General features: G+C 51.6%; 2 protein-coding genes across 3 annotated transcripts in view; one reads left to right on the top strand and one right to left on the bottom strand.

Annotated features, from left to right (window-relative positions):
* CHRNA6 (cholinergic receptor nicotinic alpha 6 subunit) overlaps positions 1 to 2,059 on the top strand; it is a 16,445-nt gene extending 14,386 nt beyond the window's left edge. The window contains exon 6 of the mRNA XM_054032779.1: positions 1,141 to 2,059. Coding sequence (XP_053888754.1) covers positions 1,141 to 1,263 — 123 coding nt within the window. The 3' untranslated portion in view covers positions 1,264 to 2,059. The remainder of the gene's footprint in view (positions 1 to 1,140) is intronic.
* A 20,036-nt stretch (positions 2,060 to 22,095) lies between these two features.
* CHRNB3 (cholinergic receptor nicotinic beta 3 subunit) lies at positions 22,096 to 61,650 on the bottom strand. 2 transcript variants are annotated; one of them, XM_054032780.1, is made up of 6 exons: positions 61,479 to 61,650; positions 56,818 to 56,969; positions 54,999 to 55,043; positions 35,980 to 36,089; positions 30,013 to 30,895; positions 22,096 to 25,690 (listed from the first exon to the last, which is right to left on the bottom strand). In XM_054032780.1, the coding sequence occupies exons 1-6, from the start codon at positions 61,534 to 61,536 to the stop codon at positions 25,556 to 25,558; spliced, it is 1,383 nt and encodes a 460-aa protein (XP_053888755.1). In that variant the 5' UTR covers positions 61,537 to 61,650; the 3' UTR covers positions 22,096 to 25,555. The 2 variants fall into 2 exon arrangements, with proteins under 2 accessions (XP_053888755.1, XP_053888756.1); XM_054032781.1 differs by lacking the exon at positions 30,013 to 30,895 and having other exon boundaries at positions 25,607 to 25,690.
* Between the last annotated feature and the right edge of the window lie 8,508 nt (positions 61,651 to 70,158).

Genomic DNA, 70,158 nt, shown 5'->3' with positions numbered 1-70,158 from the left:
TTTATATTTACTTTCTGAACTTGGCAGCAAAACGGGGCTAGAAATCTTGCAGAAACAGCCTCTCTCCTGTGAGTTCCGGTAGATCCTGCTGATGTGCTGGCCTGAAACAGCATGAGAACAGGGCGGAGAGAAAAACGCACCGTGTCAGTCTTCGGCTCTATATAAGTGCTGCTGCTGCGTGTTTGAATTTGGATTTGATGGTTTTGCTACTAATAGCTGGAGCTGGTTTAATGCAGGGTTTTAAAGGGCAATAGCTTCCTGTCTGGTGTGTTTTCCATTGATTGTCCTGAGAGCACTTAGGCCCCACTTGAGCACATGCTTGGCTCAGTCGTTTAAGAACTTTGGTATACGTTACAGGTCTGATTCCCCATTTTGGACTGAAATTGGTGGAGTTTGACCAGAATAGCACAGTGGTGAATGAGGCCGCAGATGGAAACTGTCTCTTGAATCAGCTGTCGGGCCAAATTCTCTGTTACACCAGTAGAAATCTGGAGGATGAACTCCATTTGCTTCACTGGATTTCCAACAATGTAACTGAGAGCAGGGCTTGACTAATTGCTTCTATTTTCTTATTTGTTGCAACCTTTTTCCTTTTTCCTTTTGTGGGAGGTTTTAGAGCTTTTTGGTTTTTATCCTAACCCTGAACTAATGAGATTGATTCTTATAGCCCATATTTTTTCCCTGCCTTGAAGTCCTAGAGTCGAATTCTGCTCTCCAGTTCATCACTTATCCTGGATTTACATGGATGTACCTGAGACAGAATCTGACGCTACGGCTAGCATCTACCATGGTTCTGTTGTTTGCAGTGGATGTGCCTATTTAAAAGAGACGCTACAAACTTGGCCAAGGGTTTACAGTTGTGTCCAAGATTTTTCCAAAGTCATTTGTGACTTTTGAGAGCCCAACTTTGGGCACACTGAAGCGCTGAGCATTCACCCTCAGGAAATCAGGCCCTTTTGAGCACCCAAATATTGAGGCAAGCATTCGTCACTTTTGTAAATTTCATAGCTCGTGTATATTCTTCTTCCTGACGCTCACAAGCCCCTTACTCAGTACAATTATTTCTAGCAGGGGATCAAATGCACCCATCACATGCATAGTATGTTTAATGTGGTGTATCCTTTCTTTTCTGCATTGCAGGTCGAGGATGACTGGAAGTACGTGGCTATGGTGATAGACAGGGTGTTCCTTTGGGTGTTCATCGTTCTCTGTGTGTTTGGGACAGGAGGGTTATTTCTGCAGCCACTAATAGCAGACACATAATCCCAGCAATGCTGGTTAGTTTTTGTTTTGTCCAATTCCCTACTTTTTTGGAGTTCCACCCATCCCCTCCACTTTCTCTTGTTACACTGGGCCCATCCTCCAAGGGTCCATCTGCAAAGGCTGCTGTTAAGGTGATGTTCCCTCTGGCTAAGCGGTCAGGGTGTGGCTTCCCCTTCCAACAGTCACAGGGAGAGAGAAGGCATTCCATCCTGAGGTCAGTTTCAGACTGTCACATATCATCGTCGAGTGCCCACTGACTGACTTCAATGGCGGGCTGCCGTCTCTCCATCTGGCTGATGACACCATTCAATGACTGGGCACGTTGCACATACACCCATGATCCCTTTGGGGACCTCTGTGGCAATTCCTGCTCCTTATTATCTAGGGGGAGATTTTCAAAAGCCCCCAGTCTCGGCCTAATTTTGCTCCCATTGACGGCAATGGTAACCACTGACTCCAACAGAAGCAGAGCTAGGCTAGTGGGAATTTTACCATTGCCTCCATTGAAGGCAGAGTTTAGGCCAGCGCTGGGCCCTTGGAAAATCCCCCGCCTACTGTATTCTAGCTCTCTTGCTTCTGCTCCCAAGTGCACCCTAAACATTGCATGTGTTTGGTTTGCTGTCTTTCTATCCACTTAGTACTTCACTACAGCACTCGGATTACCTACGACAATCCTGCTGGATGAGTTGATGTTTTGTTGTATTCTTACAGTGAAGCCATCAACGTGAATAAAAGTACTATAAAAACCAAAATAGTCAATAGGCGGACCATGAGCCAAATCCGACTCGCTAGATGCTTTTGAACGGACCCTGAAATCTTTTTATTTACTTATCATTATTGTTAATTTTTTATTATTTTCTCTGAAGTTTGGACCTTGACTCTACTTTGACCAAGAAATTTGGACCGTGACAAAAAATAATTGACTACCCCTGAAACTGGCTAATGTGGACCCAATTCAGGAAAAAGCTCTCCATCTTCTGCATTGTGGATACCCAACTTAAGGCCCGGATTCAGCGAAGCTGTTAATCACGTGGCTTAATTTTACGTTTATGAGTAAGTTCCATGGCAGTCAACTGGACATAAGCACACTCTTCAGTCCTGCAAAGATACATGGGCTTAACTTTTTGCACTGCAGATAGGCCCATTGACTTCAATTAGACCATTCACAGTGGATAAAGTTAAACACGTGTGTAAATTGAGCCTAAGTGCTTTGCTAAACCGCAGCCTATGTGGGGTTTTTACACCTTTTGCTGGTTTACCACAAGGTCTCTGCCTGGACGTGTTCCTAAGGACTCGAGCCTGCATTCCTCACTGAGAGACAAAATGTCCATTGAAGTCAATGGATGTTTTTAGAGACACAAGCAATGGAAGAGCCTGCCTCTTTCACGTGAAAAGGTGTGGTAGATCCATGCAATATGTAGATCAAAGCTCGGATTGTCACAGTTTCCTGAACTGATGCAATTTCTTATAACAAAAGAACTTGTTTTTAAACAATATAACACAGTTAGCAGGTACTTAAGAACTAGGGTTATTTAAAAGATGGTTTATTTCAAATGAGTATAGATCAGTGAGAAGCGGGGTTTGATTTATGCCATAAATCAACAGGGGTCTGGAAAGAATATCATTTTCCTATTGCAGTATTTGAAGAGTATAGCAGGCAAATTATTTTCTTTCAATATAATAATACAAGCAGGGCTGTCTGTGACACAGTTGAATGCCGCTCAATCATGTACAGTGAGTGCTATGCAGATATTCGAACACGCATGGTTTATCTCATTAGCCCATTGCTGAATAAAGTCTCTGAAGCATGTCTTCTTGAGGAATGTTTGTGGTTTTTTTTAATGAGGACTTGAAGGGATACTGTCGAGTTGAATTCTTTTTTTGAATTCACTGGATTGTGGATGGGAAGGAAGGGGAGATGGGGCCTGAATTCTGATATTGGTGCATGGGCAGTGCCTGCTCTCTGCCATTTACTATTATTTGCAAACAAACAGCAGCCAGTTAAGGAAAGATTTGCAGTTGAAAGTGTGTTTCAGTGGAGGCCAGGGCCCCGAAACTAACACCGCAGATACACTAGGCTACTTTCTTCAACCCAAATTTTACGGAATCGGGTTAGAATTTCTGGAACGGTATAGTTAAGGCATCCAGCCACTTATCAGCCCTCAGTGTCACCCCACCTGATTTACACCTCCACTTCTCCATCAAACACCCTTCCTCACTGCAGATCCGCCTGCCTCGGGGACACCTCCGTACACAGCTGGCAAGCCAGCTTGTTGAATTCTAGCTCAGGTGAAAGGTGTGAGCTTGGTGTTTAAAGGTGGCAAATATTTTGTTGCGGTAAGTGCAACTTGTCCAAAATTGGTGGCCATGTGTTGAAATTAACATGGGACACATTAAACGGCTTAAAAGCTGGCTAACTGACAGATCTCAAAATGTAATTTAAAAGGGGGGATCATCATTGAGCAGGTGTGTTACTAATGGGGTCCCACAGGCCCCCACAGTTCTTGGTATTTTTATTAAGGACCTAGAGGAAAACAAAAAATCACTGATAAAGTTTGCAGATGACACAAAAATTGAGGTGGGTGGTAAATAATGACGAGGACAGGTCACTGATCCAGAACCATCTACATTGCTTGGTACCTTGGCACAAACAAATAATATGGGCGTTTAATACAGCTAAACATAAAGGTATACATATAAAGTGGATAGAAAGCTGGCTAGATCGTCGGGTTCAACGGGTAATGATCAACAGCTCGATGTCTAGTTGGCAGCCGGTATCAAGCAGAGTGCCCCAGGGGTCGGTCCTGGGGCCGGTTTTGTTCAACATCTTCGTAAATGATCTGGATGATGGGATGGATTGCACCCTCAGAAAATTTGCAGATGACACTAAGCCTGGGGGGAGAGGTAGATATGCTGGAGGGTAGGGATAGGGTCCAGAGTGACCAGACAAATTGGAGGAGGCCTAGGCTGGATATTAAGAACAACTATTTCATTAGGAGGGTGGTGAAACACTGGAATGGGTTGCCTAGGGAGGTGGTGGAATCTCCATCCTTAGAGGTTTTTAAGGACCGGCTTGACAAAGCCCTGGCTGGGATGATTTAGTTGGGGTTGGTCCTGCTTTGAGCAGGGGGTTGGATTAGATGACCTCCTGAGGTCTCTTCCAACCCTGATCTTCTATGATTCTATGTCTAGGAACAAAGAACATAGGCTGTACTGATAAGATGGCGGCTCTATCCTAGGAAACAGTGTCTTTGAAAAAGATTTGGGGATCATGCCAATGCCAAATACAGAGGTAAAATAACTTTTCTAATCCTCCTTGAGATTCCCGTTTATGCATCCCAGAACCACATTAGCTCTTTTGGCCACCATGTTGCACTGTTCAGCTCACGTTCAGCTGCTTAGCCACCATGATTCATAGATTCATAGACTCTAGGACTGGAAGGGACCTCGAGAGGTCATCGGGTTCAGTCCCCTGCCCTCATGGCAGGACCAAATACTGTTTAGACCATCCCTGATAGACGGATGGTTCTGGGATGCATAAACAGGAATCTCAAGGAGGACTAGAAAAGTTATTTTACCTCTGTATTTGGCATTGGTTTGGTTGTTACTGGAATATTGTGTCCAATTCTGGTGTCCACAATTCAAGAAGGATATTGACAAATTGGAGCGGGGTCAGCGAAGGGCAAGGAGATTGTTACGCTAAATAGACTGAGTTCCTTGAGTCTTTAACCATAGGACATGTTTTCTAATCCTTCAGTCAAAGAGAAGCTTAAGGGGTGACTTGATTACAGGCTATACGTCCCTCCAGGGGGAACAAATATTTGCTAATGGGCTCTTAACCTAGCAGAGAAAGGTCTAACAATCCCCAGTGGCTGGAAGTTGAAGCTAGGCCAATGCAGACTAGAGATAGGGCGTACATTTTTAATAATGAGGATAATTACCCAGAGGAACAATTTATTGTGTGTCATGGTGGATTCTCGATCACTGGCAATTTTTAAATCCAGACTGGATGGCTGTCTGAACTACACACTTCAGGAATGATTTTGGGGAGGTTCTCTGGCCTGTGTGGTAGAGGAGGCCAGGCACAACAACCTTGGAATCGCTGACCGTGTTGCCATGGAGTTTTCTGAGCAGCACCATTCCAGCTACAGTTTCAGAAGCAAGCTGTTCTTTGCATGGATCCTCACGGTGGCCGGTAGGGTCACACCCTGACTTTGGTGTGCTCTAAATGTCCCCGCCAATGACGCTAATGTCACCTCATATACGCTCGCTGTTGCATCTTGGGCATTGGCAACGCCAGCCTCAGCAGTTTCTCTCCCTGTGAGGGATTTGATGTTGTGGTTCAATTACCATTTTGGCTAAACCCAGTGGGTCTGGGTCAATTGATCACCTGCTGGGGCCCAGTTTAGTCTCCTCCCCGGTTTTGACCAGCCTTGTTGTGAATAGAGCTCGGCAGGAAACAATTTTTCTGTCCCACAAACATTACCAGGAGTGCAAACTTTTTTCCCATGCACTGGGACAAACCCTTGCAAAAAAATTTGCAACCAAAGAGACGCCTGCTCCACCCTAGAACAGCCACTAGCCTGGTGTGTAGGGCCCTCCCCTGGGATGCGGAAGACCGACATTCCGGTCCCTACTCTGCCTGATTGGGAGCAGGAACCTGGACCTGGTGCACCTCTACTGCCCAGCTGAATGGGCCAGGCTAGTGGCTCTTCTGAGCAGAGCTGCCTAGAACGTCCTGCCCGGGCTTGAGGGTGGCTTTGTTGACGTTGCAGAAACAAGGGTCAAAGTTCCCATTTCAATGACGCTGCATTTTCCAATATAAAACCCAAAAAGTCCAGCCGAGCACTATCAGGAAAGCCTGCTACGCGTCTTTCTCTGCCATCGGTTCACATTGTGTCCTGGAGCGGGGAATTAACAATGAAAGACCATCTCCTTTTACTTGCCTGGTATCCTGAGAGCGTCATATACTATTCTTTGGGGCCCTTTTCTTGGGGTGGAATCAGCCTAAACCATCTTAAGGGACCGTTATACCCAATTTAGAGCGCCATAAAGGCACAATGCAGTGCACTATTTGGCTTTGGGAAGCTGATGAAATAAGCACTGACAGCTTTCTCAAGCTCATCGCCATCATTAACAGCAGTCATCTTCATTAAGCCATGGGTAATTGCTGAGGGTTTTTTTAGTTTCATTAAAAACAAACCAAAAAAGCTGCGCCCCCAAGACACCAGACAAACAATGCGCTGTAGTTTTACATGCCCTTGCTAACCGCTGTGGTTCAGCTCCTCCGTGGCTGTAAATCGGCATCGATCCCTCAGCCTCAGGGGTGCACTGCAGGTTTAACCAGCGGCGGGCAGGGCCCCAAGACTGTGAGGCTATCGGTCACCCTTTTTGATGGCAAGGCAATACAGATGCACACCTCCTACCCCTCCCCCATCTGAGGGCCCGAGGGAGGAAAACACTTACACATGTGCTTTAGTTCAGGGGTGCTCAACCTTTTTCTTTCTGAGCCCCCCGCCCCCCAACATGCTACAAAAACGCCAGGGCCCAGCAGGGGACTCTGAGCCGGGGGAGGGGCGAGAGAGACCCTTGGGCATAGGCCTGGTTTGACTTCTATCTTGGGATCTTGGGGCAGGAAAGGACGAGTGGGGCTCAGGTCAGCTCCTCACAGGCGGGGGCTAGGGAGGGAGAACCACCGCCACGCCGACTCACCTCAGCAGGCCCCCCCACTTGGCTGGGGCGGGGGTGCAACCAAAAGTTATCACTCAAAGAGGTGGGCTGCTCACCTCAAACATTTGGAAAACATCTCAAGGTGTGTGTGTGTGTGGTGGGGGGGGTGTAGCTAGGGGCTGTGTCCATGCAGGGGTTAGCCAAGGATGCAGGGAGGCGATAGCTAGGAAATGTGTGCAGGCCGGGATAGCTCAAGGTTGAGGCAGGGTCTAACTAGGGTCTGTGTGCAGGCTGGGGGGTAGCTCAGGGTGCAGGCAGGGGATTGCTAGAGGCTGTGTGCAGGCAGGGGGTAGCTCAGGGTGCAGGGAGGGGGTAGCTAGGGGCTGTGTGCAGGCAGGGGGTAGTTCAGGGGGCAGGGAGGGGGCAGCTAGGGGCTGTGTGCAGGCAGAGGGTAGTTCAGGGGGCAGGGAGGGGGTAGCTAGGGGCTGTGCACAGGCAGGGGGTATCTCAGGGTTCAGGGAGGGGGTAGCTGGGGGCTGTGTGCAGGCAGGGGGTAGCTCAGGGTGCAGGGAGGGGGTAGCTAGGGGCTGTGCACAGGCAGGGGGTATCTCAGGGTGCAGGCAGGGGATTGCTAGAGGCTGTGTGCAGGCAGGGGATAATTTGGGTGCAGGGAGGGGTAGCTAGGGGCTGTGGGGAGGCCAGGGTAGCTCAGGGTGCAGAAAGGGGGTAGCTAGGGACTGTGTGCCTCTAGGGGATAGCTCAGGGTGCAGGGAGGGGGTAGCTAGGGGCTGTGTACAGACAAGGAGTAGCTCACAGTGCAGGCAGGGGGTAGATCAGGGGGCAGGCAGGGATAGCTGGGGGCTGTGTGGAGGCAGGGGGTAGCTCAGGGGGCAGGGAGGGGGTAGCTCAGGGTGCAGGGAGGGGGTAGCTGGGGGCTGTGTACGGGCAGGGGGTAGCTCAGGGTGCAGGGAGGGGGTAGCTAGGGGCTGTGTGGAGGCAGGGGGTAGCTCAGGGTGCAGGGAGAGGGTAGCTGGGGGCTGTGCACAGGCAGGGGGTAGTTCAGGGGGCAGGGAGGGGGTAGCTAGGGGCTGTGTGCAGGCAGGGGGTAGCTCAGGGTGCAGGGAGGGGGTAGCTAGGGGCTGTGTACGGGCAGGGGGTAGCTCAGGGTGCAGGGAGGGGGTAGCTAGGGGCTGTGTGTAGGCAGGGGGTAGCTGAGGGTGCAGGCAGTGGGTAGCTGGGGGCTGTGTATGGGCAGGGGGTAGCTCAGGGTGCAGGGAGGGGGTAGCTAGGGACTGTGTGGAGGCAGGGGGTAGCTGAGGGTGCAGGCAGTGGGTAGCTGGGGGCTGTGTATGGGCAGGGGGTAGCACAGGGTGCAGGGAGGGGGTAGCTAGGGACTGTGTGGAGGCAGGGGGTAGCTCAGGGTGCAGGGAGGGGGTAGCTAGGGGCTGTGCACAGGCAGGGGGTAGCTCAGGGTGCAGGGAGAGGGTAGCTGGGGGCTGTGTGCAGGCAGGGGGTAGCTCAGGGTGCAGGGAGGAGGTAACTAGGGGCTGTGTGCAGGCAGGGGGTAGCTCAGGGTGCAGGGAGGGGGTAGCTGGGGGCTGTGTGCAGGCAGGGGGTAGCTCAGGGTGCAGGGAGGGGGTAGCTAGGGGCTGTGTGCAGGCAGGGGGTAGCTCAGGGTGCAGGGAGGGGGTAGCTAGGGGCTGTGTGTAGGCAGGGGGTAGCTGAGGGTGCAGGGAGGGGGTAGCTAGGGGCTGTGCACAGGCAGGGGGTTGCTCATGGTGCAGGGAGGGGGTAGCTAGGGGCTGTGTACAGGCAGGGGGTTGCTCATGGTGCAGGGAGGGGGTAGCTAGGGGCTGTGCACAGGCAGGGGGTAGCTCAGGGTGCAGGAAGGGGGTAGCTAAGGGCTGTGTGCAGGCAGTGGGTAGCTCAGGGTGCAGGGAGGGGGTAGCTAGGGGCTGTGTACGGGCAGGGGGGTAGCTCAGGGTGCAGGGAGGGGGTAGCTGGGGCCTGTGCACAGGCAGGGGAGTAGCTCAGGGTGCAGGGAGGGGGTAGCTAGGGGCTGTGTACGGGCTGGGGGTAGCTCAGGGTGCAGGGAGGGGGTAGCTAGGGGCTGTGTGAGGACAGGGGGTAGCTCAGGGTGCAGGGAGAGGGTAGCTAGGGACTGTGTACGGGCAGGGGAGTAGCTCAGGGTGCAGGGAGGGGGTAGCTAGGGGCTGTGTGAGGACAGGGGGTAGCTCAGGGTGCAGGGAGAGGGTAGCTAGGGACTGTGTACGGGCAGGGGAGTAGCTCAGGGTGCAGGGAGGGGGTAGCTAGGGGCTGAGTGAGGACAGGGGGTAGCTCAGGGTGCAGGGAGGGGGTAGCTAGGGGCTGTGTGAGGACAGGGGGTAGCTCAGGGTGCAGGGAGGGGGTAGCTAGGGGCTGTGTGAGGACAGGGGGTTGCTCAGGGTGCAGGGAGGGGGTAGCTAGGGGCTGTGTACAGGCAGGGGGTAGCTCAGGGTGCAGGGAGGGGGTAGCTGGGGGCTGTGTACAGGCAGGGGGTAGCTCAGGGGGCAGGGAGGGGGTAGCTGGGGGCTGTGCACAGGCAGGGGGTAGCTCAGGGGGCAGGGAGGGGGTAGCTAGGGGCTGTGCACAGGCAGGGGGTAGCTCAGGGTGCAGGGAGGGGTTAGCTAGGGGCTGTGCACAGGCAGGGGGTGGCTCAGGGTGCAGGGAGGGGGTAGCTGGGGGCTGTGCACAGGCAGGGGGTAGCTCAGGGGGCAGGGAGGGGGTAGCTCAGGGTGTAGGGAGGGGGTAGCTACGGGCTGTGCACAGGCAGGGGGTAGCTCAGGGGGCAGGGAGGGGGTAGCTAGGGGCTGTGTGCAGGCAGGGGGTAGCTCAGGGTGCAGGGAGGGGGTAGCTAGGTGCTGTGTGCAGGCAGGGGGTAGCTCAGGGTGCAGGGAGGGGTAGCTGGGGGCTGTGTGCGGGCAGGGGGTAGCTCAGGGTGCAGGCAGGGGGTAGCTAGGGGCTGTGCACAGGCAGGGGGTAGCTCAGGGTGCAGGGAGGGGGTAGCTGGGGGCTGTGTACAGGCAGGGGGTAGCTCAGGGGGCAGGGAGGGGGTAGCTAGGGGCTGTGTGCAGGCAGGGGGTAGCTCAGGGTGCAGGGAGGGGGTAGCTAGGGGCTGTGTGCAGGCAGGGGGTAGCTCAGGGTGCAGGGAGGGGGTAGCTAGGGGCTGTGTGCAGGCAGGGGGTATCTCAGGGGGCAGGGAGGGGGTAGCTAGGGGCTGTGTACAGGCAGGGGGTAGCTCAGGGTGCAGGGAGGGGGTAGCTGGGGGCTGTGTACAGGCAGGGGGTAGCTCAGGGGGCAGGGAGGGGGTAGCTGGGGGCTGTGCACAGGCAGGGGGTAGCTCAGGGGGCAGGGAGGGGGTAGCTAGGGGCTGTGCACAGGCAGGGGGTAGCTCAGGGTGCAGGGAGGGGTTAGCTAGGGGCTGTGCACAGGCAGGGGGTGGCTCAGGGTGCAGGGAGGGGGTAGCTGGGGGCTGTGCACAGGCAGGGGGTAGCTCAGGGGGCAGGGAGGGGGTAGCTCAGGGTGTAGGGAGGGGGTAGCTAGGGGCTGTGCACAGGCAGGGGGTAGCTCAGGGGGCAGGGAGGGGGTAGCTAGGGGCTGTGTGCAGGCAGGGGGTAGCTCAGGGTGCAGGGAGGGGGTAGCTAGGTGCTGTGTGCAGGCAGGGGGTAGCTCAGGGTGCAGGGAGGGGTAGCTGGGGGCTGTGTGCGGGCAGGGGGTAGCTCAGGGTGCAGGCAGGGGGTAGCTAGGGGCTGTGCACAGGCAGGGGGTAGCTCAGGGTGCAGGGAGGGGGTAGCTGGGGGCTGTGTACAGGCAGGGGGTACCTCAGGGGGCAGGCAGGGATAGCTGGGGGCTGTGTGCAGGGAGGGGGTAGCTCAGGGGGTAGGGGGGGTAGCTGGGGGCTGTGTGCAGGCAGGGGGTAGCTCAGGGTGCAGGGAGGGGGTAGCTAGGGGCTGTGTGCAGGCAGGGGGTAGCTCAGGGTGCAGGGAGGGGGTAGCTAGGGGCTGTGTGCAGGCAGGGGGTATCTCAGGGTGCAGGGAGGGGGTAGCTGGGGGCTGTGTATGGGCAGGGGGTATCTCAGGGGGCAGGGAGGGGTAGCTAGGGGCTGTGGACAGGCAGGGGGTAGCTCAGGGGGCAGGGAGGGGGTAGCTGGGGGCTGTGGACAGGCAGGGGGTAGCTCAGGGTGCAGGGAGGGGGTAGCTAGGGGCTTTGCACAGGCAGGGGGTACCTCAGGGGGCAGGCAGGGATAGCTGGGGGCTGTGTGCAGGGAGGGGGTAGCTCAGGGGGTAGGGGGGGTAGCTGGGGGCTGTGCACAGGCAGGGGGTAGCTCAGGGGGCAGGGAGGGGGTAGCTAGGGGCTGTGTACAGGCAGGGGGTAGCTCAGGGGGCAGGGAGGGGGTAGCTGGGGGCTGTGCACAGGCAGGGGGTAGCTCAGGGGGCAGGGAGGGGGTAGCTCAGGGTGTAGGGAGGGGTTGCTAGGGGCTGTGTGCAGGCAGGGGGTAGCTCAGGGTGCAGGGAGGCGTTGCTAGGGGCTGTGTGCAGGCAGGGGGTAGCTCAGGGTGCAGGGAGAGCGTAGCTAGGGGCTGTATGCAGGCAGGGGGTAGCTCAGGGTGCAGGGAGGGGGTAGCTAGGGGCTGTGTGCAGGCAGGGGGTAGCTCAGGGTGCAGGGAGGGGGTTGCTAGGGGCTGTGTGCAGGCAGGGGGTAGCTCAGGGTGCAGGGAGGGGGTAGCTCAGGGTGCAGGGAAGGGGTAGCTCAGGGTGCAGGGAGGGGGTAGCTGGGGGCTGTGCACAGGCAGGGGGTAGCTCAGGGTGCAGGGAGAGGGTAGCTAGGGGCTGTGCACAGGCAGGGGGTAGCTCAGGGGGCAGGGAGGGGGTAGCTCAGGGTGCAGGGAGAGGGTAGCTAGGGGCTGTGCACAGGCAGGGGGTAGCTCAGGGGGCAGGCAGGGGGTAGCTCAGGGGGCAGGGAGGGGGTAGCTAGGGGCTGTGTGGAGGCAGGGGGTAGCTCAGGGGGCAGGGAGGGGGTAGCTCAGGGTGTAGGGAGGAGGTAGCTAGGGGCTGTGTGCAGGCAGGGGGTAGTTCAGGGTGCAGGGAGGGGGTAGCTAGGGGCTGTGTGCAGGCAGGGGGTAGCTCAAGGTGCAGGGAGGGGGTAGCTGGGGGCTGTGTATGGGCAGGGGGTATCTCAGGGGGCAGGGAGGGGTAGCTAGGGGCTGTGGACAGGCAGGGGGTAGCTCAGGGGGCAGGGAGGGGGTAGCTGGGGGCTGTGGACAGGCAGGGGGTACCTCAGGGGGCAGGCAGGGATAGCTGGGGGCTGTGTGCAGGGAGGGGGTAGCTCAGGGTGCAGGGAGGGGGTAGCTAGGGGCTGTGTGCAGGCAGGGGGTAGCTCAGGGTGCAGGCAGGGGGTAGCTAGGGGCTGTGCACAGGCAGGGGGTAGCTCAGGGTGCAGGGAGGGGGTAGCTGGGGGCTGTGTACAGGCAGGGGGTAGCTCAGGGGGCAGGGAGGGGGTAGCTAGGGGCTGTGTGCAGGCAGGGGGTAGCTCAGGGTGCAGGGAGGGGGTAGCTAGGGGCTGTGTGCAGGCAGGGGGTAGCTCAGGGTGCAGGGAGGGGGTAGCTAGGGGCTGTGTGCAGGCAGGGGGTATCTCAGGGTGCAGGGAGGGGGTAGCTGGGGGCTGTGTATGGGCAGGGGGTATCTCAGGGGGCAGGGAGGGGTAGCTAGGGGCTGTGGACAGGCAGGGGGTAGCTCAGGGGGCAGGGAGGGGGTAGCTGGGGGCTGTGGACAGGCAGGGGGTAGCTCAGGGTGCAGGGAGGGGGTAGCTAGGGGCTTTGCACAGGCAGGGGGTACCTCAGGGGGCAGGCAGGGATAGCTGGGGGCTGTGTGCAGGGAGGGGGTAGCTCAGGGGGTAGGGGGGGTAGCTGGGGGCTGTGCACAGGCAGGGGGTAGCTCAGGGGGCAGGGAGGGGGTAGCTAGGGGCTGTGTACAGGCAGGGGGTAGCTCAGGGGGCAGGGAGGGGGTAGCTGGGGGCTGTGCACAGGCAGGGGGTAGCTCAGGGGGCAGGGAGGGGGTAGCTCAGGGTGTAGGGAGGGGTTGCTAGGGGCTGTGTGCAGGCAGGGGGTAGCTCAGGGTGCAGGGAGGCGTTGCTAGGGGCTGTGTGCAGGCAGGGGGTAGCTCAGGGTGCAGGGAGAGGGTAGCTAGGGGCTGTATGCAGGCAGGGGGTAGCTCAGGGTGCAGGGAGGGGGTAGCTAGGGGCTGTGTGCAGGCAGGGGGTAGCTCAGGGTGCAGGGAGGGGGTTGCTAGGGGCTGTGTGCAGGCAGGGGGTAGCTCAGGGTGCAGGGAGGGGGTAGCTCAGGGTGCAGGGAAGGGGTAGCTCAGGGTGCAGGGAGGGGGTAGCTGGGGGCTGTGCACAGGCAGGGGGTAGCTCAGGGTGCAGGGAGAGGGTAGCTAGGGGCTGTGCACAGGCAGGGGGTAGCTCAGGGGGCAGGGAGGGGGTAGCTCAGGGTGCAGGGAGAGGGTAGCTAGGGGCTGTGCACAGGCAGGGGGTAGCTCAGGGGGCAGGCAGGGGGTAGCTCAGGGGGCAGGGAGGGGGTAGCTAGGGGCTGTGTGGAGGCAGGGGGTAGCTCAGGGGGCAGGGAGGGGGTAGCTCAGGGTGTAGGGAGGAGGTAGCTAGGGGCTGTGTGCAGGCAGGGGGTAGTTCAGGGTGCAGGGAGGGGGTAGCTAGGGGCTGTGTGCAGGCAGGGGGTAGCTCAAGGTGCAGGGAGGGGGTAGCTGGGGGCTGTGTATGGGCAGGGGGTATCTCAGGGGGCAGGGAGGGGTAGCTAGGGGCTGTGGACAGGCAGGGGGTAGCTCAGGGGGCAGGGAGGGGGTAGCTGGGGGCTGTGGACAGGCAGGGGGTACCTCAGGGGGCAGGCAGGGATAGCTGGGGGCTGTGTGCAGGGAGGGGGTAGCTCAGGGTGCAGGGAGGGGGTAGCTAGGGGCTGTGTGCAGGCAGGGGGTAGCTCAGGGTGCAGGGAGAGGGTAGCTAGGGGCTGTGTGCAGGAAGGGGAGTAGCTCAGGGTGCAGGGAGGGGGTAGCTAGGGGCTGTGTGCAGGAAGGGGAGTAGCTCAGGGTGCAGGGAGGGGGTAGCTAGGGGCTGTGTGCAGGGAGGGGGTAGCTCAGGGGGCAGGGAGGGGGTAGCTAGGGGCTGTGTACAGGCAGGGGGTAGCTCAGGGGGCAGGGAGGGGGTAGCTGGGGGCTGTGCACAGGCAGGGGGTAGCTCAGGGGGCAGGGAGGGGGTAGCTGGGGGCTGTGCACAGGCAGGGGGTAGCTCAGGGGGCAGGGAGGGGGTAGCTGGGGGCTGTGTGCAGACAGGGGGTAGCTCAGGGGGCAGGGAGGGGGTAGCTCAGAGTGTAGGGAGGGGTTGCTAGGGGCTGTGTGCAGGCAGGGGGTAGCTCAGGGTGCAGGGAGAGGGTAGCTAGGGGCTGTGTGCAGGCAGGGGGTAGCTCAGGGTGCAGGGAGAGGGTAGCTAGGGGCTGTGTGCAGGCAGGGGGTAGCTCAGGGTGCAGGGAGGGGGTAGCTAGGGGCTGTGTGGAGGCAGGGGGTAGCTCAGGGTGCAGGGAGGGGGTAGCTAGGGGCTGTGTGCAGGCAGGGGGTAGCTCAGGGTGCAGGGAGGGGTAGCTAGGGGCTGTGGACAGGCAGGGGGTAGCTCAGGGGGCAGGGAGGGGGTAGCTGGGGGCTGTGGACAGGCAGGGGGTAGCTCAGGGTGCAGGGAGGGGGTAGCTAGGGGCTGTGCACAGGCAGGGGGTAGCTCAGGGGGCAGGCAGGGATAGCTGGGGGCTGTGTGCAGGGAGGGGGTAGCTCAGGGTGCAGGGAGGGGGTAGCTAGGGGCTGTGTGCAGGCAGGGGGTAGCTCAGGGTGCAGGGAGAGGGTAGCTAGGGGCTGTGTGCAGGCAGGGGGTGGCTCAGGGTGCAGGGAGGGGGTAGCTAGGGGCTGTGTGCAGGCAGGGGGTAGCTCAGGGTGCAGGGAGGGGGTAGCTAGGGGCTTTGCACAGGCAGGGGGTACCTCAGGGGGCAGGCAGGGATAGCTGGGGGCTGTGTGCAGGGAGGGGGTAGCTCAGGGGGTAGGGGGGGTAGCTGGGGGCTGTGCACAGGCAGGGGGTAGCTCAGGGGGCAGGGAGGGGGTAGCTAGGGGCTGTGTACAGGCAGGGGGTAGCTCAGGGGGCAGGGAGGGGGTAGCTGGGGGCTGTGCACAGGCAGGGGGTAGCTCAGGGGGCAGGGAGGGGGTAGCTCAGGGTGTAGGGAGGGGTTGCTAGGGGCTGTGTGCAGGCAGGGGGTAGCTCAGGGTGCAGGGAGGCGTTGCTAGGGGCTGTGTGCAGGCAGGGGGTAGCTCAGGGTGCAGGGAGAGGGTAGCTAGGGGCTGTATGCAGGCAGGGGGTAGCTCAGGGTGCAGGGAGGGGGTAGCTAGGGGCTGTGTGCAGGCAGGGGGTAGCTCAGGGTGCAGGGAGGGGGTTGCTAGGCGCTGTGTGCAGGCAGGGGGTAGCTCAGGGTGCAGGGAGGGGGTAGCTCAGGGTGCAGGGAAGGGGTAGCTCAGGGTGCAGGGAGGGGGTAGCTGGGGGCTGTGCACAGGCAGGGGGTAGCTCAGGGTGCAGGGAGAGGGTAGCTAGGGGCTGTGCACAGGCAGGGGGTAGCTCAGGGGGCAGGGAGTGGGTAGCTCAGGGTGCAGGGAGAGGGTAGCTAGGGGCTGTGCACAGGCAGGGGGTAGCTCAGGGGGCAGGCAGGGGGTAGCTCAGGGGGCAGGGAGGGGGTAGCTAGGGGCTGTGTGGAGGCAGGGGGTAGCTCAGGGGGCAGGGAGGGGGTAGCTCAGGGTGTAGGGAGGAGGTAGCTAGGGGCTGTGTGCAGGCAGGGGGTAGTTCAGGGTGCAGGGAGGGGGTAGCTAGGGGCTGTGTGCAGGCAGGGGGTAGCTCAAGGTGCAGGGAGGGGGTAGCTGGGGGCTGTGTATGGGCAGGGGGTATCTCAGGGGGCAGGGAGGGGTAGCTAGGGGCTGTGGACAGGCAGGGGGTAGCTCAGGGGGCAGGGAGGGGGTAGCTGGGGGCTGTGGACAGGCATGGGGTACCTCAGGGGGCAGGCAGGGATAGCTGGGGGCTGTGTGCAGGGAGGGGGTAGCTCAGGGTGCAGGGAGGGGGTAGCTAGGGGCTGTGTGCAGGCAGGGGGTAGCTCAGGGTGCAGGGAGAGGGTAGCTAGGGGCTGTGTGCAGGAAGGGGAGTAGCTCAGGGTGCAGGGAGGGGGTAGCTAGGGGCTGTGTGCAGGAAGGGGAGTAGCTCAGGGTGCAGGGAGGGGGTAGCTAGGGGCTGTGTGCAGGGAGGGGGTAGCTCAGGGGGCAGGGAGGGGGTAGCTAGGGGCTGTGTACAGGCAGGGGGTAGCTCAGGGGGCAGGGAGGGGGTAGCTGGGGGCTGTGCACAGGCAGGGGGTAGCTCAGGGGGCAGGGAGGGGGTAGCTGGGGGCTGTGCACAGGCAGGGGGTAGCTCAGGGGGCAGGGAGGGGGTAGCTGGGGGCTGTGTGCAGACAGGGGGTAGCTCAGGGGGCAGGGAGGGGGTAGCTCAGAGTGTAGGGAGGGGGTAGCTGGGGGCTGTGTGCAGGGAGGGGGTAGCTCAGGGTGCAGGGAGGGGGTAGCTAGGGGCTGTGTGCAGGCAGGGGGTAGCTCAGGGTGCAGGGAGAGGGTAGCTAGGGGCTGTGTGCAGGCAGGGGGTGGCTCAGGGTGCAGGGAGGGGGTAGCTAGGGGCTGTGTGCAGGCAGGGGGTAGCTCAGGGTGCAGGGAGGGGGTAGCTAGGGGCTGTGTTCAGGCAGGGGGTAGCTCAGGGTGCAGGGAGGGGGTAGCTAGGGGCTGTGTTCAGGCAGGGGGTAGCTCAGGGTGCAGGGAGGGGGTAGCTCAGGGTGCAGGGAGGGGGTAGCTCAGGGTGCAGGGAGGGGGTAGCTGGGGGCTGTGGACAGGCAGGGGGTAGCTCAGGGTGCAGGGAGGGGGTAGCTGGGGGCTGTGTACAGGCAGGGGGTAGCTCAGGGGGCAGGGAGGGGGTAGCTAGGGGCTGTGTGGAGGCAGGGGGTAGCTCAGGGTGCAGGGAGGGGGTATCTAGGGGCTGTGCACAGGCAGGGGGTAGCTCAGGGGGCAGGCAGGGGGTAGCTCAGGGGGCAGGGAGGGGGTAGCTAGGGGCTGTGTGGAGGCAGGGGGTAGCTCAGGGTGCAGGGAGGGGGTAGCTAGGAGCTGTGCACAGGCAGGGGGTAGCTCAGGGGGCAGGGAGGGGGTAGCTAGGGGCTGTGCACAGGCAGGGGGTAGCTCAGGGGGCAGGGAGGGGGTAGCTAGGGGCTGTGCACAGGCAGGGGGTAGCTCAGGGGGCAGGGAGGGGGTAGCTCAGGGGGCAGGGACGTGGTAACTAGGGGCCGTGTGCAGGCAGGGGTTTAGCTCAGGGTGCAGGGAGGGGGTAGCTGGGGGCTGTGTATGGGCAGGGGGTAGCGCAGGGGGCAGGGAGGAGGTAGCTAGGGGCTGTGTATGGGCAGGGGGTAACTCAGGGAGCAGGGAGCGGGTAGCTGGGGGCTGTGCACAGGCAGGGGGTAGCGCAGGGGGTAGCGCAGGGGGCAGGGAGGGGGTAGCTAGGAGCTGTGTGCCAAGAGGGCTTCTCCTGCAGTGGCTGCTCCCCGAGGGCTCTGCTGGGTCTGGAGATGCCCGGGCAGCTCGGCCCGGCTGCGTCAGCAGTCAAAGGGGGCTGGGAGTTGAGGAGCAGCCACAACCCCGGGCACCAGCAGCAGACGGGGAATGCCAGGGCTGCCCACTCCATGGCACCACCAGCCAGAGGAGAGCTGCCCCGCACTGCCTGGCTCTGGCTTCCTGCTAGGACCTGACCAGAGGGTGGGGCCTGAGGGGGGCTGACAGAGAGGAGGGGTGGCGGGAGTGGAGCTGCCCCCTTAGGACTGCCCCACGCTGGGTAAGGCACTGCAGTTTGGGGGGGCAACCCCCCGGTGCCCCCTCAGTTCTTCCCATGGGCTCAGGACTTCTGCCCTCGGGGAGTGCCTGGATGTGGGACTTCAGCCCCCCCCGGGGCTCGGGGCACCAGGTTTCAGCCACGGAGCCTTGTCTGGGAGACGGGACTGTTAGTAACGTACTAAGCTGGTGTGACGGAGTCACAGTCCGATGCTCTGGAACTGCTCTTTGAAGCCAGCCAGGCCTCTGGGGTGGCGCGACTCCCCTCAGGACACGCTGTCCATGCAAGGAGCCTCCTCGGCTTCGACCTTCCTGGTCCGACCTCGGCGCAGCCAGCATCCCTGTTCACACTGAACACTTCCCCTGAGCGGGGTCCCTGGGGAAGCCAGAGGGGCCTGCGCCCCACTCCGCAGTCAGCCGCGGCTCTCAGCCTACGTTGTAAAACAGACGGTTTATTAGTCGACAGGAACTCAGCGTAGAGCAGAGCTTGTTAGCACAGAAATCAGTGACTTTCAGCCAAGTCCATCTTGTGGGGATCCCAGGCCGGACACCCTGGACTTCCCCCTCTGAGTCCAAACGCAAGACTGCCCAGCTCCCAGCAACCAGACCTCCGACACACCCACAGCCCCTCCGCCTGGTCTTTGTCTTGCTTCCCGGGCGCATTCCCCTCCTGCCTCTCAGGTTATGAAGGACATCAGCCATCGACTACGTGCAGGCAGCTGGAGCCTCCTCACCTGCCCCCGAGGGTCTCAGCCACAATCACACCCTTATCCCACCGCCTGGGCATTGGTGCAGCACCCAGGGAAACTGAGGCACACACAGTGTTCAAGCAAAACCGTGAGATTCACATAGGTTCGTGTACAACTTAATAAGGAGGAAAGACTCACTTTGTCACAGGTGGGTTGTGCACAAGGGAGGTGCTGAAAACAGACTTTTGTTTTTGTCGTTTTCATCGAAAACACCCTCCCCTCCCCCCAAAATGTCCCGTTTTCAATCAGCTCTCAGTCTGGGGGCCCTACTCGCTGCGCAGCAGACGACTCGCAAAGGGAGGAATTGCAGCGCAGACGTCGAGGGCTATGGTTGCACGGCCGCCCTCCTGCTGAAGGAGCGTGCCAAAGGGTCTAGCAGCAGCAGGGCTGTGTCTCCTCGGCCAACGATCACATAAGCGCTGTGCTGCGTTTGCGTAACGAAGCAGTAGGTGCTGTCACTCTCCTGGGGCTCGTGCCTCTGGGTCTGTCTACACGGATTAAAGACAAACCCGGCAGCACCGGCTCAGAGACCAGGGCTGGCTGACTCGGCCTTGCAGCTGGGGCAGGGGGTGGGAGTCTCATGAGCAGCTACACTGCGATTTCGCAGCCCCGTAGCCCGAGTCCGTCAGCTGACCTGGGCCAGCGGCAGCCCTGCCGTGGAGCTGTTCTCGCACCCGCTGGGTGTCCCCACCAATCAGCTGAGAATATTTCGAAGGTGCCAAGCTCGCTAATTAGGCAGCTAGGTACCTGGGATCCCGTGTTCAGGAGTGAGCAACCAGCAACCCCCAAACCGTAACCTGGGGGCTCCCTTTGTTCTGTGGCTGCGAAGGCCGCCAGCCATTGCTGGGTGCGAGGCGGCTGCTGGCAGGGACAGGGCACTAGCCTAGTACGCAGGAGCCCTCAGCAGGTAAATAAACTGGCCCGGCCCGCCAGGGTGCTTACCCTAGCGAGCCGCGTGCCAAACGTTGCCGACCCCTGAGCTAGGGATTCCCGTTAGAATCCATTAAATGAATGGCTCAAGTCCTCGCCTAAAACCGTATCCCTCCCAGGTGTTAGAACCATCATTTAAACCACCTGGCCACACGTCTCTGCCCCTCTCGCAAACACAGGTAGAGTCTTATTATCTTGGGCACACAAACCAACTAACAGCCTCGGAGATCTGCTTGCCAGGGGCAGCCCCCTAAGACTTTGGTTTCTAGCAGAAACCTACCTCGGCCTCACCACACGTTCAGTCCAACGACCTGCTCCATTAGGTAGGCCAAAGGGGGTCACTTCAGCTGCAGAATTGCTCTAAATTGATGCCTGCTCCTATGCAAGCTGTCCCGGTCAGCTCAGGTCACATGCTGCTAGCTCCCATCAGCTCCCCAAGGGAGATCAGACCATCTCGTACCAGCAGCGGGACAATACGACTCCAGCAGGACTCTCTACCCCCGCTAGCTGTGTTTGGCATAGCTACACAATCTGTGTCTGGGAGAAGAGGGCAAATGAAAATCCCATAATATAAATCGCCCTACTGTACATCTAGTGTGCACTTATGCCCCATGCCCTAGACGTCTCTGAGGGACATGGAGCAGCTCTGTCATTGTTTATAGATATTGTGAGGTGACCTGGTGGTTGGGATGTTCACTGTATGAATATGTTGGCTTAGTTTAATGGGGGCTGTTGGAAAAATAAGCAGGAAGGCAAACTGTTGACTGGAGACAGGGGCAATAGAAGTGCCCTAAAAGTGGAGCAGGGCTACTGGTACCCGGACCATGGCCCTGCCTCCCACACACCACCCCTTTCCCCCAAGGCTCTGTCCCCCGCTTGCTCGTCTCTGCCCCCTCCATCCCTGTCGCTTACCCTTACAGACGTTAAAATGTGGGAGGGCATAGATAAGACCAGAAATAAGACATTTACAGGCCAATGGGAGAGGTCTTGGCCCCGAGAAGACTGGCTCAACCGCCTGGTGTCCCAGCCAACTGTTTTGGACTGCAGGGCAGTAAATCCCAGGAGCTGAGGTGACAAAGTAACTGAATGAAGAGGGAGGGAGCTGTTGAGAAGCGGGTAGGAGAACAGACTGACAGACACCAACCTCCGCGGGGGAGAGCCAAATAAGGTAGGTCTGGTGGGATCACCCATCACCACCACAGAGGGCAAGGTGTAACATACCGAGGGTACAATCCGGACTGACGAATAGCTGTGACCCCTCCTTCTGTGGCTTGCACTCACTGGACAGCTGGGCTTGCTCAAAAGCATCGGTCAATGTAGCCATCTCTACTACAGTTTTCAAAGATTTATCCCACAGTCTAGTTTTCACATAATCAGTGCATATACTCAAGAAATGTTCTTGAGCAATGAACATCTACAACCCCTTTTTCCTTGTATCCATTTTCTTATTAGGTCACACACGTTATAAACATATTCGCTAGGACTCATGTCAGCACCCCTTTTAAGATTGCTAAATTTCAACCCATACACTTCAGGAGTAATTTGAAACCTTTGTAAAATGGCTTTCTGAAATTCTGAATGTATTAAAGCTCCCTGATTTGGGCGTTTCATTAAATACATTAAAAGCTTTACCAGTTTTGCAATTAGTTTGGGGACTTTCTTGTGCTCAGGACTCTTATCAACTTCACACCACTTGTCAAAAGCAGTGAGGTACTCCTCAATGCAAGCTGTCTCTTCGCATGCAGGACACAACTTGTCCAAGCCGAGTGTCCCTTGAGTAGGGGGAGATGTTGGTGATTCTGGGATCTTTCCATGTTTTTCTATCAGGGTCTCATATTTCCTCTCCTTTTCCTTGTCTCCATGGCTTTTCTATGGGCAGCTTCTCCAGCTTCCCGGGCAGCGGTTGCTTCTTTCAGTCTTATTTCCACCTGTCATTTCTGGAATTCACGTTCTTTCTCTCTTTCTTCTGCCTCCAAGCTGGCTGTTTCGCTGGTGCTCATTTTTGTGCTTTACTGTTTCTAGTTTCCCCCACCCAAAATAAGCAAACAGAAAACAATAAACTGGAACCGCTCTTTGACTGTTTCCAGCCACCACACTTGAGACTCACTTAAAATCGTTAGGCCAGTGCTTAGAGTGTAAATTTCATTTAAAATAACCAGCTGTGCATATATCCTGCTGACTACCCCCCTGTAACATACCCAGGTACAATCTGGACTGATGGACAGCTGTGTCCCCTCAGTTCTCGACTCCTGGTCTGCTCACACACAGCCTCCAGTATGTAAGTAACTCCCAGCTATACTGTAGGAGTGGTATGGCCAGCCACTCTTGAATTATACTGCAGGACAACACCAGCCAATTCCCAGTCCCCACGTCTGTCATTTTATTAATAGAAAATGATATGCACAAATCCTGTGATCTCCAATGGAGTTTCCCAGACACTTCAGTCCAAGCACACTGGTTTGGATAAAACAACTTTATTAACTACAAAAGTGAATACAAGTAATGGGGTATACAAGTCAGAATAGGTTAAAAAAATTAAATGCAACTAATGTCTAACTTAACAACTTAGTATGAATTCAAAGCAAAGGTCTCTCTCATCACATGTTTCAACAGTCTCACTAGCTGAATTTCTTCCAGTCAGGATCCCTGCCCCTGGTTGCTGCCTTTGTTCTTCAGGTATCGTGGATGCAATGAGTAGCAAGAAAGAGGAATAATTTGTGGTGTCTGCTCTCCTTTCTTATGTTCTGCCTTCTTATAGTCTTTCTCTTCTTCGAGAAACATCTCCAACTGAGATTCAGGCGATAGAAAGTCTGTGTGGAAGGGAACTCCAAGTGGTTTCTTTGTCAAGATGTAGATTTTTCACCCATGCCCTCTTTCCTGCTGAAGAGTGCCCACTTAACCAGGTGATAGTCCATTTGATTTTGTTGACACCTGGCTGAGGCATCAGCTTGCCTTTTGTCTCTAAGGAACTGCTTCATGGCTGCTCCCCAGACTTGGAACATGTCTTAGTATTGCCCTACAGAGAAATCTTATATCTTTACACAATGTTGCCACACATATTTTACCAGTACACTAATGATCAGCAAATTATGAATTTTCACATGATACAAAATGTATTGTAGTCCTGTAAAAGGTGTGAACACAGGGATACAGTTAGGGCTAAACCAGAGGTGAAAGTAAGCCGGTACGGTACAGTACGGCGTACTGGCAAGAGCCAGTACACAGCTGACTGCACCGGCAGGGGGCAGCTTCCTGAGGTGGTCAATTTAAAAGGGCCCTGGGTTCCTGGCAGTGGCCGGATCCACTGGCCCTTTAAATCGCCACCAGAGCCCCACTGCCAGAACCCCGGGGTAGCAGCAGCGTCCAGGAGCCCCGGGCTCTGGCAGTGATTTAAAGGTCCCGGGCTCCCGGCCACTGCTACCACAGCTGGAGCCCCAGGCCCTTTAAATTGCTGCCAGAGACCTGTGGCTCCCGGCCGCCACCATAGCTACGGCTACCCTAGGGCTCCAGCAGTGATTTAAAGGGGCTGGGGATTTAAAGGTCCCGCCCCTTCTGCCTGAGGTCCCACCCCTTCCGCCCGAAGGACCCCCCAACTCGCCTGCTTAGGACCCCAGCCCTGCGTAAGTCCCTTAAGTTACTTTCACCCCTGGGTTAAACAATACTATGGCTGTCTGGTCACTATATGAGGATGGGTGAGATCCCAGAGGAATGGAGAAGGGAAGCACAGTACCTATCTTTAAAAAGGGGAACAAAGAGGATCTGGGGAATTATAGACCAGTCAGCCTAACTTTGATACCTGGTAAACTACTGGAACAATTATTAAACAATCAATTTGTAAGCACCTAGAGGATTATAGGGTTTTAAGAACTAGCCAGCATGGATATGTCAAGAACAAATCATGCCAAACCAACCTAATTTCCTTCTTTGACCGAGTTACTGGCTAGTGGATAGGAGGGAAGCAGTAGATGTGATATATCTTGATTTTAGTAAGGCTTTTGACAAAGTCCCACATGACATTCTCATGAACTAGGCCTGGGAAATGTGGTGCACAACTGATTGAAACACCATACTCAAAAAGTAGCTATCAGTGCTAGCTAGTGGAGTCCTGCCAGGGTCAGTCCCGAGTCCAGCACTATTCAATATTTTCATTAATGACTTGGATAGTGGAGTGGAGAATGTTTATAAAATGTGCAGGTGACACCAAGCTGGGAGGGGTTGCAGGCACTTTGAAGGACAGAATTAGAATTCAAAATGGCCTCGATAAATTGGAGAATTGGTCTGAAATCAACGAGATGAAATTCAATAAAGACAAGTGCAGAGTACTTCACTTAGGAAGGAAAAATCAAATGCACCACTACAAAATAGGGAATAACTAGCTAGGTGGCAGTACTGCTGGAAAGGATCTGGGGGTTACAGTGGATCACAAATTAAATACGAGACTACAGTGTGATGCAGTTGCAAAAAAAGTGAATATAATTCTGGGGTGTATTTATAGGAGTGTCGTGTATAAGACACAGGAGCTAATTGTCCCATTCTACTTGGCACTGGTGAGGCCTCAGCTGGAGAACTGCGTCCAATTCTGGGCACTTTCTTTAGGAAAGACGTGGATAAATTGGATTCCAAAGGAGAGCAACAAAAATTATAAAGGTAGGACAATAAGCAATGGTCTTAATCTGCAGCAAGGGAGATTTAGGTTGGATATTAGGAAAAACTTTCTAACTATAAGGACAGTTATGCTCTAGGACAGGCTTCCAAAGGAGGTTGTGGAATCTCCATCATTGGAGGTTTTTAAGAACAGGCTGGACAAACACCTGTAAGGGATGGTCTAGGTTTACTTGATCCTGTCTCAGAGCAGGGAGTTGGACTAGATAACCTCCCACAGTCCCTTACAGCGCCACATTTCTCTGATTCAGATGAGAATGGCCTATTTTCCCCACTGGATAACCCCCATGTCTTGTTACACTTAGCCCTGCTTTCATGTACCTGAAATTACACCGAAAATGTATCACAGTTTGTAAGTCTGGAACATGGGCAAACTCAGAGTGCACAGCTTTGGGTACTTCATGGAACACCTCCTGACATAAATGCAAATTACACCTGCCAGCCAGTACAGGCCCACAGTTTTCCTCATTTACCAATGGGGGGGACAGAAAGCAATGTATGCCAATAGTCTGGATGGAGGTAGGAGTATGCCCTCAATTCTTCTAGAAGGAGTTAAGATATTCTGTCCCCACAAGCCTGCTAATCCTAGGGTTTATATTCCGGTGACTTCAATGGGAGCAGATTTCAGAGTAGCAGAGTTATGCCAAAGCAGAGTACTTTGGAAAATTCCACCTGTAACTTGTTTCTATTTTCTAATGCACAAACACACACCTTGTAATAGCTGGTTATGAAACATCTAGATAGGTATATAAAACAGCTGTGCTTATTACACTTAAAGATAACAAGGTGGACTGACAAAAACTTAGCGCATCAGTGCCCTGTGTATTCCTATACTATTTAAATTTTCTTCGAATGTAGCATATTTAATACATGAGGATCCCATTTGTTAACAGAATATTTGGATCAAAAAGAAACAGTCACCTTTTTAAAAACAATCATGAAATCATATTGTAATATAATCAGCCTTAATAGGATGGATTAATTAATTAGGGTCCAGTTGTGCAAACCTTGCTCACATTAGTGAACACTTACACACACAAGTAGTTTCATTGATTTCAATGGGCAAGTAAGGGTTACACAATTGAGCCCTTGAGTTGTACAGCAATTTGCAGATGTAAAGCACTATTCAAGTGAGAAGCATTATTATATTATCAACATCGTTCACTGCAGCCAGAAGGCAATGTATTTTCATTTCCATCTCAATTTGGTTTTGTCGACCCTGCACTCACTGAAAGTTAAAAAACCAATCAGTCTCTAGGGGCAACTGTATCTTTCAGCCATTATCCACATTAACACATGAATTTATTCCTATAAACTGCTGCTTAACCACGCCTGTAAAGCGGGGGTAAATATTAAAACGGAACCTGTCACTGACACCACCAAAAATAACCACAGGAAGATCCGATCGAGGACTTGAGCTACAAATTTCCAGTCTTGAACTACCTAGAAGAAACAATAACAATAATATTAGCTTGGTTCTTTTTTTACAAGTTTTGATATATTTTAGCTGCAAAAAATGCAATTAAATATATGGTCTGTGCTATTTATCATTTTGAACAAATGTTGCCGATACCATAAATATTTTTCCCTTGGGCCCCAAACCGTCAAACACTTATGCACATGCTTACCTGAGTAGTCCCATTGACTCCAATTAGTCTGCTTCAGTGCAGGGCTGGCTCTAAATTTTTTGCCGCCCAAAGCAAAAAAAAAAAGCGCCGTCCCGCCATAACACCGCCCCCCCAGCGCCGCGCCGCCCACCAAAACACCCCCCCGAGCACCGCGTCGCCGAAACACCCCCGCCATAGCGCCGTGCCGCAGAAACACCCCTCCAAGCGCCGTGCTGCCGAAACACCCCCCCAAGAACCACCCCGCCCCGCTGAAACACCCCCCCGAGCGCCGCGCCGCCCCACCGAAACACCCCCCCGAGAACCGCGTTGCCAAAACACCCCCGCCAGAGTGCCGCACCACCAAAACACCCCTGCCAGAGCGCCGCGCCGCTGAAACACCCCCACAAGCGCCACGCCGCCAAAACACCCCCCCGAGCGCCGTGCCGCGCCGCTGAAACACCCCCCCAAGCGCCGTGCTGCCGAAACACCCCCCCGAGAACCACCCCGCACTGCCGAAACATTCCCCCAAGTGCCGCGCCGTGCTGCCGAAACACGCCCCCCCGAGCGCCGCGCCGCTGAAACACCCCCCCGAGCGCCACGCCACCGAAACACCCCCCCGAGCGCCGCGCTGCCGAAACACCCCCCCTGAGCACTGCGCCGCGCTGCCGAAACAAAAACAACAACAACAAAAAACCTCGAGCGCCACCCCACCGAACCAAAAAAACAAAAAAACCCGACTGCCCCCTGCCACCCCAAGGTGCTTGGTCGGCTGGTGCCTGGAGCCGGCCCTGCTTCAGTGATGAAAGTTAAGCACATGTGTAAGTGTTTACAGGATCGGGGCCTTAAAATGGTTTTATAAAGATTTTTTAAAAGATTCACCCTCAAGTACTTTGCCATCGACCCAGCAAAGCACATAAGCCCGGCCGAGCTTTCACAATGCAGATATTGGCCAGGCTCCAGCCGTTCTAAATGCACCTTAATGAGCAGGTTGATGGCTGCTTTGTGTTTCAGGAATGCTACAGAGGCACTAAAGGGTACTGGTGACTGGCCCAGTAGTTACTATTTGTTTGGCCAACCTAGACACTCTGAAACTTCTGTCGTCAGAAAGAACCATGCACACACAAAACCGATCCTTTTCTGAAAATTACCTACCCTGCTGCCCTTAGCTAGAATAAGTAATTCAAGGTGTGTCTACGGTGTATTGTAACCCCAGGTCTGTGAGACCCGGGCTTGTGGGCTGAGTGTTTCCAAACCTGTGTTTGAACATCCACACTGCATTGTAAACCTGAGTTTACAGTTGCTGGACCCAGAGCTCAGAGCCATGCTAACAGGGCCATACGGCACCACGCAGACCGGTTGACGCAGGCCTGTGGCTGGAGCTGTGCCACTGCTGCAGAATGACAGGGCTCGGACCCAAGTCACAGCGGCACTCGGGCTCTGACCCACGCCGCAGCAGTGTCCTAGGACTCGGGGTCTGTGTGCTTGCTGACCCGAATCAGACTGATTGGTGTGTGAATGGAAGGCGGGCTTGGGCTCAACCCTGAGCCAGAGCCAGGCTTAATGTGCAATAAAGACATTGCCTAAGTGAGCACGACGGCTTCACCGGTACCAGGAGTACAAGAGAAGAGACATCTTTTCAGAACGTCTGCTAGCAGGCTGCCTAAACAAGCCTTTCTGACCCCCAGGCAAGAGACGGGGAGGCCAAACTGGAGACATGCTCTGGAGCAAAATAGTGGCTGCTGTGACATTTGTACGTCTGAATGTAAGAGAGCTGGAAAGCGGAGTGCAGGAAGGGCTGACTGGTGCCTGCTCATGTGGCGAGGCAGGCAGAAGGAGGCCGATGCCCTCAGAGAAAGTCCCCGCCCACCCTGAATGAGGTATGCTGGCAGGGCAGTTTGAGTGTGGGAAGCTTGTCCTGCTGTTGCCCAGCAGCTAAAGAGAGGACTTCAATCACCAGGGCTAGCAAGCCCTTTAACAAGCTTAATTGCTATGTACATTTCATTTACAGCTTGGGGGGGAGTGGGGAGGTACCAACACCTAACCCAGCGACACTATAGAAAGGGAGATTTCAAGTGGTGGAGGTTGGCACTAGAAGGCCGAGGTTCTAGCCTGACTCCGGGGAAGGAGCCGGTCTGGCTGTGTGATTTCTATAAATGAGGCATCTAGTCAAGAGGGGCCCACAGTCAGAAGGAAAGGAAGTAAAACAATTAGGTAGCACAGAGATGCCCCTTATGGAAGCAGTACTAGAGTGCTAGAAGGGATGAATGCCCTGAACAAAAGGGAACCAGGAAGGAAAGAAGCCGATTGCCGTGGCTAACTGGCAGGGTTTGGGGGCCTATTTGAGCCAAACAGAAATCCTTCTGAATTTGGAAATCTGACCCTCGAGAAACCAATCAAACTTGAGGCTGAACAGGGAATATGTGAAAAGGAAATTAGAAAGGCTAAAAGGGATTATGAAGCGCAAAGAGCTACATGCATGAAAACAAACAAGATATTATTTATGTATATCAGAAGCAAGATGCGTGAAAAAGAATCAGTAGGTTCACTGGGTCACCATGGACTAAAGGGAGCAGTTAAGGAAGATAAGGTTGTTGCTGAGACACTAAGGGTACACTGCAATTCACGACTGGCCCAGGTCAGCTGACTTGGGCTTGCCTGGCTCAGGCTGCGGGGCTATAAAGTGTCAGGGTATATGTTCCCGTTCAGGCTGGGGCCTGGAACCCCATGAGCCAGAGTCCAGCTCGAGCCCTGGGAGCCAGAGTCAGCGGACACGGTTGCAGTGTAGACATACCCACTATGATTTCTTTGCATCAGTCTTCACCACAAAGGATGCTGGGGAGAGAGATTTACCCGAACCTGCTCTTTTCTTGTACATTAGGGACTGTCAGATACTGAGGTGGCAGGATGAAGTGGCTAAGCTGCGAGCATATATATAAGATTCCCAGACAATTGTGTGTGGCTTTAGAGGAACAGTCATACATGGACTTTTCTCTACCATGCACTTTCATTAACAAGCATATCTGGGAACAGAGCATTGGTTCCACCCACTCCCTCCCTTGCCCATCCACTCCCTGCTCAAATATGCAGGGAAGTAGCAGGTGCCTAATGCATAAAGAAGCTCATGACTGAGGCTTCAGAATTTGTGTGATAACTAATGACCGGAGCCTGCAACGTGCATGCTGGCAGAGCTCACATTCGCTTAGAGGGGAGCTTTCCCTGAGTAAGTTCCCCTTAGTACTTTTCAGATGAATTGAATAGCTTTCTCCAGACTAAGGGTAGCCATTGTAGCTATCTGGTGTGGGATCTGTGAGCATTTTCCCAGGCCCTTCCTAGAGCTGGCCAAGGAGCAAACAAATACTAATTCATAAACATCTCGGAAACATTTTTGTTTTGAAGTTTTTTTAAAAGCATATTCATTTTCTCAAAAAAAAAATCAATAATTTTCAGTAAGAAAAAAAAAAAGTGCGGTGTTTTTCCTTTTTTGGTTTTATCATTCAAAACACTTCAATCCAGTCTGTCCCTAACGTGCATTTCTACTATCACAGTGATCTTCTGAAGCTATTAGGGAAATTTTAAAAAGAATTATAACCAATTATATCTTGGGGCCAGACCTCTTTGATCCACTTCTAAAAGCTGGATGGAAACAACAGACTCTCAGAACTGAAGCTTCAGAACAAAGGATACAATTAAAATGAATTATTTACCACGGATTGGAAGTAACTACAACAAACAGCTCCTTTCAGCATGGTACTAACAAAACCTCTATTTCTTTTTCATAACTTGTCTGTATACATCACCCACAAAATCATATCTTTTGGAAATTCCATGTTATTTCCACTTCTATGTTCATTTTTTAAAATGAACATCATAACAGACAGCTAGATAATTGGGGCAAGAAAGTTTGGAGAGCCAAATATACTTAATATTTAGGGTGTGATTCTGATATGACATACATTGGTGTAAATCAAGAATACCTTCACTGAAATCAGTGGAGCTATTCTGATGTAAAACAGATATAAGGCATTTAGGTGGCTAAAGAACCTATTTGTAAGTGTTAGATGAGACAAGTTATTTAACTATGCTGGCTGTAGATAAAAAAAAATCTTCATTCTATTTCTCTCTTAGAACAACCATGTACTCTTCACGTGTTAACATTACCTGTCTGATGAAATGCTCCTTTTTTACATGGCCAGAGATGTATCTAATAGAATCGGCAGCTTTTTCCAAAAAAGCAATCACAATTTTTTCTCCATCCTTGACTTGTTTCTGTTTCTTCTTGCCTGAGAGCTTTGATTTTAACACTGGGATAGTTCCTTCAGCCTCTGAGAAGGAATACCGATCCACATGGCCCTTCATGCACAATAGCCTAGGAAGCTTTTGAAGGAAGAGTCTTTTAACCCAGGGAGCCATAGGATGGTAGGTTGCTGAGGACCGATGGTGCACGTTAATAACGAAAACAGTAACAATAATTGAGAGGGTTACAAAAATCATAATAAACAACAAATACTCGCCAATCAGAGGAATGACTTTGGAAGAAGATGGTATTATTTCTTCAATTACTAAAAGAAAAACGGTAAGGGAGACTAAAACGGATGTAGATAATGAAAGTTTTTCCCCTTCGTCAGAAGGCAAATAGAACACCAGCACAGTTAGAAAAGATAATCCAAGGCAAGGGACAATTAGGAAAAGAGTGTAAAAAAGTGGGAGGCGTCTTAGAACGAAGGAGTAAGTAATGAATGGGTAGGAATGCAACCCATCCTTTCTGCTGCCTTTCATGCCTTTGGCCTTTAAGATCTCCCACTCTCCATTATCAAAGAAGTCTTTCCTATCTACGTTTTCATCTACTAAAATCAAGTCAACCATGTTGCCATCGTAGGTCCAGGATCCAAATTTCATGGAGCAATTCTGTCTATCGAACGGGAAAAACGTCACATCCATAGTGCAGGAACTCTTATAACTGGCTGGTGGAGTCCAGGTAACAAGCCCATTGTATTTCACTATGACTTTGGTCATCAGGGAGCCTTCAAAACGTCCATCGGCACTGGGGAGAGGAGAAATAGGATCAGTTTCAGTTTTTCACCAGACCCAGCTCAGTCATTTGGATTTTCTGATTCCACATCTGTTTTCTATTCCTTTCAAATGTGAGAGCACTGACACAGTATGAGTATCGGGCAAAGAATTCCATAAAATCCCAGCCGCTTTAGACATTGGGAGGAATGACCCAGATGATGAGGGTCATGGAGGTCCTGGGCTTTATAAAGTGCTACTCTTTTCCTTGTGTAGCAGATCTCAACTTCTAGACTCCCCAGGTCTCTCTCCATGTGATGCCTCCACATGAACTATGGCCCAGTGGTCAGTGGAACTATTCAGGATCCTGACGCTGGGAGGCAGCATGAACTAGTGGATAAAGCATGGGACTGGAAGTCAGGAGACACTGATTCTACTGCCAGCTCTGGTGACCTGCATCAGCTGTCTGTAACTACGTTTCCCCTCCACACTGCTTCTGTCTTGTCTCTTTAGATTGCAAGCTCTTCACAGCAAGGACTGTCTCTTACTGTGTTCACACAACGCCGAGCACAATGGGGCTCTGAACTTAGTTGGGATCAGTAATTCCAATAGCCCAGGTTTCGTGGGACTTTGAGATCCTTCACAGATTCATAGAGTTTAAGGCCAGAAGAAAAAACTAGATCACCTAATCTGACCTCCTGTATATCACAAACCATTACATTTCACTCCATTATCCCTACACTGAGCCCAGTAACTTGTGTTTGGCTAAGGCAGGGGTTGGCAACCTTTCAGAAGTGCTGTGCCGAGTCTTCATTTATTCACTCTAATTTAAGGTTTCGCGTGCCAGTCATACATTTTAACGTTTTTAGAAGGTCTCTTTCTATAAGTCTATAATATATAACTAAACTATTGTTGTATGTAAAGTAAATAAGGTTTTTAAAATGTTTAAGAAGCTTCATTTAAAATTAAATTAAAATGCAGAGCCCCCCGGACTGGTGGCCAGGACCCAGGCAGTGTGAGTGCCACTGAAAATCAGCTCGCGTGCCGCCTTTGGCACGCATGCCATAGGTTGCCTACCCCTGGGCTAAGGCATATCTTCCAGAAAGGCACCCAGTTTTGATTAGATGACATCAAGCAATGGAGAATCCACCACTTCCCTTGGTAGTAGGTTCCTATGATTAATTACCATCTCTGGTAAAACACTGTGCCTTGTTTCTAATTTGAATTTGTCTGGCTTCAGCTTTCAGCTACTGGTTCTTGTTATGCTTCTCTTTCTAGATTAAAGAGCCCTTGAGTCCCTGGGATTTTCTCCCCTTGCAGATACTGTGTATACGCTAATCAAGTCCTCAATATTATTTTCTGATAAGCAAAACAGATGGCGTTCTTTAAATCTGTTAGGCATTTTCTCCAGCCTTCAGAGCATTTTTGTGGCTTCTCTGCACCCTCTCCCATTTTACAATATCCTTTTAAAACCATTGACAGCAGAACTGGATGCAGTGCTCTCACACTGGTCTCACCAGTGCTGCCTGCAGCGGTAAAATCACCTCCCTACGGAGTACTCTCCTGTTTATACTGTCCCACTTTGACCCCCCAAAACCCCATGTACCGGTTGAAGCAGCTTCTGTCCCGCCGAGGATGGCTGTGCTTGGCTCCCCACTCCAGACGTTGCAACCTGGTGCACAGGATCACAGCCTCACTCCCTCAAATTTGGCCCAGCCGCACCCCTCGTTGGAGGGCTGAGCCAAAGCTGAGTGGCACTGTGTCCTTGTGCAACAGGGACCAGGTTGCAATGCCCAGAGTGAGTAGCCAAGCCAATCAGCCCCAGGGAACAGGAACCACAAGAGCTACTGTTGTGAGGCAGGCTCACGCTCCAACTCCCCCTCGCCAGGCCTCCCACTTCCCGGGGTAGGACTCATCCCATTTCAGCCACTTGAAATGTTGGCAGGTAGGTAGTTCTATGGTAATAGTATAGACAGCTGGTAGGGCTTCCTATTATTAAGGTTGCTTGATACTTCCCATTGTAAGACCCTGTTTTCAGTTGCTTATAACTTTGCCGAACTTTGACCATTCAGGCTGAAATTTTCCAGGCCAGCTGACATTTCTGGGAACATTTCAGCTAAAATAGTTCAGCCATTCCTGAGAATTATATTAGGGACAAATAGGTTGTTTTGCCCATGTTGAGAATCTAGCATCTCCATGCTGTGGAGCAGGGAGTTGAAATTTGGTAGGGGTGTGGCCTTTGCATCAGGGATGTGCTTTTGCTATTCCTGTTAAAAAACCTGTCCGAATTTGGTTATGAGACTTTGAAAAATATCAGTTTGCACATGCTCAGTACAGACTTGTTAGAGCTTGGCTGAGAAATTCTCTGAAGATTCTGTCTGCACTGAGCATGCTCCAGCCAAAGGCTGCAGGGGCTGACCAGGACTTTCCTTGAAGTCACTGCTCCTGGGTGCTGCAGACCATTGTGGTGCCAGGCACCAGAAGTGAGAATAGGATGATTGTCTCGCAATGCCCACACTGCCTGCTGGGCCAAGCAGAGCAAAGGATGAAACAGCCTGAGTCCAACGCAGAAGGAACAAGAGCTGGAAATGCAGGGAAAGAATGAGATCGGATGAGGAGGCTGGGGTGGGAGAGACATTGGGACTTGCTGGGCAAGGAGAATGAGGCAAAAATCCCAGGATGAGGTCCCTGATCAGAGACTGGGACTCAGAGTCAGGGAGGGGGAAGACTGGGACTCGGACAGGGACCCCAAAGGGGAAGACTGGGACTGGCTGGGCAAGGAAACTAGGACTGAGCTGAGCAGTCGGGGGAGGAGGGGATATGGGACTGGCTGGGTGAGGAGACTAGAACTGGGACAAGGAGCGAGGGTGGGGAGGGAGAGACAGGCTAGGGAGTGGCTGGGTGAGGAGACTAGAACTGAGACAAGGAGCGAGGGTGGGGAGGCAGAGACAGGCTAGGGAGTGGCTGGGTGAGACAGAAGCAGAAGGGTCTGGGAGCACTGGAGAACACTCTCTTCCAGAACTTGAATGGAACTCATTATTCCTGAGTCTCAGTATTCCTCAACTGTCAACAAATAGCTGTGAAAACCACTGGCAAAATGTGTGTCTCAGCAGTAGTAGGTTGTCACAGAGGATGACAACCTACTACTGCTATCAGTTCATCTGTTATCTCAAGTGGCAGAGGTCCATGCAGTGGAACTAAAGATTTCAACCTGCTGATGTTCCTGTGGGTGTCAATATGATTCCATATGATGGATTTTCTGTTTTTTCTATTTGTTTTTTAAAAACAGGAAATTACACACAACACTATGTTAAAAAAATGTTACAGTTGCAAAGTCACTGAAGGAGGCAGGAGTCCTGTGGGAAAAAAATTGTTTGTAATCATGTAATTAAGGGCTATCAAAAAAGCAGACTCACAAGAGGGCCCTGTTACGGTGGCATGGACAACCTTAATTCTGTCAATTTCTAACTGGAGCTTGACTTTGCAGCCTTAGTGTTTTTTAATGTTGTTTTTTGTGTGCAGTAAATAATACTAAGAGAAAAGTTGAGCCCAGGTTGAAGTGCTTTGCTAGGCTAGTGCACTATGCACTACTCAGCTCTACTGCGGGCTGGAGATGGCCCATTGTGTATAACAGAATGTGCTAATCTCATCTGCACCTGTCTCCTTTGTGTACTTATTTTGCTCCCTCCAGAACCACTCCCTACTATGGAAATTTCCTCTGTGCAAGTTTCAGGTAACATGGTAGCTGGAATGCAGAGAAGGAACAAAAACATGTGCCGAGCAAACTGTTTCATTCTACTGTCTGTCTACAGAAGGCATCTAGAAGGCCAGGGAAACACCTGGCAGTTTGGCAGCACTTTCAAGTAACATGAACCAAATTCTGCCTGGTGTTTTGTTCCTGTGCACTTGCAAGACAAGACATGGGAAAAGTGGGAGTAAGGGGAGAGTCACACAGAAGCTGATCCAGGGAGTGGGGATGGGCAATTGCTCCTTTTCTCCAAAAACCCTCTCTGGCAGAGTACCACAGGGATCATCTAGCCTGTCTCCCCTCTGCAACACAAGGCCAACTGGGAGTAGTGAAGAGATGCTACAGATTCTGCTCCTAGCAGCAGGCTGATGGCACCCAGCTGTGCACTGTGTTCCCCACAGATGCAAGTAATGATGTAGTTGGGGATTGGTCCTGCTTTGAGCAGGGGGTTGGACTGAATGACCTCCTGAGGTCCCTTCCAACCCTCTGATTCTAGGATTCGATGTCAACCTCCCGGAGTTCAGATCTGGATCTGAATCCTCCCCAGGGTCAGGTGTGATTGGATTAACAATGACACATCAGGCCCAGGCCGGAACTACAAAGTGCAGGTCTGAATCCAAACGGCCCCAGAGTTTCGTTCTTTTATTTTATTTCATTGAATTTGTAAAACACAATTCTAGGCACTCCTGCCCAGTGCGTAATATGGATATAAAAAAAGGACTGCGTCCGTAGACAAATCCATCTCAGCACACTCCCTGTTCACCAACCTTAGGGAAGAGAAGGGAAAGATGGGCTGTGCCTGGAGAGTTAACAAATCTGGGCTCTGGCTGGCCAAGCCGGGGAGCAAGGTCTGAAATGGAGGACCCCTCACAGACCCCTCAACGCCCTGCCAGCAGCTCCCTCTTGCTTACACTGGGGGAGCTCCATGCAGCTCAAGCGCCTCCGCCGATCTCAACAGTGGCCGTATATCACAAGGTGAGGAGCTCTCTCGGGCAACCCTGTCCCGAGCCATTCTTAAAACCAACCTTTGAATCCCACCCCAAACCTTACTGGAAGCCAGTGCAGACCACAGAGCATTGATCTAATGGGCTCCCAGTGTCCAGCTCCACTCTGCACCAGCTTCAGTTCCTGGTCCCAATATGTAGCCCCAGGCAGAGTATATGACATTATATGGAGCGATCTAAGCCAGCCAGCATTCTAGTCCAGACACATTTCTGGATAGCCGCTATCTAATGAGATCCATGGTTAAGCCCAGTGCTAGCCAGCATGGCTGAAACGTGATGTTAGTTATTCACTGAATAAGTCTAAACAACTATCTGAAACCCTGAGCAATGAGCCTTGCTTTAAAACCTGAAGATCCTTATACTCACTTTTCAAACAAAACAATGTCCGGCAGCCACAGCGACTCTGACGGAACCCGGATCGCCGTGATCCCACCATAGTCCTCAGGATTCCAGCACAATTTATGGTCAGTCCATTCCTGCAACGAGCCAACAATGTCCTCTTTCCATTCAGACACAACAGGCTCCCACCGCCAGATGGGACATTGGTCCATCTCAGAGGGATTGTAATACACAGATGTAAGCCCAGCACAATGGGACCTCAAGTCCTGATTGGAATCTATGTATCACAACAGCTGTTGTTGTTATTAATTTATTTATTAATTATTATTATTATTATTATTGAAGTTGGTAGTGACCCCTATATTTAGGTTTGTAGCGGGGTGAACACCCACTCCAGCCCTGAAGGGGTTGGAAAAACCCTGCAGAGGGCTGGGGCTGCAAAAGGGAGCAAAACCCTGGCTGATTGGGGGAAGTGGCTGCATCTGAGGTCATGCCCCAATCTAAGCAACTAGGCCTTATAAGAAGGCCAGGGAACCCAGAGGGAGAGTCTCTTTCTGACTGGAGAGGGAGACATGGCTGCTGAGGAACTCACCCAGGGGACCTAGAGTGAGGCAGGGCTGGGGAAGGGCCTTAGGAGCTGGGAAGCCCTAGGCCAGCAACTCCCCAGGCTACAGGGCCTAGTTCTAGACCCACCTAGGTATTGGGCTGGCAGAGGGGCAGCCTGAGGGTGGGTAAAGGCAGCCAGTCTGAACCCCTTTGCCTGTGATGAGTGGCTGATAAACTGCAGTCTGCAGGGTGCGGGGGCTAAACTGAGACTGGGCAGTAGCCATGACTGAGGTGATGTGGGGATGGGGGTGGGGGTTCCCCCTAGGGGGAACCCAGTAAGACTGTGGGGTACTCCAGGAGGCAGAACCCTGAGATAAGGGCACTGGGGTCCTGGGAGGGACACGGGGGGCCAACGGCAAGCAGATCACCGGCCTGCAGAGGGCGCTCCTGGGTCAAAGAGCTAATTCCCGAGGATGACCAGCAGGAGGCGCCACAGGGGTGAGTCCTGCGAGGTGCTACAAGGTTGTAACACTTTCCATTACAAAAGAATTCGCCTCCACTTTCTGCAAGAGGCCTGTGATATTTGGCAGGGAAAATCCCTTCAGGATAGAGAAGTGCCTTTTCTTTATCCTGTGAAATTCTGTTCAGATTTGGTCACCATTTTTTCCTTCTCTCCCTTGTGTTTCTCAGAAAAAATTTTTGGTAGCCTGCCAAAATCACTGAACATTCCCAGGCTGGGCTCACACCACCACCAAAACAGCAGCAACGTGCATGGAGAACACCAGTCAGCTGCCAGGGTGGAGAGAGCCAGGCTCATCCCCGGAGCCTCTTCTCTGCCCGCTCCAACCTGGCACATGGGACCCAGCATCCCTCAACTTCCAGAGCTGGCAAGAGAATGCAAAGCCAGGCTCCACCCATAAACCCCTGGACTGCCTGTGACCACCCTATGAGCCCAGCACATGGTGCCAATGGCCCATATTTCCTCCTTCTGCCATGCAATGTAGTTAGTCCTGCAACTCAAGTGGTAGCAGGCTGTGTTGCAGAGCTGAAGTTTTGGGGTTCAAACCCTGTAGATGATGGAGGGGTGGGGTATTACAGGCATGTAATAGAAATGTTTTTTTACCTTTGTCCTTAATAAAAAAAACTAAGACATTACATACAAGAATGACAATAAAAGAATGTTCTTTATCCAAGCACACCAAAGTTAGGAAATGCCAGATTTACGCTTGCCTGTGCAACCCTCATTCTCTTGCCTGTGCAACCCACATACATTATGATAAAGTCTTCAATTACATTATCACATACTGTGTTATCCACAAGACCCCTGCCTCATTCAGTGCACAGGATAGAAGACCAAGGGGGCTGATGGGGATGCTGGTGAGTTCATGTTTTAGGAGTAAGTCAGGTGCAGGCCTTTCTTTCAGCACTGAGCTTTGGCACGATTTTCCACCTCCTTGCTTTGTTTCTTTGGTTAGCTTTGTTAACTTTGGATCACATGATGCCCAGTCTGAAGAGCTGGGGATATGAGCAATTCTCACAGTGAAAGAGATTTTTGCTGCTGCATTCATTATTTATGGGTTTTTAGGCTGCCCTGTGAGATTGCAAAGAGAGAAGAGAGAACATGCAAACTAAAATCAATACCAGTAATAGCAGCAGCTTTCTGTAAAAGCTCACGAGACAGGGCCTAAATAGCCCCTCGGTTTTCCCAGAAACATCCTGCCTGGTACTTGCTGATTGGCTATGGATATCCCAGAAGGCAACATTCTTTGGCACGTCACATACTATGGATATGCCGAGTTTGCAATGTCTGCCATTAGTGATGATGCCCCATTGCTGTCCGTTCAGATTGCTGCTACAAAGCTCGTTCTCCTAGTCTGTGGCTTTGACCATGTCACCCCTCTCTTTGTGAAAGGGACTGTTGGCCCCTTACTAAAACTCAGTGGGGGTGTTTTGGTTGGCTACCTCCCACTACCAAAAGGAAGGGGAGGGTCAATGGGAAATCAGGACCCTGAGACTGACTGTCCCCAGGAACAATGGGGAGAGGCCAATGCTCCAGGTCAGCCTGATTGACAGGACGGGCAGGCTAATGAAGGAGTCAGGGGGGGTCCCAAATTGCCTGGAACAGAGTAGGGCTGAGGAGAGAGCAGGGGCCCAAGGTGAGCTGGGGAGCAGAGCTACGCCAACCAGAGAGAGAAGCAGCCCAGGGAGCAGACCTGTGCTGGGGGCAGAGCTGCAGCAACCAGAGCCAGAGGGGCCAGTGAAGCAGCCCAGGGAGCTGGAGGCAGAGCAGCAGCAGTGCTGGGGCTGGGGCTGGAGCCATCTGGAGCTGGGGGCGGTGAGCAGCTGGGGAGATGAGGGGGACCCTGGGCAGCGGGCCCAGTGCAGGGAGGCGCCCCCAGCCAAGAGGCTCTGCAGGCCAGACTTGGAGGGGGATCGTAACCGCGACAGGGCGGGGGCGACGCTGGGAAAAAGGGTCCTGCCACCTAGAGCCTGAGGGCTTGTGGCCACCACCAGAGCAAGCGTCCGACCCGCAGCACTGCCAGGGCCTGGGACATGTGAGGAACAGACTGAACTGCCCTGACATTCCAGAGATGCTGGTTGTGACGTCCCCGTGCCACAGAGCAGGGTGACGCGTTTCTTTTCCTTTAACTGTTCCCATTTTTTTCCTTATTTTTTTAAATTGGTTGCTGTTTAATAAATTGTATTTGCTTGAACTTGTAATGATCAGTGGGTCAAGGAAGCGTCCAGAGCGGAGAGAGCCCCCCAAAGTGGGGACACCCCAGCCCCTGCCCTAAGTGACCAAACAAGGCTGGGGGTCGAGCCCCGCAGGAATCCTGGGCCCAGCCTTGTTGGGGTTACGAGGACTCTGCCACACAGGAGAGAGGAAGGGGAGCCCTCGAGGTCAGGGAGGCCTCTGGATAAAGGAAGTGGGAGCGAGGACTCAGATCCTTTCGCTAGCCCATTTCACTGGGGTAGTGTATGAGCCAGGAAAGTTCCCCACAATAGCACGACTATTCCCCCACTTACAGTTGCATCCCTCCATTGGCTTGCTCTTCTCTCCTGCACAAATATAAGCTGCTCTCAAGGCTCTTCACAGTAAATCCCCATCCTACCTATCTTCTCTCATTCACCATCAAGATCTCAACTCCCATCGCCAATCGTCCTGGGATGCCAGCCTCCGTCGCTCACTTGTTAAATTTTCAAACAAGCCCCTGCATGCTTTCTCCCATCCTGCCCCTCACACCAGGGAGAAGCATCCCCAAAACTAACTTATCAGCCTCCTTCAAACCCCCTTTCAAACTCTGCTTTGCTGTGTTGTCTACAGAAAACTTGACAGTGCTTAAGCGGTTAGGGTGCTGATACCACCTTGTACTCCCCAGTCTGTCTGCATCCATCTGTTGTCTCTTGACTTATAGACTGTAAATTCCTTGGGACAGGGACTGTATGTTTGCTCTGGGTTTGTAAAGAGCCTAGCGCAACAGATCCATGAGTGGGGCTTAGAGGCACTACAGTAACACAAATAACAACGACTTTCTGGGATGACTCTAGTGCTAAGAGGATCTCAGAGAGGAACAAAAATTAAAATTAAGTTAAAACTTATTTCAGTGCCTAACATGTAACCCTTCCTTCTTCCACAGGCTGTGATTCCCTCACCACCAAGGGGTGCAGGTTACAAGGACTCTGCTACAAACCCTAACTTTAGTCTCCTTCCCCAGCGCTCAGACACACTCCCAGCAGGTGGCAGCCCTGGGGAGGGCTAGCAGCCAGAGCAGAGCTGACCATGTGGTGGCTGATTTTACCTGGGGAACTGGAGGGCTAACTCAACCAGGGCTAACTCTGCTGGGGGAGGGAGGTTCCCCAACAAAACTCTACAAACTGGGCGTCACCTTGAAGAGGGAAAGGGGTCAAGCTGAGGGATGTTGCTTCCAGGTCCCCAGAGGCCAGTTCTCAGGGGGACCCTGCATGCAGACCTGGGACATACCAGCCCCCACTACCCCCAAAATGGCTTCTCTCCTCTCCAATGCTCCCCGGGGCAGGCATTTCACTTCCTATTGGCCAGCCTAGCTCTTCTTCCCAGGCTTTTCCCTGTCTATCATATGACTCTACCCCCACCTCCTTCTCTCAGACAGTGCCTCTCCTCTGAGCAGGCATGCTGGCAGCCAGCCGGGCACCTCTCCTCTCTCCCTCTGCGTTGCCTAACTGACTCTGAGTCTGCTCTTGGCCCTGTTTCCTCCCAGGGACAGCGCACCTCCCTGAGTTATACGCACACAGAGCCCCTGGCGGGTTACGAGTACAACTAGATCATTTCTCCTACGGTCTTTGTGCTCGCCTGTCTCTTTGTCTGTCTGCACCTATTGTCTCTTGTCTTAGGGCAGGTGCACACTGTGCTGGGCCACTGTAGCGCCTAAGTGAAAGCGCTCCTATGCCGACGGAGAGCTTCTCCCATCGGCATAATTAATCCACCTCCCCGAGAGGCGGTCGCTCTGTTGACAGGAGAAGCTCTGCTGTCGAGCTAGTGCTGCCCGCATGGGGGTTAGTTCAGTATAACTACATCACTCGGGGGGAGTGTAATTTTCACAGCCCTAAGCACTGCCGTTATCCTGATACAGGTCTGTGCTGTAGCCCTGGCCTTACACTTAGATGATAAGATCTTCAGGGCAGGGACGGTCTCTTTGTTCTGTGCCTGTACCACACCTAGCACAATGGAGTGCTGGTCCGCGACTGGGGTCTGTGGGTGCTACCACAATACAAATCATAACTACTAATGATGGCTGAAAGGGGCTAATGGCTGCCATCAGGTGGGTCGAGGATCTAAGACAATCACTGACCTTGTTAAAGCCAGTGGGTGCCAAGCACCCTCCTTCAGGATCAACAGAAGGCAAAATCCTGCAGCTGCAGACTTACACTTGCGAGTTACAGGCTGTAAAGGCTCCCCCAGCGCTGTAACTCACTCCCCGTCCACACTGGCAAGGCATTTGCAGCGCTGTATCTCCGTGGTTGCAGCGCTGCATGTACTCCTCCTCCCTGAGAGGAATAGCGAGTATTGCGCTGCCGCTGCAGCGCTGCGGCGCCAGTGTGGCCGCCCAATGCGCTGTGAATGGCCTCCAGAATTATTCGGCAGTATCCCACAATGCCTATTCTAGCCACTCTGGTCATCAGTTCAAACTCTACTGCCCTGGCCTCAGGTAACCAACCATGTGACCCACCCTTTACATTCCCCGGGAATTTTAAAAATCCCCTTCCTGTTTGCTCAGCCCGGCGTGGCGTGGAGTGCTATCGGCGAATCTTTCCAGGTGACCATGCCTCCATGCGCCAAGCGAGCCCCAACATGGAGCAATGGCAAGGTGCTGGACCTCATCAGTGTTTGTGGGGAGGAAGCTGTCCAGTCCCAGCTGCGCTCCAGCCGGAGGAATTACAATACCTTTGGGAAGGTATCAAAGGACATGATGGAAAGGGGCCATGACCGGGACGCCCTGCAGTGCAGGATTAAAGTCAAGGAGCTGTGGAGTGCCTATTGCAAAGCCCGCGACGCAAACGGCCGCTCGGGTGTTCCCACCGTGACCTGCTGATTCTACAAAGAGCTGGACGCGATACTTGGGGTTAACCCCACCTCCACTCCGAGCACCACTATGGACACTTCAGAGCCGGGGGGGGGAGGGAGGAGGAAGAGGAGGAGGAGGAGGAAAACGGGAGTGATGGTGGTGGGCCGGATGGAAACACCCCAGAATCCCTGGAGCCATGCAACCAGGAGCTTTTCTCGAGCCAGGAGGAAGGTAGCCAGTCACAGCGTCCGGTACTTGGTGGAGGACAAACAGAAGAGCAGGTTCCCGGTAAGCGTTTTTTTTTTGAGGGGGGAAGGAATTCTTTCGGTGCGGGCTCTTTGGGAGAGGAGGGTTAGGCATGCATGCCTTGATGCGGAATAGTGCATTGATGTGGTTTATCACATCGCGGTAATCGGCCTCGGTAATCTCCTCGAATGTCTCATCCAGAACGTGTGCAATGCGCTTGCACAGGTTTATCGGGAGAGCCACCGTGGTCCTTGTCCCAGCCAGGCTAACGTGTCCGCACCACTGTGCCGCGAAGGACAGGGGGACCATTGCTGCACACAGGCAAGCTGCATATGGGCCAGGGCGGAAGCCGCATTGCAGTAGAAGACCCTCCCTTGCTTCCCAGGTCACCCTCAGCAGCGAGATATCGTCCAGGACGAACTCCTGTGGAAAATGTTGGACAGTGTTCAGTGTAGGTGCCCCCTGAAGCTGTTGGCTCTCCCCAAGGCACAGAAACCCAGAGGAGTGCAGCCCTGAAACAATCAGTCCCCCTTACTCACCATTTTGAGGCTCCCGTGGGATATGTGCACTCTGTTTCGGACGGGAAAATTATGCTATTGTGTAGACCCTGTGTGTTTTCTACTCCTTAAGTGCAAGGGGAATCATTACTCTGTCTGGTATAAACAATGCTGCCTCTGTTAAATGTTGCATTTTGCCTATACAGCTGCATCAACCTTGAGACCTCAGCCGTCCCTCTTATCGCCTGCTCAGAGGCTGCAAAGACTCAGGAAGAGACCGCGAAAAAGCAAAGAAGACATGCTGCAAGAAGTGATGCGGCAATCTACTAAAGAGAATGAGAAAGCACAAAACTGGAGGGAGAGAGAAAGCAGGATCCGCCAGGAAAACGCAGCGCACCGGCGGCAAAGCACCGCGCACCGGCAGCAAAGCACCGCGCACCAGCAGCAAAGCACTGATAGGCTCATAAGCATCCTGGAGCGCCAAGCAGATGCTGTCCAGGAGCTGTAGCCATGCAGAAAGAAGAGCAGTACTGCAAACGCAAACGCCACCCCCCCCCCACAGCCCTTGTCCCAAAACTCTTTCCGTTGTGCCCCACTGTCACCTCCAACCCATTTTCCCCAACTTCCGTGTTCTTCACGCCACCCACTGCCTCCAACACCAGTATCTTCACCACCCAGCCCTGAAAACCACGACCCTCACCCTCTGCACTCAACCCTCATCACCATGCAGTATAGCTATCCTGAAGTGCAGCACTCACTGCACAGCACATCAGACAGGACATACGCGGATCTGTGATTGTACCGTTCCCCACTCCACCCCCTTGTTTCTTTTCAATAAATAATTTTTTTTTCTTTTCAATAAATGGATTCTTTGGCTTTGAAAACATTCTTTATTATTGCATAAAGTAAAAGACTCCTTAGCCCAGGAAATAAACAGGCACTGCAAGTCTGCTTGTCTGCTAAGCAGACACTGATTCCTAAAGATTGGAACTACTGCACTTCACTCCCGTGCAGGGGCACCAGACATCACTGCTGGTTTTCAGCCTCAAATTGCTCCCTCAAGACATCCCTAATCCTTGCAGCCCCGCCCTGGGCCCCTCTAATAGCCCTGGTCTCTGGCTGTGCAAATTCAGCCTCCAGGTGTTGAAGCTCGGAGGTCCATGCCTGAATGAAGCTTTCACCCTTCCCTTCACAAATATTATGGAGGGCACAGCACGCGGATATAACCGCGGGGATGCTGTTTTCGGCCAAGTCCAGCTTCCCATACAGAGATCGCCAGCGGCCCTTTAAACGGCCAAAGGCACACTCCACAGTCATTCGGCACTGGCTCAGCCTGTAGTTGAACCGTTCCTTGCTGCTGTCAAGGCTCCCTGTGTAGGGTTTCATGAGCCACAGCATTAACGGGTAAGCGGAATCTCCAAGGATCACAATGAGCATTTCAACTTCCCCTACCGTGATCTTCCGCTCTGGGAAAAAAGTCCTGGCCTGCATCTTCCTGAACAACCAAGTGTTCCGAAAGATGCGTGCGTCATGCACCTTTCTGGGCCAGCCTGTGTTAATGTCAATGAACGGTGATCCACAAGCGCCTGGAGAACCATAGAGAAATACCCCTTCCGATTAACATACTCGGATCCTAGGTAGGGTGGTGCCAGAATAGGAATGTGCGTCCCATCTATCGCCCCTCCACAGTTAGGGAACCCCATTTGTGCAAAGCCATCCACTATTTCCTGCATGTTTCAGAGTAGCAGCCGTGTTAGTCTGTATCCGCAAAAAGAAGAACAGGAGTACTTCCTCTATATATGTTCCATTCTATATGCATCCGAAGAAGTGGGCTGTAGTCCACGAAAGCTTATGCTCTAATAAATTTGTTAGTCTCTAAGGTGCCACAAGTACTCCTGTTCTTCTATTTCCTGCATGTTACCCAGAGTCACGGTTCTTCTGAGTAGGATGCGATTAATGGCCTTGCAAACTTGCATCAACACGATTCCAATGGTTGACTTTCCCACTCCAAACTGGTTTGCGACCGACCGGTAGCTGTCTGGAGTTGCCAGCTTCCAGATTGCAATAGCCACCCGCTTCTCCACTGGCAGGGCAGCTCTCAATCTTGTGTCCTTGCGCCGCAGGGTGGGGGCGAGCTCCTCACACAGTCTCATGAAAGTGGCTTTTCTCATCCGAAAGTTCTGCAGCCACTGCTCATCATCCCAGACTTCCATGACGACGTGATCCCACCACTCGGTGCTTGTTTCCCGAGCCCAAAAGCAGCGTTCCATGGTGCTGAGCATGTCTGTGAATGCCACAAGCAATTTCGTGTCGTACGCGTTACTCGGCTCGATAGCATCGTCGGACTCCTCACTCTCACTGTCACTTTGGATCTTAAGGAATAGTTCGACAGCCAAATGTGACGTGCTGGCGAGACTCGTCAGCATACGCCTCAGCAGTTCGGGCTCCATTTCCCGCACACAGATCGCGCTGCACAGAAACTGTTGAAAGATGGCGCCAAAAGGTGGACAGAAACAAAGGGATTTCTGGGATGCGAACCGATGCATCACGGGGCATTGGGACAGAACCCAGAATCCCCCGCACCCACGCCCCCTTCCCACAACCCACGGCACCAGAATGGGAAAAGGTGCTCTGTGGGATAGCTGCCCATAATGCACCGCTCCCAATAGCGCTGCAGTTGCCACAAATGTGGCCACGACAGTGCGCTGGGCAGCTGTCAGTGTGGACAGACTGCAGTGCTTTCCCTACTTGGCTGCACAAAGTCAGGTTTAACTCACAGCGCTGTACATCTGCAAGTGTAGCCAAGGCCTTAGGGCTTCTGCCTAAAGCAATAGGTCTCGTGGCAAGCTAGAGCTAACCCATGTAGATTAACCAGGGTTTCCCTGGTTGCCAGCACAGGGACTAGGCTGTGTTCGCTGGCAGGAGAAAGCCAGCAGGAGTCGTGAGTGTGACCCTGAGAGGAAGCAGAGACAGAGCACGGGGCTCCCTGAAGTGTCAGCCTTGGGGATTTCTGAGCAAGGAACCTGCCTACCGCTTGCTTCTCCTGTGTTCAGGGAAATGAGACTTTGTGGACACTCTTTGTGAATAAACAAGATCACACCAAAAATATACATAAATCGTGGAAATACTTCCAAGATGTTTGAGTGAATTTTTCCATGCCATAATACCGCAGCAGTACTTCAGTCAGTAAGAATGGGCTACCTGGTACCCACAGCGGTAACAGTCGGCAGCCTCTGCATTACTGGGAGTATTGATGCTGGTCACTGAAGTGAGGACACCTAGCATATTGCTTTAAATAAAACTACACGCTTTAATACCTTCAAGATCGTTTTACTGATGCAAAGAAGAATTAGCCATCACATTCAAAGGGGCAATGGTCATGCATTGATTTCGTTTCCTATTGCTTTCTTGTTAAGGCTGTATCCATTCTCATGCACTGTAATCAGAATGATCCTTTATATTACCATAGCACCTAGATGCTCCAATGGAGATCAGCACCGCATTATGCTACAGACACACCGTGAGAGAGAGTCTCTAGCCCAAAGAGCTTACAGCCTAAGTGGACAAGGAGGGGAGGGGAAACACAGAGATTTGCCAAGGTCTCACCACAGGTCTGTGGAAGAGCCAGGACTAGAACCCAGGTTTCCTGATTTTTACTCCAGTGTCTTAGCCACTACAGCGATATCAGCTCACCCTGGTCCCTGTCATTCTCACCTCTGATAGCTGCTCCCAGTGGATGGACGGGCATTGCCCGATGTTCTGCCAAATCCACCTAGACTGAGTATCCCCCACTTAAGACTGGGGAGAATAACGTACAGCCTAATACTGACCAACAGCTCTTCTTGCTGTTCGGCCTCAATGCTCCATTTCTTAGTTTCATCTCAGTACTTCTAGTTACAGCCCTGGGTGTTGCACTAATTCCTGCTTCTCCTTGCTGGTTACACACATCACGGATTTGTGGTCTGTTATGTCCTCCTTCCGTTCCGGCTTAGCCGAGCTGTACATATTTACCCCTTCTGAGCACGCTTTGTATATTCGTCCCTCCAGGACTCAGATTATTTTTCTTGTTCTTCTCTGAACTCCCTCCAGTTTGTCACTATCTTGGGGCTAATAAGGACCCACAGCTGAATGCAGCGTTACAGATGTGGATCTATCAGAGTAATAGAGGGGGATTGTTACTTCCCTGCTCTGGGAGGCCATTGGATGTAGCCCAGATCACACTGGCCTTTGTTTTGCTTGCATCCATATTACATGGCCAACCCATGTCCATACTTTGCTGCCCATCATTACTATTAATAATAATTTGTATTATGGTGTAACAGTAGCACTGAAGCTGGAGCCAGTCTCGCTGCGTTAGGCACTGTACAAACACATCGATTCACTGGTTTTAAGGCCGGAAGGGACCATGATGATCATTTAGTCCAGTGGTTCCCAAACTGGGGGTTCACAAAATGTTACAGGGGGCTCTCGGAAAAAAAATCTCTAATGGCAGACAGAGCTGTCCCTAGGGACCCCGGGCAGCACGGGGCCAGCAGCCCAGAGCCCCTGGACTTCCAAGAGCTAAACAGATCAAAGCAAGCATATCTATCACACTGAGGAGATTTAAACTTCAAGACTCCCTTATAAGAAATGGAAAGGGAGGTGGATATTTTTTGCTGTTTTTAAAATTAAACAAGCAGCTAGTATTGTTTTTAAAATGATTATGAGGAACAAGTTTAAGCTTTGTCGTAACGTGCATTGTTTGTCTGGACTGCTCAAGACCTGAATGCTTGTGTAGGAGGAACTCTTTGAGTTGGCTTCTTAAATACCTTCATGCTGTTTCACATCTGATACTCCTTGATGAAACATAGGAGCCTTGTCTTATAACAGGCTTATTCCAAGTGATACAAGCTACGAAAGTGAGATCTTGGAAGAGTGTTGCCATTTTCATAATGTAATAAAAATACTGTAATGATAAATAAGAACATAAGAATGGCCCTACTGGGTCAGACCAAGGGTCCATCTAGCCCAGTATCCTGTCTGCCAACAGTGGCCAATGCCAGGTGTCCCAGAGGGAATGAACAGAACAGGCAATCATCAAGTGATCCATCCCCTGTCGCCCATTCCCAGCTTCTGGCAAACAGAGGCCAGGGACACTTAATAATAATTAGTGTGTAATAAGCATGTCATAAAAACAAATTTTATATTTCCAAGGTCACTGCTTTTATAATTTATACTCAGGTAAATGAGAAAATCCCTGGAAATATTCATTTTTAGGAGGGAGTTCACGAGACTTGACATTTTAGTGAAAGGGGTTCACAGGTTGTTAAAGTTTGGGAACCACTGATAGTCTGACCTCCTGCATAGCACAAGCCAAAAAACCTCCCCAATGGTTCTTGCACCAAGCCCAATGACCTAGTGCTTTATTTTGGAAGGACAAACAATCTTGATGTAAAGACTCCAAGTGATGGAGAATCCACCATACCCCTTGGGGATCTGCTGGGAGGGGACAGGAGGGGCTGCTCACCCGATACTCCTCCCTATGAGCAAGTGGGCAGAGAAGGGAATGGAAAGGGGCAGGACATGACAGGAGACCTGCCTCTATTTCCCTACTGGTTGGCCAGAGAAGCTGGCCGGATGCACGGGATGAGTGAGCTGCGCCACAAAACGCAGTGATGTAACTCACTCCTCCCCAGAGCAAGGGGGAAGCAGGGAATTGTGATCTGAGTCCCAGTTTATGGTCTTGTGTGCTCCTGCAACTACATACGTGCCACCTCTTATGCTGGACAGGAGACAGGATAGCAGGTGCCTGTATGATGCCAATCCTCAGCTGACATTTAGTCCTACAGAGAACACTGCCAGATGGCATAAATTAGAGCAGCCCCTAGCCTGCTCTAATTCACACCAGTAGGTTGGGACCTGTGCCAATGTACCATGAGAATCCAGGTGACGTAACTTGCTCCCCACCAGTCTTTGATGCAGGAGGGAACCTGGGCCAGTCCCTGTAGTAAAACAGGCTTGAGCACGTGTGGTCTGTGACGTCACACTCCCCATCCTGCACTATCTCCCTGTGCTAAGGTGCCATTTTGTGTCTGCAAGGTGAACAGTCATGGGTGGCAGGTGAACCCCAGCCTGACCTGCCCCTTCTGCCTGAGGCCCCACCCCTCCAGCCCCCGCTCCTGCAGCTGCCAGCCCCTCTCCTTCCCCCCTGCCCCAGCCCCAGGCCGCCTGAGCACCTCCAGCCCCGGAGCCAGGCCCGCCGACAGCAATTCCGGGCCCCAGGGCAGAACAGTCAATGGGCCCCCTAGAAAGGATGGGCCAGTCTCCTACTGTCTGTGTTTCTGTGGATCATTTTCTCTAATACACATTTACCAACCACAGAGATCCTAACGTTCAGCTCTTCCCCATGGGTATCCATCCAGCTGCCTTTCCCTTCCACCTGGGGCTGGTACAAGTTCCAGAGCTGCTTCAGAACTTGTTTCTCAGATACTACCCAGCCCCTTCCCCATGATCTCACCAAAGGAGTTTCTTCTCATTGGCCTTTGGGAGGATGAGGCAGAATAAACTGCAGTTTCTGTAACTGTGTCTCTACCTGAAAGCTCTGTGTGTGGAACCTGCAGTGCAATGTCTCAACACTGAAGAATTAACTCTCCCCTTCCTTCCCCAGGCCAGGGGTAACCTGATGCCCTAGTAACCAGCCAAGATCTGCTTTTCTGGTTTGTTTGTTTTGCTTTTTTAAAAAAAAAAAAGGTATTTCCAGACAACTGGTCAGAAAACTAGGAATGTATCCAAAGATACTTGAGCATGCAAATGCCATAACTCAGGTCGCAGTGGGGAACCATTACAGCTGTTATTATTTATGCATTTGTATTACAGTAGCTCCTATGGGTCCCAACTGAGATCAGGAGACAGTACCCTGCCCTACAGAGACTACAATCTAAACAGACAAGACAAACAAAGGAAGGATTGCTATTACCATTTTACAGATAGGAAATTGAGGCCCAGAGAGATTAAGTGATTTACCCAAGGTGGCATTCTGTCCCCCCCACCGAACCAGAACCAGCCCACAAGCAGCCAGAGAATTCCCCTGCCATGGGCACTGCATTGTGCCATTGTAGGCAACCCTACACTGCCCCCATTGCACACTCCAGCCATGGGAGACAGGAAGTCTAGGGCAGAGAACTGAACACAGAGCTCCTACTGATGTACTCCCCAAGACCATCCTTCATCTCCTTGTAAAAACTCTTCCCAGAAATAAGTATGAATTCCCAAGACAGGACATTAAATACACTGAAAGGCAGTCCAGCTGTCTGACCCATTCCTAAAGCCTACAGCTAGAAGAACCCCAACACTCTACATTTGTGGCACACAATTCTGCACACACAACCATTTGCATATGCAACAATCTGAAAAGGAGGCCAAACTGAGGTTCCTTTAAAAATATGTCCCTTTGTTCCCTAAATTCAGGGAACACTTCATATAATGTTGCCTAAAGGTTAGAACAGCACACTGGGGGTCTATCTCTGTCTGTGCCACTGATTCATTGGGTTTCCTTAGGCAAGTCATTTAATCTCCCTGAGCCAAATTCATTGTGATATTGTGTTCCAGCTAATCCCCTTCCCTCTGCCAATTTCCCACCTAGAATATGAAGAAAAATCCCAACTAAAAGTCTGGCTGAAACAAACAGTACTAATGTATGGGAGAGGGAGGGTCCCAACATTCACCAGTGACCTAAATAATGATTACATTTACCTACTGGGCTTTCTAAACCCACAGCTGTGGATGTATGAAAATTCTCACGATAATCCCCCAAGGTGTGTATGTCCCTCTTTGACATGTTACTCATGCACCAGTTGAAGCTCTTTTTGGAGCCTTGCATTCTTATTCATAGACCCCAAGGCCAGAAGGGACCGTTGCGATCGTGAGTCTGACCTCCTGCATAACACAGGCCCCGGAATTGCTCAAAATAATTCCCACAGCAGAGCTTTTAGATCTTGATTTAAAAATGGTCAATGATGGAGCATCCACCAGGATTATTATTAGTGAACCCAAATACATCCTCTGGTGAGACTTCAACACTGTTCCCTGTACAACAGTCCCAACAGCAACACATCCCCACCCCCCAACTACAGCCCTGATCTCAAATCATCCCATCACCCCCAATCCATCTCCAAATACCAGCGACAATCCCCTAATGAGATAAGCCCCATGATCCCAAAGAACAGCCATCAGACCCAACTCAAAATAGCCTCAAACACCCCCCCCGCCAGCCCAGTGCTGTCACTGAAACACCCTCCCTTTCCCCCCAGACCCACCCTGCCCTTCTCCTCCCTGGCGGACCCCAGACAAAGGCCGGCCGGCGCCCAGCAGAGCGCTGCCAGCACCTTTGCTGCAGATGTTGGACCAGTGGCGGCTGGATCCTGAGTCCGATCTCAAGTCTGTCCCCCAGTGGTCCTGTGTCCGGCTCTGCCTCCCCCACGCCCCCGCTCGGCTCCTTCCCCAAGCCGTCCTTGTTACCTCTGCTCCCCCACCCCCCGCATTTCCCCTTCCCAGCCCGGCTCCCTGCCTGTAGCCATCCCCAGCCCGGCTCCTCCGCCCCCACATGGATGCAGAAAGTTTCGCTCCTGGATACAAAGTGGCAGCGATTGTTGCTGCAGCCGGACTGGCTCCTCCCCCCGGCACAGCTGCCCCGACTCACCCTCCGGCCGCCCAGGGCCCCTCCTGCGGTGAGAAACAGGAGAGGGCTTGGGGGTAGAGCCTGGGCAGGGCCACACAGGGCTGTGCCCTTTAATACCTGCTGCCCATGTGAACAGTTGTGCGTCACGTTACAAGTGCTAATACACAGCCTGGGGACTTGCATGGTGAACAGCTCACTTGAACACCAGGGATTTTCAGTGGTCTGGACTGTCATGGCACCTGGTGCAAACACCTAGGATGAATGTGACACAGGAGGCCCATTGCTCTGTGCCACTGTCATCTGAAAGCCCCTCTGTGACCCCAGATACATTGTCTTCCCTTTGATCTGTCAGAGGGCTGTGTCTGACCCCTACTTCTAGGGGTTGTATTTAGTGTGTTACATCACGTTTATGATTCTCTGGAGGCAGCACCCTTTGGGTGTGCTATTGACGGAGCAGCCCCCACACTCAAAAAGTTAGCCCAAGCACACAATAGCTATAAATACAATTGTCATTGCCCACAGGACCCAGGCCTGAGACAAATGAAGGTTACAGACAAGATGATCTGCTGGCCTCTAATTTCTATAATTCTATCACAAAGTGCCTGACTTTCACGCTGTTTCCTGAATCCTGGTTCTTCTGACATCTGACACCTTTCTGGCAGGCAACTGAAAGTCACAGAATGTCCTTGCAACATTTAACCAGACAGATCCCATCAGACTCCCTATCTTTTTATGTCAGGATTTGCAAAAAGAAGTCTACGCAACTCCCCGATACACCCAAGAACTTGCTCAGCAAAGCAGAGCCAAAAAACTGACCAGAAGTGGTGCCTTTAGAATAACCCTTCGCCCTGACGTCTAATGTGTTATCCACATGTCTGCAGTCCCTGTCACTGCAGTAGTATAGGATCTGACTGATTTTTTTTCACTTTCCACCATCCCAATTGATTATTTAATTTACCTTAATTTTATCAACATTTTCCCTGTTCAAACGTGTCAGTAGAGTCAGAATGAGCTCTCCCCTGACATCTGGTGGTGAGCTGTGGAAAAGGATTTCAGGGGCTGATCTCGTTTGCCTGGGCACATCCACCCTGCCTAGCATGATGGGACTGCTTGCCCAAATGGTCACTTTGGCTGCTGTGGGATCTCCAGTCTCTTTGTTATTGGGGCAGGAGTAATAAAGGGTTGTTATCCTGGTTGTGTGAATCACGGACAGCAGAACTGTCCCTGGCATTTTACGGTTGAGGGACTTGCCCTCAACTGAGCGGCACTCGCTAGGCAAGGGACATGGGTTCCAAAGCCTAGTGAATTGAGAGGTGGGAGATAGGTATTTGTGCTTGGTAGTGACAGACCCAAACACCACTTTGACCTATTGTCTCTCTACTATGTAATAACAGCTAATTTTGATTTCATTAGGAGTCTTGTTACATGCTGTAGAGCTGCAATCATTGATATCTAGGTCTAAGCATTAGACCTACTTTGTGCTACTGGTTCTGGTGCAAGAGGACTATCCAGGTGTACTAGCACCAAAGTTCCCCCACTAACAGCTGAAATCACTGGGAGCTGTGTTACGTGTGTCTGGGGGGTGGCTGGGGGATAGGTGTGGCCAGCCCGATGGCTGGGGGAGAGGCATGGCTAGCGGAGAGAAGAGGCCAGCAGGACAGCTGAAGACTGCAGCAGAACCCCATGGAGAGGCGTGGCCATTGACCCGAGCAGCAAAGCATGTAAGGTGCCCCCATATCTCCCCCCTTCCACCCAGGCTGGGAGGTAAACTCTGCAGATGAACTTCTGAACTCTGGGGCTGTGCTGACCAAGGACAGAAACTGTGGGTGGGGTGACTTTTGGGTTGCTGGATTTAAGACCCTGAGAGGAAAAGGACACTGCCAAACTTACATGGGGGTGGGTCTTTTGCTCATGGTTTGTGTTATGAATCTTGTTTGTGGTGTTTCCCCAACATAATGCTGCATTGTTTATTTATTTATTAAAAGACTTCTGCTACACTCAGACTCCGTGCGTTCGAGAGGGGAAGTATTGCCTCTTAGAGGCACCCAGGGGGGTGGTGTGTAATTGTCCCAGGTCACTGGGTGGGGGCTTGAGCCGGTTTTGCATTGTGTTATTGAAAAGGAACCCCTAGATACTGAACCTGGCCCTTGTTGCTGCCAACTCTGATGGGCAGAAGGGTTACAGTTGGGATCTAATTTTGCCCTTTTTAAAAATAATAGCATCAGCCCCGAATCATATGACATGTGGATCCCAATCTTTCAAACCTTAATGGGATATCCAAATCCCAACATTGGATGCTCACATCTAAATGTCCAGTTTGTGCACCTATGTGCCAATCTGAGCATCCAACCGTTGGAATGAGATCCCCAAAGTATCCACCTGTGAAAACCGGACTTTGTTTCCCGCTTATTTTCTGTTCACTTAGGAACATAGGACATAGGCCAGGAAGGGACTTCCTGGGTCATCAAGTCCAGACCAATGCTCTCGCAGGCATCCCTATCATATAATCCGGTTCTTAAATTTATCAAGCTCTGTCTTGAAACTAATTAGGTTATTTGCCCCCACTCATCCTATTTGAAGGCTGTTACTTGATCTTTATTGTTTTCAGTCTCAACATTAGTACTTAGAAATTCTTCAGCCATCAACTAGTCCTGAACCAGCAAATCAAACAACTGAAAATTATAGAGTTTCTATCTGAAACTCTATGCCAATTGCTTAAATTACAGTAACCACACAGCTCCTTTAACTCTCACTGGAGCCAGTTGCTACTTACATTTACAGGATGCTTTAATGGATTGGATACTCATTATAATTGTCATGATGTCTATGAACCAATCAAATTGACTAAACAAAACACTAAGTTCTTTGGGAGCTAGGGAGAAGGTGGGTAAATATTCATTAAACGTATAGCTCTTCGGTTCAGTTTGTATATGATAGGTCATTCCAGTGAACAATGTCCCCCAGGACGAGCACATTATAAAAGGATGACGAATTTAAATCTCAGGCATTGTAATTACTTTGGAAATATGTCGACTGTTTGGTTTTTGCTCCTTTGTTTGATCTTGCTGAGAAAGGGACCCCATGGCTAGAGGATAGTGCCAACCATTCTAATGCCCTCTAAGAGTTAGACATAATAGTCCCTCGGGGCTGCTGCACTGTGCACCGAATCCTGAGGCCTGGCTTAGTTCTCTGCAGTGGAGTACGAGTTGTTCTAACACATAGCTGGCATAAGTGCAGGGCAGAAAAGGAAGATCACATGATTGTGTTTGCCGGCTTGTAGTCAAATGCTGGAAAACAGGCAGGCACGTGGTCTAGAATTTCCATTCCTCAGAAGCCCCTTTGGCTACTATCCGAGGTGCTGTTTGTATCAGAACAGGGAAACAAAATCTTCATGAAGGGCCACACTGGCCTTATTCAACCCTGGAGGGTAAGAACCCCATTACTCTCCTGATCAAATGGTGACTCCAACCACAGAGGGGGGAGCAAGGTCTGCTTGCCTGGTGTTCCCCCCCACCACCAAACAACTCAACATGTAATGTAATGAATGGCCTGTTTTACCTGTTTCAGCCACACATTTGTGGTCATCAGCTGATTCTTTTCATCCTAGGGAGACAAGAGAATTGAAATTAAAAATATCCAAATAAATGCTTCCCATACTGATGTCTGACTGAATGGAGTTCAGTTCCTTTAGAAATCTGAGGATTGGCATTTAGCATTAGGGTCAGATTCTTCCAAAGAGTTCAGCACCCAGCTCTCATCAAAAGCCCCTGGATTCTGAGCGCTTTTAAAAACCTCAGCTGGGCTTTTCAAAAAGGCTCAAAGGAGTCAGATGCCCAACTCCTTGAACAGCCCGAGCACTTAACGCCCAGTCCTATTAGCCCACACAACTCCCGCTGAAGTCAATGGAAGCACTGCCTGGAGGCTCCTAGTAACACATGAATGCAACTCTGGGAAAGAATTTTCTTCTACAGAAATTAAAGCAAAATGTGCATGAACACCAGCTTTAGACAGTAAAGGATTTTGCGGACTGTGCTGCTTACTTTAAAATAGGAGAGGGGAAAAATTAGCCACAGTCTGAACTCCCTTTGTTTTAGGATCTAGTATAAGAGACGGGCCTAGGCCAGTGGAGTTAAGTGCTAGTGCAACGCTCCATGCTGAGAGGAATAAATCGGAGAACTCCCTTGCACAACGGCACCTACCTAAGAGCTTGGGAATGTAGGTGGAGAAAGAGGGTGTCTGAGTAGATGTGTTCCAGTGGGCTCATTTCTTGGACTTTCCAGCTGCTACTATGCAAAAGTAATTCTGGGACCATGCTCCCATTCACGTTGCTGCAAACTCACTCAGGCATTACAGTGTCTTATGGACAGACAGAAAAATAATGTTTAGGGTGAAAAAATAGTTTCTGCTTCATGTCTGGCTTCTTATTTTGGTTGCCAGCTGTGTCCAGGCACGAGTTGTGCCCAACATTTATATTACAAACATTTGAGGGTTGCTGGTGGTGATATTTGGTTGAACTGGTTAAAAAGGGGGGGGGTGTTAAATTCACTTTTCCCTTTTCTTTAGAGTTTCAAAATGTTGAAATTTTGAAAACTGAAAAACATCAGCCAGCAGGAGAGTTGGAAAATGCGCAGGAGGAAATTGGGAAAAGTTTGCTAAAATTTTTCCTAATTTCTTTTTAATTTCAAAATGTTGACATTAGAAATTTCATTTAAATTCAAAAAATGTCAACCAGCTCTAAGCTTCATGAAGAGCAACCTTATTTGTAAGCTCTATTACATTCTCCTCCCCTTGGGCTGTCTTTCTATTCGATGGTAAACTCATCGGAGCAGGGACTATCTATTACTCTCTGCTTGTGAAGTGCCTAGCACACTTTATTATTTGTACAACCCATAGTTTCTAAGAGCCCCAATCACAGACCAAAGCCCCATTACACTAAGTAATATACAAGCACAGAATAAAACAATGTTCCCTTGCCCCAAGGAGTTTACAATCTGTGCACAAGACAAGAGACAACAGCTAGATACAGACAGACCAAAGGAGGAGTACAAAGAAACAATGAGACAATATTGGAGGAGGGTCTTTATGCTTGTTATAGAGTAGCAAGATGCAATAACATCCTAGGAGCAGAAATTGGGTAGACGGGGATCGCAAGGGGTGAGTTGTCACATCTCTATCCAACAATTGACATGCAACAGTCTGACAACTCCATTATGCATCCCGTATCATAAGGTGAAAGGTTAATGAACTAAGCTCTTCCAGATCCTAGTCCCCTAAAATTTGCCATGAAAAATGATACAAACATTAAAAAATCGTTTACCACAACGTGAGTTTGCAGGTAGAGGTTTTCTCTTTGTTAAAGGTCCTACAGCTTACTTACCACATCCACAAGCTGAGATATCTTTAAGCCAAAAAGGACTTTTATTGTATCATTGGAGTTTTCAACAGGTCGGACCCATTTCTGGTACCCATGAAATAAGTGTCTGAGGAGGGCATCTTCGTTTTCAGCAACCAAACTGAGCCCAGCAACAGCTAAAAGGAGACAAAGAGTGTGTGGGTGTATGTGAAAGTGCAACGCGAGGTGTCCTCTGAGTTGAAGAGAGTAAGAGGAAAGACAATCATCACCAATGAAAACAGGAAAATCTGCCTCAGGCAAAACCTTGCCAGATAGGGATTAAATTTACAGTCTCTCAACAGAGCCAAGGAAGGAGGGAAGTACGATTAGTCAGCTCAAATGGGGATTTTGTTATATTTATGCTGACATTGTGTTATCTAATTTGATTAGATGTTTATTGTTTATGGGTGTATTTTTAAAAGATCATCAAGGGTGCCAGAACATCGGGTGGGCCTCTCATTGTAAAGCAGCGAAAATCCAAATTAATAGATGCTGCCTCAGGAAGAAATCACACTTTTTGGTAATACCGGACTTGGGGCACCCTGGTCACTTTGTACTCCAGGCAGACTGATCTACTGTCATAGAGGTGTTTGATCATCTATAGGTGGGACTTCCTGTTAACAGAGCCTCAATCTCATTTTGTTCACATGGACCTTTTGAAACAGAGCGCGTACACGGAGTGAGGTTTTGCATGGTTGTGTTTTGTGATGAATCTGCTAGGCAAGAAGCTACCATTCCCATCACCCCCTCCCCGCCATGTTCTGATCCCCAGTGTGGACATACTTCCCTGGCCAGGGGGCAGAAACTCTATGAAAAACCCTGACCCAGGAAGTAACCGTGCCCTGGGGGAAGCAGCAGCAAACTGGGAGCAGCTGGGAAGCAAAATGCAGGGGAAGCTACACGCACTGCTAACTGCAGCAAGAGCCAGGCAGCTGTGTGTGAACAGGTGGCCACTGCAGCTGGGGTCAGGTCAGCAGAGAACTTGCAGGAAAGTAACCGCAATAATTATGGTTCGTATTCGGGAACATTATGAGTCATAGACCACATTCCATTGATCCACTGCTCTCGGTCTTCCTCCTCACATCATACATGCTCAGCCCTGGGGTGGATGACCCCTGCAAGGTTACATCCATCCATTCTACATGCTGCTTGGAAGTTTGGGCTCCCCACTACTCCGCATCCCTCTGCCAGCTGTGTCTCCACCCCCTTGAGCTGCCATCTGCCTTCCAGCCCCAGGCCACCCCCTGTTTCTCCAGGGGAAGTTGGTAGTCACACAGACAGCACTTGAAGGAGAGACTGGTGTATCCTTTTCCTCTTGAAGTCCCATGTGGTAAAATCCCACCCTGAACTCATGTTGCATCAGCCCTCTGGCTGGTGTTGCCGGATCTCCCCACTCATGCCTGCCCTGGTTTGTGGGCTGCAGAGAGGAGCAGGGCTTTGCTTTACCTGCTCTCTTCCTGCTTTGGGGGCCCACAAGGCATTGGGAAGGAGCAGTCACTTGGCGACTGAGTACAGGTGTAATGCAGCACCCGGGACTGAACCTGGGACCTTCAGATCTTAGCACATGAGCCTCTACTGCCTGAGCTAAGAGATCTAGCTCTGTTAGCCAGGGGTGTAGCAGGCCCATCCTCCTTTAAGGGGGACAGAGCGCGACACGGAGTGGGTGGGGGCTGTAGAGACATTGCTATGGTGCCTGGCCTCATGTAAGGTGTACAAGCCTGGGAGGAGGCTCCAACCTGAGAATTCATGCTGCAGCCAGGCCCATCGGGGCTGTGATTGTCAGGAAATACTCACTAGGTACCAGAGACATTTAAGCAGGGGAATGTCCACACCCCCAAAGCTGATACAGAAAAGCGAGTCCCTTCTTGGCGGTTAGACAACGGTCAATGGATTAAAGGCGCTGATTACACGACACCTTCCATGGAAGCAGATGGCGTGGCAGTCTCCTGTGTTTGACCTGTCAGCATTCGTTAGGTAGCATCTACAAAGGGAGAGGGAGGGGCTTCCCCTTCATCCAGAGCCTGGAAATGCATTCAGAGTGCAATCTGGAGGCAGAAGCTAGTAACGCCCTGCAGCAAGCACATAGGAGTAGACTGGAGTCTGGGTTTGTATGTGTGTGAGGCCAGCGGACAGGGTGAGCTGGGAGTAATGCTAGGGTGAGGGCAAGTGAGGCCTAGGAACCAGCTGCAGCAGAAACATGCTCCTGGATCTGAGCTTTTACATAAACAAACCCATTTTCTAACCCCGGTGGTTACTCCCAGCCTGGAACCGGACACATACCCCTGTAACACTCATCTTACATCTACAGTCTCGGAGCCTGCGAGGATGGGAAATGCCCCATTCATCTCAGGTAGGTTGTTGACTCTGGAGCCTAACAATAACACTGCACAAGGTAACGCTGTTGACTGTTTCACTGCTGATTCTGAGCACTCCTGTGCCGGTCCTTCGTTGTTGGATATGGAGCCAGAGCAGAGCAGCTGGTTGAGGAGACAGAGCACAGTTGACGTGGGGCACCAGATGGCTTTTGGCCACTTTTCCACCTTCTCTGCACTGAGACAGCAAAGAAGCCAGTTTGCACCCACCCCCCCGGTACAATTTAGAGCAACCTCTGGACTGCTCTGTGTTTTGCCAGTTTGTAACGGCACCCTAGGGGCTGTTACACCCGCTGGGAAGTGCTGGAACACACCCGTCTCTCCCTCCCCATACTGCTCTCTCCGTTGAAGGGGAGAGAGTGGTATTTAGCTGGTGTAGCTGGCTCTGTGCTACCAGGGCATTTCACCATGCTCATCCCCAGCTGGCTGGCCCCACCACCACAGGCTGGAGCAGGGACTAGACTCTGCCTCTACAAGGTCAAACCCTTTCCTCCAAATGCCTGCTCACTCCATTTCCCATGCCCACTGCCAAAAGCCTCATTGAATCTGAGTGCCCCAAACCCAAACTGCCTCCCACTGTTCCCAGGGACCATAGTCTCTAGCTGCCCAGCCTTCCAGCTTTCCCCTGATGAGTGCTGCAGTGGTGCATTGCGGGCAAAATTTCGCAGCAGGGGGACAACCTGGGGGAGGCTGTAAACCAAAAAACATCCCAAACCTGGGAAATGTGCTGGATTTAACCGGAAAATAATGAACAACATCCCCTATCCCTTTCCTGATTTAATGTAATACAGGCTTCCCCTGAACCTGGCTCAGAAACATCCCCATGACACAGAATCAGTAGAGAAGAGGAAGCAGTTTTCATAGAACCTATGTCACAAACTACATGGGGCCTGACTCTGACCTGGGGGGCATAATGGAAACTTGGCGGGATAATTCTTACAGCTGGAATGAGCCTTGAAGAGCATGATCAATAGAGGAGATGCAGAAAGGGAAGAAGTGGGGTCCCCAGAAACAGAGCCACAAAAGATGGATTGGGCCAAATTCAGCTGTGGTGAAATGGTGACATCAGTTATCCACTGGGCATAAATTGGTCCCCAAATGCAGGAGCCTGGGGCAAGGAAGAGGCAACACTATGGCCCTGCCCCCTCCCTAGGCATGGGGTGAGCAGGCTGCATCCCATAAAATCGCAGGCATGCACCACCTGGTGCAAAGGCTACATTCTACACACTGTCTCCAGGTATTACGCCTCCCCTTCCCCCCGGGCTGTGCTTAACAGGCATCCCTAAAGCCTTAAAGAAGGAAAAAGGCTGTTTAGGGAACTAAGAGAAATGGGGTAAAACTGAGCACAGAAAACATGTAGGCTGTATAGCTGGAAAAAAGTCCTTCCCCAGTGAGGTCTATTCTGCCATGATCTCATCTCCCCAAAGAAATGTGAGAAGACCGTAGGCTAGAATCTTTTACAACAAGACTAGATGAGGCAGCGGGGAATACACTGAAAGAAGCAATGTTACCCTTGAAGAAAGATGAACAAGATTATCAGATGCTGTAGGTCAGACCCATCTCCAATGTCATTGATTCATGTGTGTGTGTAAGTTTCAGTGCTCATCACCACATTTATTGTGTGTACGATGAATTCATCACGCTTGCCATACCTCTTAATATCGCCCCTCGTTAACTTTTCCTCATTTATAGTGGTTTGTGGTTTCTGATCCTACTGGCAAAAGAGTTGATAAATGAATAGAAAAAACTCTGGCAAGGATGGTGGAGGGAGCTTTCTACACATGATGTGCACTGGAAGAAATACACAAACAGTACCTTTAGCCTTTTGTCTTTTCACTTGAGCGGCTAGGAGTTCATCTCGATGCTGGGGATTTTCTCTTCTTTAGCAACACATACTCTCTTTCTCTCTCCCTCACACACCCATAAAAACACTACTTTTCCTCTCAACTGTCAAATATTTTGTGGCATTGGGTACTAAACCCAAGATGCACTTTTCTGAGTAGAAAGGGGCTCTGCTATTTTAGTTACTCTTCATTTCTCCTCTGCTCCAGTAATATCTACCAGTAACTTCATTGCCTCATGTTTAAAAGGCTTTTAAATGGAGGAACAAATATAACCATGTTTACAAGTCAGAGTTGTTTTAAAAGAAAGTAGAATAACTATTATAACAATGAATGCTAATGCTTAACTTCAGCGAGCAGACACCGAACTCTGTTGCAGAAAGAAATCTGCATTTCTGGTGTTCCCGGTGGAAAAGGAAGAAATCGCACTTACCCGAGTTGCTAACACAAAGAATGAGGGGTACCAGAGTAAGATCTAGCAGCAGCAGCATGGCAGCTTTTGTTTTCACAGGCAAACAAATTCCAGCCCAGAAACGGGTGAACAGGAACTAATTAGAAAGCATGAAGGATCAGAGTGTCTGCAAAGAAGGATCGGGCATGCCAAGCCTAATCTTGCATCACTGGGAAGCTTTTTAAAGCAGACTTCATTGATTTTCAGTCAGCTGTCACAGCCTGTAAGTCTAAAAAAATATCTCTGGGTCCTAAACTCTGACACATTTACTCTTTATATTATAACCAGTGCTAGCCTGTTATAAATCAGAGATAGCATGAAGTCAGAAAAAATATAAGTGGTAGACAGCCAAGACGGACCATAATACAAATATATCTTTTACCATTAAATCATAGATCTCAGGGGTGGAAAAGGTCTCACTTTCCCAGTGCAGGAAAGGTTGAAAGAAGGGCATATTTAATCTAGAGAAAAGAAGGCTGTGGTGGGACATGCTAACTGTCTTTCAATACGTAATAAGTTGTTAGAAAGAGGACAGTGTTCAATTGTTCTCCATGTCTGCTGGAGGTAGGACAAGTAGTACTGGGTTTAATCTGCAGCAAGGGAGATTTAGGTTAGATATTAGGAAAAACTTTCTAAGGGTAGTTAACAGGCTTCCAAGGGAGGCTATGAAATCTCCATGACTGGATGTTTGTAAAAACAGGTTAGGCAAACACCTGTCAGGGATGGTCTAGGTCAGTGGTTTTCAAACTGTGGGTCGTGACCGAGTACTGGGTCGTGGAATGTCAGGCACTGGGTCATGGCGGCTCTGGTCAGCACCGCCGACCAGGCCATTAAAAGCCCCATTGGCAGTGCTGCCCGGCTAAGTCAGGCTAGTCCCTACCTGTTCCGACACTGCACTGAGCCCTGGAAGTGGCCAGCAGCAGGTCTGACTCCTAGGCGGGGGGGCCACGGGGTTCCACAGGCTGCCCCACCCCGAGCACCAGCTCCGCACTCCCATTGGCAAGGAACCGGCCAATGGGAGCGGGTGGGAGGTGCCTGCAGGCGAGAGCTGTGCGGAGCTGCTCGCGTGCCTCCGCTTAGGAGCCGGACCTGCTGCTGGCTGCTTCCAGGGCGCAGCGGGGTCCGCGATGCCAGGACAGGTGGGAAGCCTGCCTCTGCACCCCAGTTGTGCTGCTGACCAGGAGCCGCTGGAGGTAAACCCATGCCCCAACCCTGCCCCCCAATCCCCTGCCCCAGCCCTGAGCCCCCCTTCAAACTCAGAGCCCCTTCCTGCACCCCAAGCCCCTCATCCCCGGTCCCACCTCAGAGCCTGCACCTCCAGCCCAGAGCCCTGACCCCCTCCCACACTCAACCCCCCCACCCCAGCCCAAAGCCCCCTACCACACATTGAACCCCTCATTCCCAGCCCCACCCCACAGCGCTCACCCCCACACCCAAACCCTCTGCCCCAGCCCAGCGCCCCTCCCACACCCCAAACCCCTCATCCCCGGCTCCACTGGGTCGCAGACATCAATAATTTTCTTCAACTGGGTCACCAAAAAAAAAGTTTGAAAATCACTGATCTAGGTTTACTTGGACCTACCTCAGCATAGGGGGCTGGACTAGATGACCTCTCAAGGTCCCTGCCAGACCTACATTTCTGTGAGTCTAGGACTGTTTCCCCCACTGGCCTCATGGTCTAGTGTTAAATAACTAAACTGATGGGGCTTATAGCAGTTCCATAGGGGAGATTATTGAACAAGTTTCTAAATCTCATTCTTCCTGTATATGGAAATCAATGACTTCAAATGGGCTTTGGATCAGACCCATTCAGCCTCACTGTTCATTTTCCCAACCCATTCATCCCTCAGGCACCCCGAATGGAAGTCACTTAAACATATATCTACAAAAAGGGAGTTTAAAGTGCAGAGTTTTGCCCTTGCTATAGCAAGATGGACTGGCCAAAACCCTTGGCTTGCATCCAAATTAGAAAATACATTTCCAGTTTGAAATCTAGATATGACTTTCTCAGCTGTTCTCATGGGATACTGATTGTTTTTTGATGGCCACATTAGAATCTTTTGGAGCTACTCAGATCCTCGACTGATTTAGTTGTATGACGGTGACTATCCTGGTATCCCTATAACATCTTAATTTACCATCTGTTCAAGCTCATCTTTTTACTTTTTGATCCTAATGGGGCTTTTCATGGTGCCTGTCTTTTTGGCAGCATGCTCAGATCTATATCAGTGTGATGGGTTATATCCTCTATGTACCCCAGTCTGTTAAACAGCTCACCAAGTTCTTTAAAAACATCTTTTGCATCCCATTCAACAGGCAAGTTATACCCCCATTTGATTATCTGCATTTGCAGGTTGCTTTTCAACTCAAGAATTCATGGAACTCCCTGTTCCATTACTTCAAACTGGCATCTGTAACAGACTTGCTAGTGTGGCTTCGACACATGGAACGGTGTGGTGACTGCTTTATGAAAGAACCTTAGATTTGGACTTTAACGCTGGGCAGTCACTAACCCTTTTGTACATGCCTGCTGTGATTATTTTACACTCTGCTCCAGTATGTATTCTGAAAGGCATTTTTTGTTGATTTATTGCCAAAGCCACAAGCCCATCTATTGTGGAACCTGGCTTTGTAACGGTATTAGAAGACTCAGCAGTCTTCTGCATCATCATCAGAGCTTTATTCTCCAGTCTTATATTCAGGCATCCATTCTGCTTTTGTACTTCTTTGCAACTTGTGCTGCCAGAGATGCACTTTTGCAAAATGGTTGCTTTCACTGCACATTTATCACACCCGTTTTGCTAGCCATCTCTGAGTTGTTTTGCAATTGCCTCCACATGTGTTGCAAACATATTTGATCGTTGTTATTTGTTTACCCTTGCAGTCTGTCTTTATGCCATGGACTGCATTTATAATTAGATGCACTTCAGTTCTCTTTCCCCTTGGTTAACTGGAAGTTGGGAAGCTCGGTTTTCACACGTATCAAATCTTTGCAAATTCAAGTCAATTTCTTGCAATAACTTTGCTTTGAACTGGTTATCAGTTATACAAGAAATAATCTGGGTTCTCATTAGCCTTTCTGTTAATCGTTCAGATTCACATGATTTAGCCTTATTACACAGGTTTAAAACATAATGATCAATTATCTTATCTGGCAGTTAGTTTCCTTTAAAGCAAATGTGTCTTTCTTAAGTAACAGTTCTGTGTAGTTCCGTGTTCTTGACATTTTTAATGACCTTTGTCTAGCAGTTTGCAGCCCCATTCATGCTGTCACTGACTTGTACTGTGCGTGCCCCTGGGCTTGCCACATAGAGTAGTGTGAAGGATCTTACCCTCTCTGGTTTCTCTGTTCTGTTCCTGGTCCAAAAATATTTGCAAGTGCTGCAGCTTCCTCCTCCAGTTCTCTGCTGCAGTCTTCCATGTCGAATAGAGATCGGGAAGCATTAATATCATTGTACAAGGCACAAGAAAGACCTCATCTGGAATACTGCTTACAGTTCTGGTCACTCATGTTCAAGAAAGATTCATTCAAACTGGAATAAGTTCAAAGAAGGGCTACTAGGATGATCAGGGGAATGGAGAGCCTACCTTACAAGAGGAGACTGGGAGAGCTTGGCTTGTGTAGCACAGGGCCAGTCCACAACATTTTGGCACCTGAGGTGGGGAGCTCAAATGATGCCCCCATGGCCCCTTGCTTGGGCCAAAACTTTGAAACTCTGGGTCCTAGTGGTGCCCCCCCCACCCCAGTCTAGCACCAGAGGTGGCCGTCTAAGTTCGCATCATGGTAAGGCCAGCCCTGGTGTAGCATAGCAAAAGCAGGCTCAGAGGGCATATGGTTGCACTCCAAAAATCATGGGGGTAAGCTAAGGGACGATGTTGGCACAGGAACAAATAGGTATAAAGTGGTCATGAATAGATTTAGACTGGATATCAGAAGAAGGTTTCTAATCAACAGAGGAGTGTGTTTCTGGAACAGCCTCCCCATAGGAAAAGTGGTGCAAACAGCCTAACTAGTTTTAAGTTGAGTTTGGTACATTTATGAAGGGGATTAGATGATGGGGTTGCCTGCCATAGCAGAGGATTGGACTTGATGACCCTGGAGGTCTCGTCCATCCCTATGTTCCTTAATCACCACGGATGAGGTTGAGAAGTTTTGAGGACAGGAAATGAGAGACTCAGTTGGAGAAGAAGCTAGACAGGGAGGAGCCTGGAGGACAGTAGGTGACAGCTACAAGAAGAGGGAGAGAGCAGTTGGCTGCAGGATGCTCTGGCAGAAAGGGGATAAGCACAGCAGGTCCAGGTCTAGGTAACACAGGAACAGAGTTATTCAGGTCTAACACTCAGAGCAGGAGACTCTCTGCCTCACTCACGTAGGGAAGGGACTCCCTGTAGGCCTAGAGCCAGAGAGAGAGGCCCTCAGAGTGGCGTTTGGACTCAGCTGCCATTTCAGGATGGTGTTTGACTCCCCGGGGCTTTTGATGCAGTTTGATCATGATGTCGTTTTGGGAACAATCTCAGGATGGTCATAGTGAAATGGGTAAATGTAACGGAGCTCTGGGCCTTGCTGCTCTCCCACACCATGCAGGGAGCACTTAGAGGAAGAGCCAGTAAGAGAGTGGCAGCTCCTGTAATGAAGTTTGGAGGTTGAAGTTTGATCCCCCTGCCAATGCCCACTCATCACCAGAAGAGACTGAGAAGAATCTAGTTCAACAGACTCCCCCTTTATCACAACACCTGCCCCGGGGACATCCATGGTAGCCCCTCAGAATTAGGGCTGTTCTGGGCCATTACCAGTCAGCAAAGGACTGTAGGGCACCTCTGGACTAAGTGCAGCTTCCTGGAACCTATCTCAATTCCACAGCAGTATTTCCAACTGCCCCCCATCAGCTCCTGTAGAGACAATGAGGTGAGAGTAGCTTTCCCACCCCACAGCACACACAGTATTTTCAAAGCAGGGGCCCCTTCCTCCTCCCTCAACTCCCTTCCATAGCGTGAAGGCACTGTGGACTACTGTTCAATAGTGTCTTACTCTTGCATCCCCCCCCCAGACCCTTCCCTCCCTCCCTCTCTGCTTCTCCCCTCCCCTATCCTCACACGCTGCCCCTCCTTCCCATACACACTATCTGTTCCTTCTTCCACATGCACTCACCCAAGCCCCCAGCTCTGTCTCCTTGTCCCTTCCCAGAGACATCCCATGATCACCACCATCCCTCTCCTTTTTTCTTTCTCTCCTGACACTGCCATTCTTCCTCCTGTTCTGTCTCCTTTTCTATTTTCCCTTTCTGTGCCTTCCCTCCCCTTCTATTTGCTTCTTTGGTGCAGCTGCCCCACCACTTGATGGCAGGGTTGGGACACTGCTGGCAGCAGCTCCTGGAGGCCAACTGTAGTAGCTTTGGGGCATGTCTACACTACAAAATTATGTCAACCTAAGTTACATCTGCATACAGCCAGCACAGTAATTCAATCGTTTTTGTGTGTCCACGCTACGCTGCTTGTGTCAGCAGTGCCCGTTTTCACTAGCAGTGATTGTATCGATGCAGAATGCCCTGCACCATGAGTAGCTATCCCACTGTGCAACTTGCTACCATCTAGCGCAGGGTGTTTTGGGAAGGTTTGCAATGTCTCATGGGGCCAAAATGAGTTAAACTTCCCATCATGCAGTGTTCTCCATCCCATAATTTCACCTGCATCCCACAATGTTTTGCACCTCTTTTCAAAATCCCTGCAAACCTGTACGTCCCCCCTCAATGTCTGCAATCTGTGTCAGAAGCCTGGATCCTGGACATCTCACAACTATTGTGATGAGCGTTGCAAGCCTGGGGAGCCTGATCCTAGAGTATTTGCAGAGCCGCAAGAGGAGCCCTGGGGAACACGACGATTCCTTGGAGGCTAGATTGCTGTGGGACACAAACAATTCAAAGCTGGTGGCGGCATTCACAGAGCAGCTGCAGATGGTGGAGCACTGGTTCTGGGCCCAAGAAACGAGCACTGACTGGTGAATCTCATTGTCATGCAGTTTCAGGATGATGAGCAGTGGCTGCAGAACTTTCGGATGCACAAGGCCACATCCTGGATCTGTGTTCAGAGCTCGTCCCAGCCCTCCAGTGCAGCAAGACCAAAATGAGCTCTGCACTGACAGTGGAGAAGAGAGTGGCGATTGCTCTGTGGAAACTGGCAACGCCCAATTGCTACCACTGGGGGCTATTGTGATACAAGTGTGCAGGGCCATTAATTTATGTCCTGCTATGAAGGACTGTGACTCTGGGCAATGTGCAGGACATTGTGGATGATTTTGTAGCACATGGGTTCCCAAACTGCAGTGGAGCGATAGACAGCACGCAGATCCCATTTTGGCACCAGACCACCTTGCCATAGAGTACATCAACAGAAAGGGCAACTTTTCTATGGTAATGCAAATGCTGATGGATCACTGGGGATACTTTACCAACATCAATGTGGGGTGGTCTGGAAAGGTGCATGATGCACGCACGTTTAAGAACACAGGCCTGTTCAGAAAGCTGCAAGCAGGGACTTTCTTTCCAGACCAGTGGATTACCATTGGGGATGTTGAAATGCCAACAGTGATCCTGGGAGACCCAGCCTACTCCTTGCTCCCACCTCAGCACCACCAAGGAGCACTTCAACTAAAGCAGATGCTGAATGACAGTTGAATGTGCCTTTGGTCATTTGAAAGGTCGCTGGCGCTGTCTGCTCTTGAGATTGGACCTCAGTGAGAAAAATATCCCAATGGTTATAGCTCCTGCTGTGCCTTGTATAATACCTGTGAAGCAAAGGGGAGAAAGTTTCTCTTGGGATGGACAGCGGAGGTGGAATGGCCGTCGGCTGTTTTTGAGCAGCCGGAGCTGTAAGAAGAGCTCAGCAGAGAGCTATTCAGCTCAGGGAGGCTTTGAAAGACCATTTCAATAGTGAGTCACAGTAATGTGTGTTGCTGCAGTGTGTTCTATCTGGCATTGCTCTTTTCCACCCCAGGATGAAGCTTGTAATGAGTGCTGTGTGTAGTAGTAATATAACATTGCAAATGCACCCCTAACTATTATCTGTGAATGATGTCAGCCCCAGCCAGCATACACTGTGAACTAGTAAAGATGAATTACATTTTCATAACTAGACTTTTCTTCCATACTCATGGGAAAAAACGGTTATTCACCTTCTCGTAACTGTTGTTCTTCGAGATGTGTGGTTCGTGTCCATTCCAATCAGGTGAGCCACCACAGGAGGGAGTCGAGGACTGGGTGAGGCAGGGTCACGCTCCTGTCCAAGCTGTCCCAGGCTGAGCGATACACTGACGCGAGCCACGACTGAAGAGGTCGAAGTCTGAGTCTGGCATGCTGCACCACGTAGGATCAGGCAGCCATGTGTCTGATAAGCAGTTCCTTGCTGAGGTGGTGGGAAACAATCTGATGCCTCAAATGATATCGGTCGGGGCCTGAAACCTTGCTTCCACCAGGTATGCCCCGGCTCGGGTCAAGTACAGTACTGCCCCTATAAACTCTATCCTCTGGATGGGGGACAGAGTCAATTTTGCTTCGTTTAGAAGGAGACCCAGGTTGTCGAAGGTGGCTCTGATTAATCTGACCTGAGCTTCCACTTGGGTCCTGGAGCGGCCCCGATCAGCCAGTCGTCGAGGTATGGAAACACCTGTACTTGGTGCCTGCGCAAGAACTCAGCAACGACTGCCATGCACTTGGTGGAGACTCGAGGTGCTGCTGACAGGCTGAATGGAAGAACGGAAAATTGGTAGTGGGTACTGTTGACCACAAACCTGAAGTACTTCCTGTGGGGCTGAGTGATTGTGATATGAAAATATGCGTCTTTCAAGTCAAGGGCAGCATACCAGTCCCCTGGATCCAAGGAAGGGATGATGGAGGCCAAAGAGACCATGCAGAACTTGAGTTTCTTCACAAACTTGTTGAGTTCTTGCAGGTCCAAGATAGGCCTGAGGCCGCCTTTAGCTTTCGGTATTAGGAAATACCGGGAATAAAAGCCCTCACCCCTTTGCTCCTGAGAAACCTCCTCCACTGCCCCTAAAGATAGGAGTGACAGCACCTCCTGGATAAGGAGATGCTTGTGAGAAGCGTCCCCGAAGAAGGAAGGTGGGTGGAAGGGTGGGAGGGGACAGAATTGGATGGAGTACCCCTTGTCTATCATGCGGAGCACCCAGCAGTCCAAAGTGATTTGGGACCATGCCTGGTAGGAGGACAGTCGGGAGGAAAAGGTAAGGTGGGGTAGATCCAGTTTTTGTTCTGGTGAACTGTCCTGGACTACACCTTCAAACGGCCAGTTTGGGGCTGGAAGGTGGTTTGGGTTGGCCAGAGCCCTGGTCTGAGGACGGGTGTTGTCTTTTCCTGCTGCTCCTGTTCCTCCTCCGAGAACCGTCCTGGTGGTTCTGCTGATAGAACCTCAGAGGAGGTTGTGGCCTGAAGTGTTCCTGCTGTATGCAGGCCCAAAGACCTGAGGGTGGCTCGTAAGTCTTTCAGGCTATGCAGCCTCTTGTCTGTCTTTTCAGAGAAAAGAGTCACACCCTCAAATGGGAGGCCCTGAATGGTCTGTTGGACCTCATAAGGGAGTCCTGAGACTTGGAGCCAGGAGCCCCTTCTCATGGCCACCCCAGTAGCCATGACACTAGTGGCAGCATCAGCAC

This window comes from Malaclemys terrapin, chromosome 6 (genome assembly GCF_027887155.1).
Source record: "Malaclemys terrapin pileata isolate rMalTer1 chromosome 6, rMalTer1.hap1, whole genome shotgun sequence".
NCBI lineage: Eukaryota > Metazoa > Chordata > Testudines > Emydidae > Malaclemys > Malaclemys terrapin.
Note: the sequence above shows the minus strand (reverse complement) of the source record. Positions and strands in the feature narration are given on the sequence as shown.

Excerpts from the sequence above, each read along its gene's own strand:
- CHRNB3 (XM_054032780.1), bottom strand. The coding sequence starts at position 61,536 with ATGCTGCTGCTGCTAGATCTTACTCTGGTACCCCTCATTCTTTGTGTT. Across the intron at positions 56,970-61,478 it reads TCTTTGTGTTAGCAACTCGG|CTGTTGCTGGGCTCAGTTTG; the intron begins GTAAGTGCGATT and ends GTCTCCTTTTAG. Across the intron at positions 36,090-54,998 it reads CAAATGTGTGGCTGAAACAG|GAATGGACTGACCATAAATT; the intron begins GTAAAACAGGCC and ends GGCTCGTTGCAG.